This window comes from Astatotilapia calliptera, chromosome 9 (assembly GCF_964374335.1).
Source record: "Astatotilapia calliptera chromosome 9, fAstCal68.1, whole genome shotgun sequence".
Taxonomy (NCBI): Eukaryota; Metazoa; Chordata; class Actinopteri; order Cichliformes; family Cichlidae; genus Astatotilapia; species Astatotilapia calliptera.
Window position 1 is genome coordinate 26,740,381 of NC_137430.1, and position 72,089 is coordinate 26,812,469.

General features: G+C 40.0%; 1 protein-coding gene and 1 pseudogene across 1 annotated transcript; both read right to left on the bottom strand.

Moving 5' to 3' along the window:
• Positions 1-1,053: 1,053 nt before the first annotated feature.
• Positions 1,054-9,078, bottom strand: LOC113028819 (integrin beta-1-like; annotated as a pseudogene).
• Positions 9,079-17,707: 8,629 nt separating this feature from the next.
• LOC113029867 (serine/threonine-protein kinase H1-like) lies at positions 17,708-31,090 on the bottom strand. Its single transcript, XM_026180895.2, has 3 exons — positions 30,825-31,090; positions 29,384-30,092; positions 17,708-19,013 (listed from the first exon to the last, which is right to left on the bottom strand). The coding sequence occupies exons 1-3, from the start codon at positions 31,088-31,090 to the stop codon at positions 18,612-18,614; spliced, it is 1,377 nt and encodes a 458-aa protein (XP_026036680.2). The 3' UTR covers positions 17,708-18,611.
• Between the last annotated feature and the right edge of the window lie 40,999 nt (positions 31,091-72,089).

Sequence of the window (72,089 nt, forward strand, 5' to 3'; positions counted from 1 at the left end):
GTTTGCAACATTTTACATTTGTGGGTGAAAGGGAAAAGAACAACAAGGGAAAAGGAAACTGTGCCTGGGTGATAATAAGTGTCTGTCAGCTGTGAGGAGCTCTACTTCAAATTTGATTAAGGATGCCTGCAAACTAACTAAGCACAGCAGCTCCACAGCACTGGTGGCACATTGAGGAGGAGAATGATGGCGGTGGTGGAGCTCAGGAACAGAAGAGGTAGCTTTTAGTTTGGCCAGAGCAGTCACTCAGAGGAAAATTAACAAGCTTCTTACTTTTTATGGTGTAGTAGTAGGCTGCATACAAACCGACATGCACTTCATTTCTTGTATTGCAAAGGCAGCAACCTTGGAAAGTAGCAAGTGACTAACGTTACTCGACATATTCATGATTATGAAAATGTCAGCTTTTAAAAAAGAGTGTGGCAGAATCTTTCATTTTCATGTTTTCTTAATTGTGCCCTGAACTTTAAAGGTCGTAGTAGTGGTGCAAGTTACAGATGCTGGGACAAGAAGGGCAAAGCTCACAGGTCGGGCCCTGGAAGCGCTTGTCATGGCAAATGCAGGTGCCGCAGTGGCTGCCTCCACAAATCTGTCCATCCTGAGACAGACACTCGTAAGCTCGGCCCCTGAATGCTGGGGAACACAAACACTCCCCCCACACACACCTGCCGCGCCCTGGGACAGTAGAACAAACAATTTTAAAAAAGACATACTGGCCTCCTGTTATTTTTTTGTAGATGTGTTCCTGCTACTATACCTCCACATTGTAGTCCTCGGTACTGATCACAGCTGAAATCACTGCACTCACACAGCTCCCCATAGTACACATGGCTGGGCTTTTTGCTGCTCTTTTGACAAACACACCTCCCGCAAATGCACTTTCTGTGCCCACTGCACACTTCAGATGCATTATCACGGCGACAAAGGTGTGAGTCAACTGCTGTGCCCGACTCCTCTTGCTCACATTCAGAAAATGTCCCGGCTCTCCCTGCTTTACACCTGCAACACAGGAACACACATCAGCCTGTTTCCCCCCTTAATAACCTGGAATTAAACTTGTTAGCCAAATTGATGCCGTCAAGCCACTTCACCTACCTGCATGCGCCACACTCCAAAGTCCTGTTGCCATGGCTACATGAAGGACTGTGTGGGACCCTGTCCTTTTGACATGAACACTCACATATGGGGCTCAGCAGGACCTCAACCTCTTCACTATAGCCTTGGGGCTTAATAATAAAGCGGCATGGTCTTTGTGAAGCAGCCACACACAGAGGTGCTGTGATGCTTACATTAAAGCTCACCTAGAGGGGGGTGAGAATTCCTTGAGCACCATTATAATCCTCCACTAATGAGGTAATCATAATCAGCATTACCATCGCTTCAACCGAGGATGGCCGCATGCTAACAGAATCACTCACACAATTTAACACACACAGAGCCGCGGCTACATGCAGCTACTCACCTCGTCATCTACAGAGATGTTGGAGCATCTCCTCCCCTGTTCTCCATGCCTCGGCCTGTGGTCCTTACAGTGGGAGTATAGGAGATGTGCTAGCCCGGTGGAAACTTGCTGTGCTCCATAACAACCTCAGAGGTCAGTGCCTATAGCCAGTAAAGCAGTTAACCTCTCAAAGATGAGGTGGTGTCAGCAAGCTATACACATGAGGCTAATGACCTCTGTAGGAAGGGAGTTTGTGGTTCACTTACACTATATGCTTCAACAATTATCTGCAGGATGTTGTGGGAGTTGTTGGACAGCATTCTGAGCTCACATTTTGGGAAGATGCTTCTTCCCGAAGAAGTATCTTCTTCCCAACGGCATCTTTAATGTCAAATTAATGCTTATGCGTTTATTCAAAGTCTTCCAGCTGGACAAGCAAAAAACGAACCAAATGTTTCAGAGAGATTATAAGAGTTGATAAGTAAAGACGGTGGCGTACAACCTTTGCCCTTCCACGAGCTAAACTAACATATGAGCCTGTCGTGTTGTTGCACTGATGCATGCCAGAGGTTCACGATAGTTATAACAGAGAAGCAGGCAAGTATGCATTTTTCATGACTTACTGTATTCATAATGGGAATAATCATGGCATTTGTTCAAGTGCTCTGACAGATACAAACATGTCAAATCTCTGGACTGAACTACAGCTAATTCAAATGTGTATCACATAAACTGTGTGTGGAAGGATGGCTTTAGTTATTCATTAATTTATAGAAAAAGTAAATTCTTTGACTGGTTTTGAATGAACCAGCTATGCAATTAAATTAAAGATGTGGAACCTTTCATTTAGACAGGAGGCGTGCCTGGAGCTATAACAAGGATGGCTGCCAAGCAGATGACTTACTTAAGGGCTGTGGAACGTAGTGTCAGAGCACAGGGGCTTGCATAGTTATGGTGAAAATAACCCCCTCTGATGGATCAAGGTAAAGATTAACTTTAATTCTGGATTTACCAACATATAGCATAAAGATTCAGAACAACAGTGAACTGGCAATGTAGAACAACTCATTCCTGTGTGTTATAGATGTTGACTGTGTTCTTAAGGTTAGGGTCCATTTGCAGGCAAATCATCAGTAAAGTTTTTCATAGCTTTTTGCTTTTAAGTGGAAATAGGTGGTATTGGTCCTTGATTAGGCACCAGCACTCCATGTGCAGAAAATAGAGAACTGATAGTGAAACCCTTGCAATGAGTCTCATCTATCTTCATTATAATGCACTTGAGTAGTTTGGTTTACTTTAGCAACTGAGAGTTGCAGTTAATATTTACTGGAGCACCAAATGCACAGTGGAAAACAGTTCTACAATAATGCACATTGTTTTTTTGTTGTTGTTTTTTTAGGTCTTTAATATAAAAGGTAACCAGTGAAAATGCAATGTGGTGAAGGTTTTTGGCAAAAGTGCAATGCAAGTGGTTAAAAAATTATAGATTTTCCAGAAACTGCTACATAATTTTACTCAGTTGGCATCGAAGGGAACAGGGAAGCTTAAAACGTAAACATTTTTACAGCAAATAGTAGAAATAAATAGTAAAATAGTACAATAGTTGGTTTTCCCGTTTAATACAGCTATACAAATCAAACTAAACTGAGTAAGATTTAAAGTTATGCATGGTAAAAGAGTATGTTATCTAACGTCAAGGCATTCAAAACATTCAAGACAGTTATCAGTCTTTCCAGGAGTGGGCATCCTAGCAAGTTCACCCCGTGGTCAGACATTTCAATGCTCAGAAAAACCCCTCAAGAGCTACATTTTAGACTCTACAAGCCTCCAAAAATGACTTGTTTGGAGGGGATTTCCTCTTCTCTTTAGAAAACAACATGGCAGCTTGGCTTAAGTTGCCATGTTGCTTCTGAACAAAACACAAAACTTCTGGAAAAATGTCCTTTGGATGGATGAAAAGAAGTGGAAATATTTGGCCATAATGCACACTGTCATGTTTGGAGATAATCAAACATGAAACTTCAGCACAAACACCTCATATCAACTATCAGAAGGGTGGTGGAGGGATGATAATTTGAGCTTGTTTTACAGCCACAGGACCAGGGCACCTGGCAATCATTAAAGCAACCATTAACTCCTTGGTATACCAAAGTATCCTGGAGTCAATTATGAGGCCATCTGTCTGACAGCTAAAGCTGGACTGAAACTGGGATCATGGCAGCAGGTCATGGGTCATTGGGGTCATTGCAGCAGAGCAGCAAATTTACAACAGAATGATTGAAAAAGAAAATAATCAAGGTGTTTTAATGGTCCGGTTAAAGTCCAAACCTCAACCACATTGTTATGCTGAAGTCAGACCTTAAGAGAGCTGTGCATAAAGAAATGCCAACAAACCTCAATGAAAAAGCTATGAAGAACAGTGGGCTAATATTCCTCCAAAACAATGTGAAAGACTGATAAAGTCGTACAGAAAATCATTGCTTCAGGTTATTGTTGCTAAAGGTATTGTTCCTACAAGCTACAAAACCTATTGAGTCATTTAGTTTTTCATGTGACTGCAGAATATCCTTTGAAAACTGTCATGGAGTGTTATCCAAGCTAGCTAGCATTAGCTAATCAATGCAAATATGATAATTTCTGGGTCCAATAAAACAACATGTAGACAGAAGAAATGCCACACTCGAGGCTTCCGAAATGTAGTCCATTAATCATTGGGTGATGTCATGGTGGATACTTCCATCTTTTATATGGGCTACAGTCTACAGTCAGCTTTAGATAAAAACTCAAACGGCAAAGCATCAAAATAAACACAAGCAAATAAATGATAAATTATTGCAGATAGGCCCTGCTATACCTTATACAAGGGTGCGACTTTTTCAGTGACAGCAAAGATGATCTGGACGTTCTTCTGTCTCAGTGTTTCAGCAATCTGAGCCACCGAAGGATGGTCCTGTCACAGTGGAATCAGGGCAGATGCAAATTGCAATGCATAACAGTCAGGCCAGAATATATATGTGTAATAAGTAGTTAAGCATGCTCTACCTCTTCCTTCTATTGCTGTCCTCCCTCTTTCCCTCCCATCTAACAACTCTTTCTATTGCTCATTTCATTCACTCACCGTAACAGACTTTCCATTCCCTCCAAATAGATAAATAAGTCCCATTCAAAGAGGAGTGACGCCCGTATCTTGCACATCCATTTTCAGCCTTGGGTGGCCATGCATTCAGACAGAAATAGATTAATAATGCATCCATATTCACTCCACCTGTCAAGTGTCTGGACTGGAATGAGGTCAGGACACTAACAGTCTCATGAACCTAACGAGACACCTATATGGATGTTTAATACACGCGTATAAAGAATTACACTCACAAGCACACATCCAGGCGTGCATGCTCTTTGAGCACCTGCACAGCACACACCCACCCAGCCTTCTATACACAACCCGGGTGAGATTAAGAGATGAAAGCTTTGGTTTGAATTACTCCACAAACACTCCAGCTGTTTCCCATCAGGGTGTGCCTGTCAGCATCTTCTCTACCCAGGGAACTGTGCTGTTGATTCTGACCTTTAAATCACTGTCTTTGACTTTCTCTGCAGCTGCCTGGACCTCTATTTCACTGCAGACGGGAATCAATTTAGCACGCGTTGCAATATCTGGTCCATAGGATAAACACTGTATGCTCCTTGGGACCACAGTCACCCAAGCATGCATGAAAGTAAGTGAAAACACATATACCTCTGTGATGGCTCATTCTGGCAAGGTAAAGCTTCGGTTTTTACCTGTGAGTATAACCGTGGGATTTCACAAGGCAGGATTAATCCGTTTTCTCAACAAGTGAGATGAGTTTGAAAAGAAACTGACAGACAATCCCAGTAGACAACGAGCAGCATTATTACCCTATTAAACTGTGTTGCAGAGCAATAAAAGGATAGAAATCTGATATTTACACTCCTTTTAGTTCTTGCAAGGTCTTTATTAATTCATGAAAAATATTTGTCTTTTGTTGCTGGTGTATATTTTGGGTCTATAAAAGCCTTTTTAGTGAAAATGGATCTAAAAGTAATTTGCATTGCTCTGAAATGCTATGTTTGCTAGAAGTAGCAGAAGTAGCACTATCCATCCATCCATCCATCCATCCATCCATCCATCCATCCATCTATCTATCTATCTATCTATCTATCTATCTATCTATCTATCTATCTATCTATCTATCTATCTATCTATCTATCTATCTATCTATCTATCTGTAATCTCAAAAGTATCTGCTTGTCTGCCTCTGTAACATTCAGTCCAATTCAATTTTATTTATAAAGCGCCAAATCACAACAGCAGTCACCTCGAGGTGCTAAACATCCCATTCTTAATCCACAGGGTTTAATATGGATTACCCATCGGAGATATAACAGCTTCGGCTCTTCTGGTAAGGCTTTCCACAAGGTTTACAAGTGTGTTTATGGGAATGTTTAACCATCTTCCCAGACCTGGTTTGCAGTCTCTGGTCTAATTCATCTAAAAGGTGTTTTATAAGGTTGAGGTCAGGACTCTATGCAGGCCAGTCACGTTCTTTCACACCCGCTCACTTATCTATGTCTTTATGGACCTAGCTTTGTGCACTGGTACGCGATCATGTGGGAGCACGAAGGCGCCCTCACCAAACTGTTCCCAAAAAGTTGGGAGCATGAAACAGTCCTAAATGTCTTGTTATGTTGACACATTAAAAGTTCCTTTATTTAGATCTAAGGGACTGAGCCCAACTCCTGAAATACTACAACATATAATCGCCTTTCCACCAGAGGCCATCGAAGGTATTGGAACACCTGAATTCAGTAATTTGGATTGGTGTACCTGTCTATAGAGTCCAGTGACAGAGGAGAACACACTTTTACTGTAGCACTACACATCTAACAGATCACACCATGAGAGTGCTTGTGTTTTTCATGGGCTAAAAAATATTATCCATGGTCTGCTGTAGCACACTGAAGTAACATAGACATATTGTTGATTTATGCATCCGTGGTTTTTTTTAACAGGGGGCTAGAGCCTATCCCAACTGATAATGGGTGAGTCTGTAACAGGACTAATACAGGGAGACAGACAGTCACTCAGCCCTATGGCCAATTTAGAATCACCAATTAACCTGACATGCATGTCTCTGGACTGTGAGAGGAAGCTGGAATACCTGGAGGGACCCAATGCATGCACAGGGAGAACATGCAAGTCCCATACAGCTGACAGGTTTGAACTAGGAATCCTTGTGTTAACCACTGTGCAATTGTTGAAAATGCACTTTTTTCTCTGGATATCCTAAAACCATTAAATAAAACATTAATTCTGCAATGATTTTCAATGTTTGGCCCATTTCAGTGTAAGTCCAACTATAATAGACCTATAATGAAAACACCATTTAAGCCTGAACTTTTTTTCTTTAGTAAAAAAAAAAATTAAAGTTCTTCTAAAAAATGTATATATTTGTAGCAAGTGACACTTCCCATCATTTGGAAGCACAATGCAGGATAATTTTCCATCTCCAGCAACGTGGAAAACAGCATCCGTGGAGAACACCAGCAGACGGGTCACGTTTCTCCAGCCAATCTGCCGCTGCAAGTGAAGAACATTTAGTCAATAAATTACCGATTGGCAGCAAATTGAACACAGCGACCACGACCTAAGTGTTTCTGACAGACTTCTAGAAAAGAATTACCTTCCTGCTTTTCTATGTAATCAAATAACTGTGTATGAGTAATACTTTGTGCCTTCAAGTTTAGGGCTTAGATCAAAAACCTGTGAAATTCAATTATAGAAATCAAATTTTCATGTTTAAGAGCTTGTGAGTCTAAGATACACCCAAAACTGAGCGATGCAGTTTCCCAAAGGAAGCTTAGTATTCTGTAATAGCCCTTTCATCTATTGTCTGCAGTCTTTCCACTTCCTCCACATAACGCCCACTCAAACAAAAGCAACAATATCTGTATTGCAGTCGAGCTCCCTGCTGGGCTTTCTCACATTACCTCACACATGGTGGCCTGCATCAGGTCATTCAACCCAACCTCTGGTGAATCCAGGTTACTGGAGATCCGTTGCCCCCCTACCAGCTCTGTGAAGAGGCTTCCGTTGGTGGTGAGGCTTAGGATGTTGTGGTAGGTGAAGGGAGGGGTGCAGGGCCAGGGCTAAGTCCTTTTACAGGGATTTCGGAGCATGTCCTTTGCAGTGTTGATGTATAGAATCACTGTCTTTCCCACAAATGCAACAAAACCTTTTGGAAGTGGAAGTGGAAAGGAACAAAGGAAAATAAGAAGTACTGTGTGCTGTGAGAAGTGAATGAAAAAAAAAAAGGTTGGGGTGGGGGTGGGGGGGAAGTAAGATAACTAATGGTTTCCTGTCTCCCAAAAGCTACCAGTTGTCCTTGAGCAAAGCACCTAATTCCCAATCACTCCAGCAGTGCTGCTCAGTGGTCAGTAGTAAGATTATGATTATACTGGGCAGCTCCCAGGTGTATAACTATGTAAATGGGGCACAAGGGTATTCAAAAAAAAAAAAATGAATATACAGATATAAAAAGTTATAAGAAAATTGCATTGACCTAAATTTCATAAGGAAACTGAGGCAAACAGACCCAATCTGAAGTCACTGGTGATATTCTTCATTTCTTTCATGAGGTCAGCCCCCAACTTTTTAACATTCATCAGGTCATCCTCCATGGAAAAAGACAGATCCATCAGGTAGTACAGGTCTATGAGGTAGTCCTTCACCTGTTTGAACTTCACCTCAAAGCTCTGGGGTTCTCCTATAGATGCGAAATGTGGAAATTCTACTGCAAAACACACCACAGCTATAAAAGTAGCTCGGTACTATTTGGAAGTGTGCACACATCACACACTGTTTCAGGCTGATTCTGATATTTGTGGAAGGTTTCTACTTTTACATTTGATATTTTATGCAGTTGATACAAAAAGATTTTGTGGTTCATGGTTTCTTTTGTGTGTGGGTGTCGCTGGGTGTTTTTGGTCTCCTCATTACTCAGCCAAGGTTGTGCACAAAACCCTGTAAACCTGATTTGGTCATTGCTTCTAAAGGTATTTTTTTTAAATTTTGACTGACTTACGATGGCTTTAGTTTCATAAGATGAACAGGAAAGCTTGAAGGAAAGCTGTCATTAGGTGAAATCAGTCACAAGGAGAGAGCTGCACCAAAAATCTCCAGACTACTTTGGTCACTAGCAGATTGCCACAGTCATCCGTTATGTCTACATGGAACACCTTGACTTGTCTTCAAACACTTGTTAATTGCTAGCTGAGTGATATTAAAAACTTGAGAAGGAGTAACACAGACTAGAAATGGAGAGAGTTCAGTTTCAAAATGCAACTTATGCGTCAGTGCTGAAGCCAACACATTTCACCAGGTGGAACTTTAAAAGCAATGCATTTTATGTCTCACTGTTCAGAGTTTCAGTACTGCTTATAAAAAGTATTTTTAGACAAGTAAGCAAACTAGTAATCTGCTAGTGACTCAAGCAATTGCAATTTTTTGGCCAATACACATTTTTCCCTAGCAAATATCAATCCACTCTAATCCACCATCCATTATTTCCGCTTATCCTCTCTGCTACCAGGCTGGAGCCTAACCCAGCTACCATAGCGCAAGAGGGTGAGAGGCAGGGCTAACACATAAAGACACTCACATTAACACCTATGGGCAATTTAGAATTACTAGTTAATCTAATCAAATGTCTTTGGACTGTGGCAGGAAGCTGGAGTACTCAGAGAGAACAACAGTCCTAATCACCGCACCACCTTGCTGCCACCCCAGCAACCAGTGGTTGCAAATTGGCTGCAGACTGGTCTTTAGGGCTGTGTGGCTCGGGCCTTATTCACTTGACTTTGCATTGTCACCATGATACAATACATGTAGTGTCCTTTCCTTCCCGTGATGTTATCACGATTAAGGCTAAGTGCTTAAAAAATTGCATTACACAAACTAATGACATTGGCTACATCCCTCTTTTATGTGCAGTTTGCTAAAGCTAATAAGTGACATTACTAATGTAATTAAAAATGCATTAATTATACTGGTAATTTATACCCACCTGGTCTGAGGTGCAGCAGGACAGTCTGAGGCTGGAGCTGGGTCACTACTCTGTGCAAGCGTTTATGTCTTTGTTCTTTAGGATGAAAGGTGATCTTCCGGTTTTTCAGAAGGACAGTGGAACCTCTAGGGTCCTCCAGGTGATCAAAAGGACAGCCCCTCTTTAGCAGGGCTCCAGCTGTGTCGCAGCGCTCCCATATGTGCTGACCCACTTCTAGAAAATTCTTTACACAGGTTTAAGTTAAGTTCAACGCCTTACATCAACACTGACTGCAAAAAGGGCAAAGTCAGTGCTGCAGTTAATGGAAGCAGTACAGAAAGGATGTGAATGTGTGTGTGTGTCTCTGTGTGTTTCTTTTAACTCAAAAAACAAAGCCCGTCATCTTTCAACAACATCATTAAAATGGAACACATATGATGTTCCATATTCAAAATTTGCTTACAGGGTTTACTGTTGTTATAAAACACACACTTACATCACTGTTTGATACAACACAACATGCACACGACAACATATGATGTACTAAATATACAGTACTGTGCAAAAGTTTTGAACCACCCTCGAATAGTTTATATTTTTGCTTCCAAGGAGTCAGACATTCATGCAGTTTTTTTTAAAAGGCGTCTTGAGCTATAATTTTTCAGACTTTCTGAAGGTCTTGCTAAGTTTTCCTTTGGACAGTGGCTCCTTTTTCACTCATTTTCAGTTCAGTCCTTGTATCTGACCATTTTTAGAGGGATCTTTTTTAGTTGTTAAACCATTAAACACTGAGAGAAAGAGAGATAGGAAGAGATAACACAATTTAATAGACATAAAATAGTACTTTTGAACCAACAAGCTGATTCTATGAGCTGAAAAGATGCGATATTTTGGCATCGTGTGCAGTCTGCCCATAAAAAATCAAAGAAACTGGAGAACTGGACAAATAGAGGACAGAAGAAGTGGCAGGCCTAAAAAAGCCATAGCTTCATCAGCTATCGCTATAGCTATAGCAAAATGAAGATTATATGAAAGTTGTGTTCTTCCGAAATAGGAAAAAGTGCAGCAAATACCTGACATAGCACCTGTGAGAGGCGCTTGAGTTTAATCTTGATCAGAAATGTTCTCAGTTGAAGGGTGACTGTCGTGAAGCCATTTTTAAAAAAAATATTCACCTTCAAGTTCCTTAGATTGCACAGACTCTGTTTTTGCCTTCTATATTTTGCACCTATTTCCCAAGCAGCATATGAAGATATAAGGTGTGGCTTGAGACAGAGGTGGGACCAAGTCATTGTTTTGCAAGTCTCAAGTAAGTCTCAAGTCTTTATCCTCAAGTCTCAAGTCAAGTCTCAAGTAATGTCAGGCAAGTCAGAGTCGAGTCTCAAGTCACTGGTGTAAAAGTCCGAGTCAAGTCACAAGTCTGAAATTTTGAATTTCAAGTCCTTTCGAGTCTTTAAAAAAAAAAAAAAAACGAAAAAAGAATGTTGCAGTTATATGCTAAATGTAAATATTAGACCATGTAATTTTTAAATCTGTGTTTTTCTCAACACATGACAAAATAGTGAACTTAGAAAATATACACAAATTGTGAAATTGCACCTCTTTAAAATGCAGCTCAATTAAACCTAGCTCCAAGAATAATTTTCACCGACAGTTCTGAGATAAGCTGCATGTTATTCTTGGATGCGGTTGTAGGACCGGCTTTAAAATCGCATGACAAAAATATCATACATATTAAAAAAAACTGCATCACCAACGTAGCCTGGACAACATTTGCTAGTTAGATGAAGTCAGCTATCTCATCGTAGCATATTTATATGCATATTTATAATCATACGGTTCTTGGAGTGAGTGCATACACTCATGAAGTTTAGTAACTTCCGGTCACTGCAACAAGCCCAGGTACAGTTTACCGATGGATGGGTACAGGACCTTGAAATGCACCGTGTAGAACGAAAGACCATCATACGTATCATAAGTTTACCAGTCTCACAAATTGTCGTCATAAATACACATTCGTTAACCGTTTATCAATAGGACCTTTGAGCTCAAGGGTAATTAATTAGTAGTGGAAATAATTTCTGGTAGCATCACAGAAATGTAGCAGTGACAATAATATTGTATGCTGTAATCGTACTGGGCAATTAGTGATACAAAAAACCTGTTTTATCCTGTGAATAAAAGTATATGTTTTTGTCAATGTACCATAATAACAGAGGCGAAACGCAATATTGAGTCAGGACAATTCACTATTTACAATAAATAAAGGAGCATAGCGCGACAATTTCTGTTCAGCGCCAGACTTGCTTGTAACCTATATCACTAATTATGTTAAGAAAAATGACGCATTAACTACAACAGCAGACTGACCTTCGTGTAAATGCTTGGAGCAGACTAACCTGTGAGCTGGAGTGTTCTGGGACGTTATATTTGCTCTTTGAATGGCTGCAATCCAGGCCATCCGTCGCGTCTTTGTTACTTCGGAAACATGGCTTGAACAATTTCTCTTCAACGACGTAATCCGATAACAACCGATCTCTTTACCCGTCGGCTTCCCGTGGCTGTCATGCGACCGGCTATTGCAGTTAATAATACAACGGCTTCTTGACATTTTTGTGTTTCTTTTTATCGCTGTGTGACTGATTTCAATTGAAAGCCTGCGTGCGCTAGTACCTCTTGCCACGAGTTCCCAGAATCCTTTGCGGTTTACCCCTGAATGACGTCACATTTTCAATCTCTATATAATATGCATGTTAAATTTTATATTTGGGGTAAAATATCAAGTCTTTTCAAGTAAGCCGGTTCAAGTCCAATTCAAGTCCCAGGTCATTGGTGTAAAAGTCCAAGTCAAGTCACAAGTCTTAGAACATTTTTTCAAGTCAAGTCTAAAGTCATAAAATTAATGACTCGAGTCTGACTCGAGTCCAAGTCATGTGACTCGAGTCCACACCTCTGGCTTGAGACTTTTACACAGTACTGTAATTTAAGTTATTAAATATGTAATTACTTAATTTTATTAGGATTAATCAGTAATAGCATTCAATCTTAATACAAAATGCAAACTAGGACTTAACCCATCCACTGCTAACTTTTCAAGGTCTCCACTCAAATAAATTGGAGATTTCTATATCCACTAAGCATCTCTCTGTTAAAGGAACAGATCTGGAGTACTGAAAAACTTTTTGTGGACCAAAAATATACTTGGTGTTCAGTTAACAGTGAACCCGCCAAAAAAGAAGTCACAGCGTATTTCCGAGGCCATTCACCTCCTAAGTACACCAGGCACAATGTGGCCCTGCTGCCAGGCACTCTCCACAGCTCCTGACCCCTTGACTTTCACATTTGTGATGTGAATGGTCTGCAAGAGAATAGAAACTAGCAAGAGGCTCCAATATTCCATCATGTGAATGCACCGTACGCAGAAGAAAAGCAAACTTAGATTTTTATGCTCTGTACTGGATACATTTTGGAAGTCAAGGGATTAGCCGATCAGATTTTTCCTCTCTCTGTTTCTCATAGCACAAAATCACAAATTGTCAATGCACATTTTTCCTTGTCAGTCACCTAGCAACGCTTTTCTTACAACTTAAAAAACATTCTATAGTTTGTACTTGACCCATGTTAAAAATGCAGGCTTTGTGAATTACATTTCAAGTCAATATATGATCAGAATCACACTGCTGGCTGTTTGTCATCAGTTTAGTCACACTAAAAATCTGTATGCATCAATACCTCCTAAATTGTAGTCCATAAATAGATTATTTTTTTTAAAACTACAGAGGTATCTTAACTGTTTAAGCTAACTGAATCTCTATAAACTGATATCTGCTTATGAATACGCAGATAACTGTAGTCTAGCAAACAGGTGTTTTGTAGCACTTTCTGTTGATCAGTCACACCTGAGAACATTTTGTTGTGTGGATACAGGATGTCATGCCACTGACATATTCCCACCATGTAATAATAATTCAAAAGTTGAAAAACTAACACCGAAACCAATAAAAACTAAACTAAAACAAGAAAATCCACTCTGGAAACTAACTGAAATGGAACTGAAATAAACCCCCCAAACAAACAAACAAGTCAGAATGCAATTTTAAAAAAAATTCAAACTCCCCTGCAGCCCTGAATTTGATATGCATAATGAAATGGGTGGATAGATGGAAACAATGGCTGGTGGACAGAACAGGAAGTTTTGAAGCACACATATGTTTTTTTTAACTGGATACCCTGCTTATATGTTCAAGTATAGATGGTAAATAAAAGATGGACGCAAGCTTTAGGGTCAGAAAAGTGCCATAAACCTGGCTCCCGGATATTTGTCTGACCTCTTGCAGACTTATACCCCCCTCAGATCTCTTAGATCAAGTGATCTTTTGCTTTTAGCCGTACCAAGGTCGAGGCTGGTTCATAGAGGCGATCGAGCATTTGCAGTCGTAGCACCTAAGCTGTGGAATAATTTACCCCCATACATCAGACAGGCTCCTACTGTCAATCTTTTTAAATCTTATCTTAAAACACATTTTTGTTTACTGGCTTTTAATACAGCATGAGAGTTATTTGTTAATTCATATTTGGTGTTTGCTATCAATACTCTAAGTTATTTTATTAGGTATGTTGTATTCTTGTACAGCACTTTGGTCAACGCTCCTGTTGTAATTAAATGTGCTATATAAATAAATAAACTAAAAACTTTAAACTATAACCTGCATTTTTGGCAATGGCCAGCAGGGCAGATACATTTGGTTGCAGAAAGGAAAAGGAAAATGACCTCTGAGTATTTTCCTGTTGAGTGTGTGGTCTTAATTATGAAAGTGAAAAAAAAAAGAGATAAAGGAAGGTATGCTTTAGGGTTACTTTTTTATTTAGAGCCACAACTATTTGGAAACAGTTGGACTTCACATGGTGGGAATACTGGTGGCTAGTAGAGTTTATGAGCCAAACAAAAAATACTGTTGCCCCCAAAGGATAAATCGGCTAACTAGCCGATTGGTTCCCTCATCCGTAGTGAGCTAATGCAGCGGTCCCCAACCACCGGTCCATGAGTCTTTTGGTACCGGACTGCGAGAGTGGAGGCTCAGGTGTGAAATGTATGTTTTTTATTGGTTTTTATCGTTATTTTGTTATTGTTTTTATCGTTAACTAGGTTTCCCTGGGTCTTTTCCCATGTGTTATGAATAAATCTTCTTTTTTTTGGTAGTGGTACTGGTTTTATTTTGTTGTATTTAGCCGCGACACTTTAAAGGACGACCCCTGAAAATACTGTCGGACATAAACCGGTTGGACCGCTGAGCTAATGTACCTGACTGTTTGCTGCAGCTTCATATTTAGCATTCAGACACACTAGAGGGGAGTCCATCCTCTCACAACTGTCTGCGAATGAGTAGTGATTACACAGACGAGAGAAATCCTGGATATCTTTCTGTGAAGGCAACTAACATAAGTGTATTTCCTAAAATTTGATTCAAACCCATTTGCTTTTATCATTGTGACACACTGCAAAAAAAAGGAGAAAAGAATAAAAATTGCCCCACAGAAGTGAACGCACGTCCACCTGCTGTCCCATCGCGTCTGGAGCTGCGCTGCATATAAAAGAGAGAGCGGCTCAGCCTGCAGCAGATGACAAGAGCAAATTTTGACTGGCAAACAACTGGTGGGATCCGGGCTACAATCTAAATGAGAATTTCTGAGCGGCAAGAATAATGAGACAGTTTACTTTCATTGCATCCTCAATGAGAAAAGTATTGACCCACCTTGTGTTCCTGTGGCTTTGCATCTGCAGTACAATAACAGGACAACAGCAAATAGGATGCTCATCTGGAAGAGAAAAAAAAAGTAATTTACTGGCTAAAATGTTGACCATTCTTTCCTCTCAAATCATTAAGGCAGAGTGGAGTTGTAATTGCTGTTTAAGGAAAATAATCTCTGCACTGAGCAGCTTACAAAAGACTATGAATTTGACCTGTGGGTGTTTGGTTTATACAATAGAAATAAAAGGCACTTACCTTGACTGATTCTACTGTGTGTAGACAAACGTGAAGGAGAGTAGGGGTGCCTTCCCTCTGGGGGTGGGACCAGATGGTTTCTTTATACACATCCTGTGCAAAACACGAGCTGTGGGACTTTGCCACCTCTCCCTCCCTCTGTTATCCTCTTTCCTGTAGCAGCCACAAGTGGATCAACTGGCTTATGTTTCAGGGTCGTGAGCAGCAAATGATCTCTTCAAGTAAGGCCAAAGATAAAGAGAATAATTCCCCAGCTTTCTGCTGAGAAAAGCTGAAGAAAAGAAAAAGACACTTACTTGTCATACTTGTCCTCATATAGCACTGGGCCGGTGTTAGAGAGCACACGCTATCTCTTACAATCTTTGCAGAGCTCTGCTTTCTCGATTGTTTGGCCTTGCTGACCATAGCATGCGACTAAAGCCCCAAAAGATATTGACCCAGCAGCACACAAGCTAAATGAGTTTTGAGGACACAGTTCTTGCTCAAAATACAAAGGCTCAGGACTTTCCTCCACTTGCAAGAGGAGATATTTTAAACCTCAAATCCAATATGTTGAATTTGCAAGGTAGAGAAGTCAAAAAATAAGCTATGTGAACGATAACGGTAGCTTTATTTGCATGCAACTGGTGGGAATAATGAATAATAGTATGGTTTTATCTCGCGCAGCAATAGCTGACTGATCACATAGCATCACAAGCTAAAATAATAGGGAGATTTTCTGCAGAGCTCTATTAAAGACAGCAGTAAATATGTATAGAAATTTCCTCGAGATCAAGCGGCTCTCACTGCCCACTCTAAACCTACTATAACAGCAAAAACAATGGAATTAGGCAGTGTGCAAAAATGAGCTGGCCAATACAAAGACGTGACAGTTAGTTGGCTTTCCCGTCTTAAAGATAAAGGATTAAACAAAAAGACCACTTTCCACTATTGCTGACTTCGATTTGGTTTAATTCAATTCAAATTTCTTTATCAGCCCGTGAATGGAATTTTATTTGCAGAGTTTGAAACAGAAATCCATAACAAATCAGCTCATTCTCAAGCGTGCTGTCAAACTTTGCAAACAGTTCAGGGGAAAAAAAGGCAAAGAAAATGAAGTTTTCTCATAATATATGAAGCGATATGGTTCTAAGAGCAAAAAGTTACTGACTCATTTTAAAGCAAAATATAGAAAAGGCATCAAAGGACAGAGAAAGAAGACCACGCAGTGTTGGCTCAGGTCTTTTAAGGAGATTTTCTTTGCCCACCACCATCCTACTTGTATGCTGTTCTCCGTGTTTTTTTCCCTTTTACTTCCAACCGGCAGCTCTTCTGTTCTGCCCAAAGGGACATTGATCTCGGGTCACTGAGTATGGGCAGCCTTTGAGAGGCGAGTGTTAAGTGTCTGTGCTCCCTGCTGAAGAAATAATACACAGACCTCTTCCAAATTACATCATAGTGTACATTTTTACAGCTTGGTAAAGCATCTTCTTTGCTGTATTGGTGAGAATGGAGCTGGGTGCTTTTTCCAAGTTGAACTTGTATTTCAGTGGCAACCTTAAGGTCCATTTATTAGCACTTTCTAAAGATTCCAGCTGCATCCCACGGCCATCTCTAAAGTTTCATTATCAAGAGCAAAAATGATGTGACCTTGAAGTTAATTTTGCCTGACTGGTGTTTGGCCAAGATAGTTCAAGCTGATACTAAACAGCTTGTAGTATTTGTCAGCCGAAGGCCACGAGAAGGGATTGAGAGCATAGCATGGAACATCTTAGCATTTTGTTAAAGATATTTAAAAAAGCTAACAGTGTTATGACATTTTTGACCATGTGAATAATATGAACAAATTGTGTTTTATTCTGTTACAAGAAACCACTGCCATTGGGGTGCGCCAGGGAGCCCACTGGTTGCCATTGTTTTGGCAGGGTGTGCGTGTCAAATCAAAGGATTTCACACTGAAATGATTAATGTGTTTTGCTTCACTAGTTAGTGGTTTGAGTGTTGTGGCTAATGTGTATATGTGCATCAGTGGTTTTGAAAATAATCTAGATTTTTTTTTTTTTTACAACCATGGACTTGAATATTAAACTTTAATATACAAACTGTCTCGTCTCTCTTGTGCTGTCTTTTTATTGCGCTCTCTTACACTTACAACTCTTACAATTGTCAGAAACAGTTTGAATCCATAGACAGTCCAAGCATTAGTTTTAAAAGATTTAACAACAAAAAGAAAATCCACCAATATCTGGTGGATTTTCCTTTTGTTGTTAAATCTTTTAAAACGTAATGTCTGATAAATAACACTGGATTTCACTGGCAATTATATTTGGCATCACGCTTGCATTTTAATCCAGCCTTTCCATGCCTTTCCCCTCCTGTAACATATTTGCATTTCAATTTAAAACTTCTCACTGGAAAATAACACATATTCTTAAGAAGGCTCTTTGCTGTTGTTTACAGCTCACACAAAGTGTGCAGGAGAAGATGCAGCTCTTTATCCCAGGGCTTCGTTTTAACGTGATAGAGGCCTGCCACTGTATATATATGGGTTGTGCTTTCAGTGTTTCCACAGGACTGTGGGTGCTCCTATGTAGGAGGAATGAAAACAAAGGGAAAGACAAGAGCGCTGTCATACTTCCTTCTTTTTCCTCAAAATATGCTGTGTGGTGATGGGGGAGTTTAAATAATAAAAAAAAATAGATCAAAGAGGAAACAGCAATATTTTATCATCCTGGCTATGATTACCTCCCATTGCTCAAATGATAAATTTTTAGGTTTTTAGAATGAACCTCTTCACAGGCAGGTGATGTTGTGACTCATAATGATCTAAATGAGACCTTGAATCCATTAGTCTGAGCAGTGTGAATAACCAGGGGCTGGAGATTTTGTGGAGGTGGACAGCTCTGTCTCTGTATTGGCCAGAACCTCAGAATCAAAGGATATTCACCCACAAGAAACTAATGGAAGATGGAAATGAGCCTTTAGGGGAACCTGGGTTATTACTCTGGTAGAAAAACCTGACTTCAATCCAGAAAACTTTCTTGTCACAACACCTGTCCCAGGCACTTAGGCTCCCTGTGGTTCGTGAGCAGAGCTGGGGCAGCTGGTTCCATCCTTTCATTAGCCTTCTCGTGAATCTAATGCTTTAGTTGGATGATGCTGATGCTCCTTGTGCCCTCTGGCTCGAGGTTGTATGGCTCTCTGAGGCTGAATCAGTCCAGCTGCTCTTCCCTGCTGCTGCTGCTGCTTCGGCTTTGTCTCTGGTGGCATTAGCCTTCCCAGGCTGCTGGCATCAGTGGAGCTTGTGGTGCTGCTGCTGGGGCACCGGGAGGAGCTGCGTGATGCCCGCTGCCTGAGATTCTGCGAAATAGATCTATGGAGGTTCGTCATGGAGGAGTTGGCTGCCATGGTGACCACCCAGGGGTGGCGGACGGCTTTTTCGGCAGTGAGGCGGGTGGCCGGGTCCAACACTAGCAGGCGCAGAATGAAGTCCTTAGCCAAGTTGGACACTGAAGGCCAAGGCTGTGGATAGAACAAGCAGACTATTAACACTCTCACCCAAGAAGATGACAATTCAGCCTACAAAACCCCTCACACACACACACAGACACCCACAGCGCTCTAATAGCTGGGTATCTAGAAGAGGCGCATGCACAGATTCCGAGCTGCTTCAAAGCGGGATGCAAGATTTCATTCTAACAAAGCAATAAAACTATGATCCCTGAGCTCTGCAGGCCTAACAAGCAGAACTAAACTCAAAAGAAAGCTAAATGTCACTGGGCAAAAGGAAGCAGCAGTCTTGGCTGAATGAATACAAAGACTGGGAGGTAGGATGGCTCTGCTGCATGTGTGGGATTTTTTTGGGTGCATGTTTAATCTTAGCCTGCATTAGCTTCACAATAAAGGCAGCAAAGATGAGCTTCAGTGGAATCCATTGCAAATCATCCGCCTTGTCATGACCCAAGCTGACATTAAAGAGTGCTTTGAAATCGGCAAAGCCATCTTTGCAGGGTGAGAGAAGACATCAGAATCCTTATCATAATTCAAATTCATTAAATTATTCATCACAGCCTTGGTTCTTAGTCAGGGAATCAACTTTCTAGAGGCCTGCCTCGGGAAAGTGATGACCTTTGTGCTTCCATCAAATTTTAAATAAAAATATTATTGATACGGATTTTCAACTAGATTGATCTGGAATCAAAGCAAAAAGAAAAACAGGCAACTGGTTAATGTTGAATGGTCATAATCATTATCACAATTTTACAAAAATCCTTGATTACAATTAAACTAAGAAAACATACATATAAATATATTCAAAACAATAAAAACTTGACATAATAAAGCAATACTGTAAGTAAAAATGACAACAAAAGGTCGCTGTGCTTGATGTGACCAAGAAGTTTCACATTTAAAAGAAATTAACTTCTCTAATTGTACAAATTTCAGATGGTTCCACTTGTCTGGCTTTTAGCAAATTAAATCCATTTTTTTTTCTAATGTTGGCATTAAGAGACAGTTTTCATCTTAGAACCTGGTCCAGTGCAATACTGATTTATAGTTTCACATATATGTGAAGCCAGAGATTTGCCAAAACTCACTTATATGTTTTATTTAAAGCACAGTTTGTCATCCAGCCAAGCACATTTTTTTATTTTTTAATGAGAGGATATTTTCAGTATGAGAGTTTTCAGTATGTGTCCTGCTGAAAGTAGTGATGTTTACTTCTAAAGGCAGCATTTAGATCTGAGTTTAAATAAATTTAGGATTGAATTGTAGGAGTACAGTACCACTTGGGCCACAAAAGGAACTATCGTCTATGAAAAAGTATTATTTAAAGATAGAGATGAATTGTAGTCCTTCTAAATTTTGACACTTTTAAAAAAAAGGCAACTAAAAGAGTTCCTAAAACAGAACCCTGTGGTACACCTTTGTTAACACTTATGTAACTAGAGTAATTAGCAAACAAATTGCATGATTTTTCCATCAAATTTGGTGATTTCAATTATTACTGAGTAGTATTGAACACAATGAAAAGATCCCTTTCTTAATCTCTGTTCTCTATTTCCATATTCAGCACAGTGCGCTCAAATATTTCTCTGGCATGTTTGTCTGAGGACTGAAAAAGCTAAACGCAGTGAAATCAGAGTGTAAAACTCTCTGCTTCTTTGCTCAACCTTGCTCAGACTAAATCTCACTCTTTAGGGAGGTCTAGCTCTCCATTTTAATCCTGAAATACATTTCTCTCTCCTTTTTTTGTCTCTGGCGGAGTAATGACAATTAATCAAGCATGAAATTGACAATCGCGAGACTGTTGCCGGTGAGAGGAATTCAAAGAAGTGGGGGACTTTCTTATTCTCACAGTGTAGTGACTGGGGGTGGGGTGGGGAGTGTGAGTGTATAAGCACAGCACAGGGTGCTGAGCTGCCAGCAGAACGAGTCATAAAAAAAAGAAAAGATTCTCAGTCAAACTTTCTTCTCACACTGTTGTTATTTCACACCTGAGAGGCAGGCAGAGTGACACCGTTTGATTGAGCTCCCACGACTAACAAGTCTGACTTTCCCCTTTATCTGGCACTGGTGGTGATTTGGCGAGGCCTCTTATTACCTTGCCATGAAATACACACTTGATAGCAGCTGTGGCTAGCAGATGCCTTTTGTCCTTGATCTGAAATAACGGGAATACATACGTTTAGTGCCTGATGGCAATGTATGAGAAAAAAGCTGGAATTATGCAGTAAAAGTCTTTGATGCTGCTGTTGAGAGGTATCAAAAGTTTCCCTTCCTCCTGTACACTTAAAGAAGAAGAGACATAACTGAGTTGCCTCCTTGGAACCGAGCCTCCTTCAGGAAGTTTATCTCTCCCCCTTATTTTGAACATTTTTCACGTCAAAATACACAAAGGCTTTATTGCGTTTAGAGGAAGGGGGCGAGAGCTAGTGTTATACATCACTGCTGAGCTGAGAGCTAGCCAACGAGGGGAGAGAAAGAGAGAGGAGGGAGATGAGTGGAGTGCAGATACGGTATAAGCAGTGGAAAAACCTACAGGGCTTGGCTTATTGAGCAACATCTTGTTAGAGTGAATGAGAAGCTCCAGTGACTGTGTTTGCGCCACGCTACATCTTTACCTGACAAAGCTGTAATTGCAACAAATGAAGAAAACGCTAGAAGCTTGGATTGCGCTAATGTGATCAGGAGGATAACGCACTTTTGAGTAATGAGTGTTACCGGCTCAGCTCAGGCCCGCAACAAACAAAGGACAACCGGGTTCAATTTCCTGATCAGTTTATCTAATTGAACATGTAGTGGGGTGTGGACGTGTCAGGTGTCAGTGGTGCATGGTAAATGTTTGCAGGGTGCTGGACAGGGAGAAGCAGAAGATGCCCAGAGAGTGGACTAAAAGAGCAGGCGTTATACCCTTTGTTACTCTCACCTCTCAGGTGCAACCATCAAGGCTCCTGCTGGGAGTAAAAAGGGAGAAGCAGCAAGAGCAGATCACATGAAGCACTCCACGAGTGTCTGTCTCACAATTTACTGCAATCTGATTCACCTGGCAGCCTTCCCCGAGCAAGAAAGCCAAGGTAAATATGCTTCATCATAATAAGTCCAAATAGAGAAGGTGGCCTGTTGCTAATTCAGGTGAAAGTACCAGCTAACCCACAGTAATCAAAATATCAATACTCGGATGCAGGAGAGAGTGGGCTGTCATGTACAATATACTGTGGCCAAGTGGAGGCTGGGGCTGTTCACATGGTGCTCACTAGGGGGCAGACTGGCCTAACCATTACCCCATTTGGCCTCCTGCTTGGAGATGTAGACATTTGGGCTGGGTCAGGAAAGTGTGGCTTCCATAACACAGCGGCAGAATGCAGAGGAGGTTACCAGGCTACCTGGACAGAACTAATGCGAGGACTGCTGCTTTACATGCAAAAGACTGCCACACATTCACGCTCGCAGGCACACAAACAAAATACAGTCACACAGATGAGATGTCCCCGATTATGTGCAAAGGAAATTATTTGTCTTATACAGAGAGAAGGGACTAAGTGATAAGGCGTTCAAAGCCCTTGAGGCTACATCCGTTCCTTCTTCTGTCCTGCTTGTCCTCTGCCCCCTCCTCTTTTCCTCACTCGCATCCTCCCTCACTCCCGTGCCATCAACCCCCGGCTCCCCCTCTTCCTCACGCTCACTACTGAGCAAACACATCAGCGTGAGTTTGCACTACAGGTCCTCAGGCGAGGAGCTGCTGCACCTGTGAGTGGAGCGTGCATGGCACGTATGAATGTACCGTTTGTGTGTCTGCTGCTAGTGCAATAAAAGAAGGGGTGGGGGCTGCCGGTGAGACAAAGGGACTCAATTCGTGGGAAGGTGCCAGCGGCCTTCTGCATTTCCGATTCAGTCTCACCTTCGCCTCTCTCCTCAAACCTCCCCCATCCCACTCACATTTTCACGCAAAATTACACACATGCATGTGCCCAAAGTCCCCGTTCAGCCTGAATAAAAACAAAAGGTTGCTGATACATTTGGAAAAATGTTTGTAATTGCAGCCCCTGTGTATTAATTTACATAGTGAGGAAGAGGAGAAAAAACAGTTATGTCCATCTGTACCTGAAGTTAAACCTTTTTGCTACACTGCATCATTGAATACATATTTATACATGGTCTCCGATGACTGCAGTCTGCTGTAAATGCTTAAAAAAACCCATGTGTTAATGCATGTGGTTATACAGAAATATGCTAACTTACTTAATATGGCTTTGGGCTGGGTAGAGTGAAACTTTTAGGCTTAAAAGTAATAACTCATTCCTGTAACACTGTAAATGCAAACAATACCCTCACTTATATTGAGTTATCTGCATTGAGTTTTTGCTTTAGAGTACAGCCTTGCATACTTGTTTGATTTAATAATTTGATCTGGTTTCATCGTCTGCACTGTTAATATTTAACTTTAAACCCTTAAGTTAGCAGCGCAGGGATTTTTGTTTCAGTAATTTTGCAGTCTTGTGGTGATTGAGATTCTTGTTTTGATTAGTGCTCCTGGTCAGTGGTGTTGTTAGGGTTTGTGGACCTGTTATTGCGCAGCGCATGGGGAACAGAAATGTAACAAAAGTGGGATTTTTTTAGTTCTCTTTTCTTTTTAAATGATAAAATTTGCTAAACCTAGGTTGTCCAAAGTGCATTTAATTCAAACTGAAATTCTTTTAGTTCATGTGAATTATCCTCATTAGTACTAAACACTCAAAATATTATTATTCACCCTTATTAAGCAGATACGCATATTTTACGAGGCAGCAAGTCTACATAATTTTTATGCATTTATTTATTTATTTTTTGTAAAGCCCATTAAACAAATTTGTGTTGCCGTAACACTTCATAATGCAAAAGGGGCTGATACGCTGGATAGGTAACAAAAATCTAATAAATGTACCGGGCTTGCTCTAATACAGCACTGCAGGTTTTCAATAAATTAATAGCAGCGGGTATTTGGGTTTTAAACCATATCTAGATTTACCAGATGGTTTCCACTGTTTAATATTATCACTTGTTGTGTCAAATTGTACTAATTTACAGCATCTCTGCCATCTTGTTGAAGCAGAATGTGCACTGCCAGCAAATGTCTTCAAAGGCTGTCTTGCCATGCTGACTGCATCTGTGATCATACCAACTTTATTTTTACTCCTTTTTTTCCTATTGACCACAGAAATCGAGTTAATTATGTCTTCATTCCTTTCGACTGCTTTACTTTCAGTGTCTCGCTATGGCATTTGCTTTGTTTGCACTGTTACGCCATACTGGGACACTTGATTGGAACGAGCCATTGTTCATGTTATTGGCAACACCTGCTCTCCAGTCTCTGTGGAGGTGAAAATGCACAGATTGGATTGACATCCAATCACATTCACTTGTAACATCTCAAGTCAAGAAGATATCACTCCAGGCAAACCACCCCTGTCATTCAGTAGTAGTACGCCGTAAGACACTGAGGATCCAGTCAGTCAGTGTTCCCCTTCTTGCTGCGAAAAGCACATTTTTTGGGAAGGGGGCAAAGTCCAATAGTCACTTTGTTTAATTGGTGGACATATCATTCCAACTGATGCGCTTCAAGTCAAGTTTAGTATGTGAAAGAAATTCCTGAGGCACCCAAAGAGAGGAACCCTTCTTAATGACATGAGGAGCCCTTGTGATGACAGACGTCCACGTTTTGTGGGTACTTGTCAACCTTCACTACATTATTATCACAGCGTGCGCGCTTAACTGTGTTGTCACTCTGCTGGAGAGGGTGGATACTCGCACATGACAGAGAATAAGTGCCTTGTCAACATGGAAATGTGATTGATGGCTGATCTATCAAGCCCTGGACTGTTACTCAGCCATGTATGATGTCTTTATAATACGACCATATGAATTTACAGATTGATGCCTTGACTGCATCTCACTGAGATGTGAGAGACTGAGCGTACAGTTCTATAAATGTTGCTTTTAGCTTTAATGTCAAGACTTTTTCCTCACTAGCGTGGCCTACATATGTGCTATGTCAAAAACCACCGTGAAAAACATAAAATAAGCTCTTGCATGAAGTTTAGAAGGATTTTGCATTATTGTTCAGCTGGTGGTCAGTGCAGCGGTAAACACAGGGATAATAGTCCAGGGCCTATGTAAGGGAGCCTCTTGTATGCCAGACTAAAATGTCAGACTGCATCCCTAAGAATCGAGCCAGGCTTAAAGCCCAGTGAATAATCCAGCGTTGTGTGTAATCAGCGTGAAAGAACAAGCCCGAACTCACTACTGAGCTTGACTGAATAGGCTTTTAAAAATACCCACTTCAGTTATATGATATAGGGAAGTGGGGAGAAAATCACGCAAGGCCCCATTTCCCACCATTTCAAAGCATTCTCAAAGAACCAAACCAAGCGAGGAACTCAAAGACATCACAACAAACTTTCACATTTTCTTTCATGTGCTTTGCAATATTGCAGAAGAAGACATGAAAACAAGGAGAGGTTCACCTTGTTACCACACCAGTACTGCAATGTGCTGAGCTGACTTTTTTTTCCTACTTATGTCAGGCAAGGATGGAAGGATGGTACCATTTCTGGTAGTTCTAAAAGCGCAGTGATTAAGGTATGAATTATTATTGTGTGGTGAGTAGATGTAATGACCATATGTGAAGAAATGTTTTGCATAATTTCAGAGCATGCACGTCATAAATAATGCCAGATTATACTATAGGGAGAAGACCAGATGTCAAAATGAAAATCAGGGATTTAGTTAAAACTACATTTTTTTCAATGATTATGCTGGAAGCAGATGCACTTCAGTGGGTGAGGCCACAGCTGGCCAAAGAGTTGAAAATGAACAAAGACGCATTTCTAATAGATGCTCAAGGTTACCTTGACAGTTTTCTCCAGCTTCCTTCTGTTTTCAAGATTAAGATTTAATGCCTTATGCCAAAACAAACTGGGTTTTTCCCTAACAAAAGTAAAGTTGGTATTTAAAAAGAGAGCGCAATGGCAAGATTGCTTGTAAGAGGTGGAAACTTGGAGATTTTTGCAACTGAGCCTCCTGCATATGCATTCCTGGCAGTTTCTTTCTCAAGGCATAAAATATAGAAAGAGGAATATTTAAATCAAGCATGAAAACTCATGCAGGTGCAGGATTATCATAGCCTGCACGATCAGATTTGAAGTGAAATAGCTGAAGAACTGAGAGAACAAAGGGATGACGACATGGACTTTGAACCCTATCTTGAAAACAATCGTGCCTCAGATAGAGATCAAACACAGTTTTCCCTAATAAAGTTTTATTACAGTCAAATTAAACTGTTAAAATTTCAGGACCATGGACAGCGCTCACAGTTTTCACCATAATCTCATGAGTTGTCCTCTAACACGACCTGCACGGATTGTCAGACACACACACACACACACACACACACACACACACACACACACACACACACACACACACACACACACACACACACACACACACACACACACACACAAGATTCCCCATGAAATCTGCAAAAAAATGCGTTGCACATGTTGACTGTAAAGAAATAAACTTTTGTTAATCAGGCATTTCCTGAAGTGATCTAAGTTGTTTTAATAGAAGAGCGCAACAGAACCAATGTCAAAAAATATTTGCACGGTTTGCAGTCCCACATTAGAGCCTGTCAGTTACTGAAGAATGTTTTCATTATAATGATTCTCTGCCACATTAGGCCTAGATTTAACATATACATGTATGACCTAAATTTAAATGCTTTTCTGGTTGCAATTAACAAGCTGTGCCTGTCCTGTTAGGAAATTACCTGCAGCTGAATCTCATCACTCAGTTTGCGATCATGGTCCAAACTGAATGGCTCTTGGGAGATTGGGCATGTTATATTGAAATAAACCGACTGTTTAGAAACCAGTGCAACATGTAGATCACAAATAAAAGTTACCACAGCACTATTTGGGAAGTATAAAAGAAGTATAAAACTTGATCATAATTTTGCATTCCGTAAACCAAGCAATCACTGTGCTAGCAACAAGCTACAGCACGTTAACAGTTACTTTAACCCTTTAAGACCTACCATAGAACCAAGTTCGCCAGAGCTTATATTATATTTTTACATGCTGTGGAGCCATTTTTGGGAGCATTTCAAGTTGCTATACATCAATACAACCATTATAGCCCAAACTTTAATAATATGTCTGCATTAGGTGCATAGTAATTACATAAATTGCAAAAAAGTGCAATAAACTACAAAAAAATTGAAAATCGTTTTTGTTTTTTTAACATATATTTCTAGTTAGAGAAATTTAAGAGGCTTATCCCTCAAAACTGTAAATACAAAAAAGTTACACAAACTAGTTTCCCACCACAGGAAATTTATTTTGAGTGTCTTCATAGTTTTATTTTTGAAATACACCAATTTTTATATACTGCAGGAAAAACGAAAATAAATATTATAGTGCAAATTTGCAAAATAACAGCATATGCATCAAAATAAACTATTTCCAGCAGTGCAATATGAGTCCTAAGCATCCCAGAAACGACACAGAAAGTCATAAACTCAAACATAACTTTTTAAAACACATAACAAGTAAAACACAAGCTCATAAGGGCCCGATCGTAAAAAACTACATTTCCGCAAAATGACGTCACTTCCGGTTTCGGGCAGGTCATGCGGTCATGTGATAGTTCGCGCTGATGGACGTAGGAAGTGTTACAAACAGCTGATGGATCGGCGAAGCGTGTTTCTGGAATATCATGTTTTTGTTCCTGCAAGTGCTTTTTATGCAGTTTTTGCAAAGCTATATGTGGAAGGAAACTGTGACCTAGGACAAGCTGATGGCATAAGATGTAAGTACAACTCCTCCAGTTTCATATGCAAAAAAAATTATTGTGCTAGCTTAAGTGGTTGCAGAGCTACCGGGATTTAAAAATAGTTACGCAAAACAGAGCGTGCCCGCTCCGATCGGCTGTAAAGGGTTAAACAGACAGTTTCGCTGAGTGTTGCTAGAGTTCAGCATATGAATACCACTCTCAGTGGGGGAAAAGTCACCTCACAATATAAAATGCAAAGAAAACACATTTAACTGTATAAAAATATGATTTCAGTATGGAATTATTTTAGCACTCTACCTAGTTAGCTGCTAAAAGGCTAATATTAGCTATGTGCTAGCAACCTATACTGGCTTGACCTAAGGCACTTCGAAACATATTGATGTTAATAATACTTTCGCTTTTAAATCATCCACATTCTACACCAACACAAGTGACATGGTTTAGGTTAATTTGGATACTTATCAGTAAGTCGGCCTACAGATTTTCAGGATCCTACTGTGTTAGGTTTTGTATTGTTGATTGTCATTTATGCTTAGAAATATTTAACCATATATGCTTAGAGGTGTATAATCATTTGTAGATTGAAAGAATGTCTCATCCTAGGAGGTCTGTAACAACTCTGAGTAGCATGAAGGGGGAGGGCGTTCACTCCTCTACAGAGTGTTCTGGCATAGATCACACACCTCCTAGGAGAGGTCGTATTTTCTCTTTGTTGATATATGTCATAGCAAACATATGTATATCTCTTTAAGTATAAGAGCCTTTTGTTCAGATGGACCCGCTAGACTCCTGGCACCAGCGTTTGGGGAGTCTTCACAGGGTCACATCTTGACCTCACACACACACACACACACACACACATACACAGTATTCTTTGTTCACATGTATACCTATGTAAGATGTTATATGTTAATGACCCTATGCATATTCATGTAACCACAATAAAAGGAGTGCTATGGGGAACCTGGCTGAGAGTCTGACGGAGGTCAAGTGGGGGAACGACGCTTGACCCCAGGCAGGTCTCCCTCATGCATGAGTAACATGAAGAACTTTGCCTACTTCGGGTCTTGCTTGCTGTGTAATTATATTGTCCTCAACGTTCCAGCGAATAGGTTCAAGCTACAAACCTATCATACTGTTTTCCATTTTCACCTGGTCCTTATGGCTGATATCCACTTGTTTGTCATTAAAGGGTATGTTTTTCAGTTCAGCCTGTAAATTACATCTGTGGGCTACTTTTCCTGCTCATAGTGTCTCTAACAACATTTTGTGTATTTTTCATTTCATGATTAGCAGAAAAACATCAACAAACAGGCACATTTACCCACCAAAAAATTAATAAAAAGACAAAAATTCTTCTTGAATCTGCTGTGGGTCGCACTTAAATCCAATCTGTCTTCATATTTCCTTTATTCTGGTCAAAGAGTTTTAGCAGTAGCACAACGTGCTTATGGTGCAAAATTTTCTCATTTAGTTTATTAAATCCTCTAGAACCTCTATTTGCTATCCAAAATTACTTACTAAACATAACTGAACAAAAAGTCCAGTAAACTTACATTTCCACGGAAGCTATATTTTCCTCTCACAATGGATCTGTAGAGCTGTGTGCGGCTGTCATCCTCAAACGGCACAGTTCCACTCAGCAAAATGTAGGCAATTACCCCTAAAGCCCACATGTCCACTGCACAGGAATAGGGTCTCCTCAGCAACATTTCAGGAGCCATGTACTCAGGGGTTCCACAAGTGGTCCTCAAAGACCACGACTCTCCAGTTTCCTCGTTGCCTCGTTCAGAAATCTCACACCTGGTGAGTGTGCTGGCAAAAGCAGACAATCCAAAGTCGGTCACCAACAATCTGGAGTCTGCTCCGGGGTGGTAGTACAGAAGATTCTCAGGCTTCAAGTCTCTGTGGGTGATTCCCAGGCTGTGCAGGTATACCAATGCAGCCAGTATCATCTGGATGGCCTGGGTAGCATCTCGCTCAGTGAAGTGGCCCCTGCTGACAACACGGTCCAAAAGTTCCCCTCCTGTCGCCAGTTCCAGTACCATATAAACACGCTGTGGAAACTGGAACACCTCAACCAGCTGAATGACATTAGCATGGCTCACCCTCTGCAGCACTGCTAGTTCAGAATCACACACCTCACGACCCTCTGGGGCCTCTACCTCCATCATTTTTATGGCAAAGGGCTGGCGAGTTGCCCTGTGCTCCACACGCACAACACGACTGAAGCTTCCACGACCAATCAGGGCTTTGATGTCATACCTGACAGGGCAGAAGGGGAATGGTGACTCATTACAGCATAACTATCTCATGATACACTGCTGCAAAGCACTAAATGTCTCTCCCTGCAGCTGCAGTCCTGATGTATGGGAATATATGTTTTGCACTATGCTATACAGCATGCAAAGTCGATCAAACCAATATGTATGATCCTGATTTAGATCGCCAATAAACAAGGCAATACTTTATGCAAGCTTTGAATTATGGGATGATGAGCAATACACATGTTTCCCCTTAAAAAGGAATCAGTTTTGTTCCTTTAATTGTTTCTAGGCCTTTATCTGACAAGTACAGGAAGGCGGTGTTTCCGGCATTAAAACCCCCAAGGATCTCAAATGACTGTCTACCATTATTGCAGGATGTTGGGTTGGAAAGAATGAGAAAGACGAATGTTAAAAGGCTCCTATGAGCACTGCAAATGCAGGCTTTTCCACTTATGTTTGGCTGTAAATTGCTATTGCCAAATAATGTACTGGCCTCAAGATTAGTGGATAAAAGCCAATCTATCAGTTGCCACTTTCCTGGATTTTGAGGGGCCTAAATTTCAACCATCCACCATGTTATATTTGATTCTTGATTTTTTTTTCCAGTACAAGATTGGCAGATTTAAATATCATGGATGTACAAAATACAATTTCCAGCAAGCATAGCATGAAAAATACTGTCTGCTTTAAAAACTCTGAAGAAATAATTATTCAAACTGTGAACACTTACCGTGCTGTGACGCGTGGCTCAAACTTGTCCTTATACCTGGGAACCTTGTTCCATTCTTGTCTTTGTTTGATTTGCTGTTTGCTGCTTGGTCCTAGGTGAGGATTATCAACACTGGCAGAAAACCATGGATTTTTTTGCTTCTTCTTTTGTTTCTTTGGCTCATCATCATCCTCATGTCCTTTACTGAAAGCTACTAGTGACTGCACCACACTTACATAGCTTTTCTTAGATGCCTCAGGCAGCACCTTACTGTTCCCACAACCCATTTCTAAGACCAACATTTACTATGGAGCGAGCCGAGATTCCCCTTCATCTGCTGTGAACTGAAAGTGGCCTGAAAAAAAGAAAAAGAAAACCCAAACAAACCCAACTACCTGCTTGAGGTGTGTACACAGCAACAGTAAAGCTCCACCTTCCCACTAAGTTTGAATTTGTCAGGTGTGTGAAGTGATCCTTTCAGTCACTTGTGGTAAAAATGTCACGTAAACAGCAGTTGTTTTGAAGCTATTGTCACTCCTTGCAGATTGTTGCTATACTGCCACAGTAGCAGGAAAAGGAGTCAGGACTCCTGTCACTAGGCAACATAACACTGTAACCAAGAAAAAACAAAAAAGTGGAAAAAAAGAGAACAAATTCTTCTCCAAATTAAACATATAACTAAATAAATAGTCTTTCTACATGCAGATATGTGAGTGCCGGGAGTCAAATATTGCTGATGAGGCATTTCTTTTGATTTAAAATAAATTTAGCATGGGAGTCTAAGGAGATCCAGCCTCAGGTGGCAGATGTGGCAAGCAGGTTTCTCCTTGCTTGTTGGTCACAATAGTTGTGACTAACAAGTCCTAAATCATGCCTTGATTTGCAACATGTTTTACTCTGTGGGATCATTTAAAAGCTATCTTTTGAACATAGACATCTAAAGAACTGAAAGTCCTTTTAAAGCAAAGGAGTCGCCTCCTGCTGGATTAACTTTGGGGTTATTTCCATTTAAAAGAATATCTTATATGTATGTATATATGTATGTATGTCCAGTCTTTACATTGTAGATGTATGATTCCTGTCTGGATTAAAAACTGGATGGTGAATTTTGCTCTATTTCTATGTGCCCCCACATTTGTATATACATACGTTTCAGAGGCCTGCAGTAACTGTGGTTCTCACACAGTGAAAAAAGTGGTGGATTTTAAAGCACCAGAGGCCAGCATATTTGTGAGTACCAGAGTGCCAAAAATACTGGACTCCCAAAATGCAGCTCAATAGCACCCTGATGACATCATCAGGTTTATTCTTTCCAGCTCTGAAAAGCTCACTTCAGAGCTACAGGAAACATTATCCAAAATCCTGGGCCCCATTGAACTTCATGCATAAAAATCAACGGTGGCATGGTGGTGCATTGGTTAGCACAGCAAGAATTTCATGGGCTCAGATCTTCCTGGGGGCTTTCTGTGAGCAGTTGGCATGTTCTTCCTGTTTCTGTATATTTATTTATTTTTTTGTCTCTGGGTGCACTGATTTCCTTTCACAGCCAAAAGATATCTAAGGTTAACTGGTGAGTCTGAAATGTCTATAGGTATAGATTTGAGAAGGTGACGTGTTGTATGAATGTGGTCTGTGGTGTAAAAGCACTGTGAGCGGTCAGTAAACGCTGAAACTGCTACATAAATACCAGTCTATTTTTTTTAAAGGGGGTTTACAATACACAGATGCAATACAGGATTCCAGGATTCCTGCTACATTTCTCTCTCCTACTTTTGTGTCTTTTTGTGTTAGAAACCAATGCAAAATGTATGTTCACTGTATTGTTTGATTGTTAAGCACAGTCTGTCTTTCAGTGTCCCTGTCAAGCCTGTGAGAAGCGCCAAGCTACTTTTTTCTATTTTCTGCATTATGTTGTGCTGCTGTCATCATATGTTCATAATCTTCAGAGAATGGAACGAGGAAGGCGGGGGGAAAACAAAAAGACATACAGCCTCCTCCGTGCCCGCCTTTGCCCAGGACATTGTTTCGAGGAGCTAAACCTTGAAGAAACTGAAGACGACAGGAGGACATGCATTTATTTATTTATTCATGCAAGGCTGCTGAGCAGAGCCAAGACATCACAAATAGGGGGAGAAGCTCCCTTTTACCACAAGCACGCTGTACATCGAGTTTAAATTATTCTTTTTCACTTGAGCAGCACAGAAATAATGTGCTTATGAGGCCTGTATAATGAGTTCATGTTTATGAATAAATTGTGCATGAAGTTTGCATGCTCATGAACATTTGGAGCTCACAGAGGAAAGTAAAACATATTTATAGAAAGATATCCATAACTTCTAGACACTTCTTTTATGATACTTGAAAAGGTTATTTTGGGTTTTGTGACATTTCTATGGCAGCATTATTTTAATCAGTTGTTTGTGGTATTGTCAGATATATATTTTTCATAACTTTTCTGTAGCTTTGCAACTCGATTTTTTTTTTTTTTTTTTTACAATTGTCTTTTTAAGTCAGTTAAGTGGATCTGTGTTACTCTGGGTAGACGGAGTAAACTTAAACACCATCCTTTTGGTGCATTTTTTCCCCTGGACACTGGATGATGGATGTGGTTGAATAGTCAATTTTGCTCTGAAATTCTCCCAGCTGAGAATATTGAGCAAGAATGATCTGAGTGGCTGTCATAACAACAACTGTCCAAGTTCTCAAAGTCTAAGGAAAGGTGCTTCAGTGCTTCCCTTATTACCTCCTTTAGTAAAAGATTTGCTTGTTCCTCCTTTATGAAAGGAAAGACAATAATTCATCTGTTCTCGGAATCAACTGACACAACCCATACATGGCGCACATCATGTAGATGGTAATTGGAAGTGCATTTTCCATTTCATATCAGTGATTGCTGATCCAGGTGCTAAAAACACAGCTGAACTGTGAACAATTTGCTGCTGTAATACAATCTTCTTGTCACGGTGTTGCTCCTTTAAATCAAGATTACGAGTTCCATTAACTATATCAAAGTGTGGTTAAGGTTTGCATTAAAAAAAAGGTGAAATCAATTTTTACTTTGTCTTAGATTCAGTCTCAGAAACTCTCTCCAGCAGAAAAACCAATATTTTTTTCTCTTCATTTTATAGGTGGTATATTGCCTTTTCTTTAAAAGATGTATTTTTTCTCAGGGCTTCTCATTAATATAACACTTTGAGGGGACGTAAGATGCACATTTTGTAGTCGATTTTTGTTGTCGAAGTTGTTTGAATGATGCACAGTTTGTATGTTTGCCAAGAAAATATCTGCCACATCATTACACCACCAGAAATATCCTGAACAAGTGACACAAGGCAGGATGGATCCATGCGTTCGTGTTGTCGACGTGACGTTATGACCCTGTCATCTGAAATGTTTTCCAATCTCCTACTGTCCAATTTTAATGAGGCTGTATGAATTGTTTCCTGTGTTTCCTGTTCCTGTGTGGTCTTCTGCTGCTGCAGCCCATCGCATGTTGTGCGTTTAGACAATCTTTCCTGCATGCATTGGCTGTAACAAGAGGTGTAATGATACCATTCAGATATTCAGTAGGAGCCAGGTCTACATGCCTAAATGTTGACGGATAAATCAGATATTTTCATTAAGAGGTTTACCTAACAAACTGGCTAATCAGTGTATATAACTGGTTGTTTTAATTTGTTTCCACTCTATAACAATATTAAGACATTCTCTGTATATATTTTACAGTGATGCTGATGAAGACCCTCAAGCTGAAATGTTTTTCTGTAGCCCTCTGTGCTCTCTTTCTACAGCTTTGTAAAGAATTTTACCCTCTTGCCACTTTCTCTGTCTTTCATTTCTTTTATTTTCTTGTATTTATTAAAAATGTGCGTCACTCTTGCTTTGTGAGAAAAAAAATCATTTCCTGTGGGCCACCAAGCTTATTCCCATAAAAAGGTCTACAGCATGGCACGTATGTACATATATATATATATATTTATAAAATCAAATCAAAGAAAAACAGTAAATGGAAATGCTTTCAGGATATGAGCAGAGGTTTAGCCCCTATTGCGTAATATTTGTTTTGCATTATGAGGGATGGAAATGTTTATTTATATGAAAATGTCAAAGACGCTATTATGCATCGATGTGTCTTTTCAGAGGTGTAAATTGTGTTGTCACTGGACAGAATATAAGGCTGCATCATCAGATGCTTGTCTGCTGCTATTTTTTTTTCCAGAGGAGCCAAAGGGGATTCTGGGCCTATCAGTCTGTTCTTCTGTCACACACTGTCTATCCCTTCTCAAAGGACTGTACACACACATATACCCCACGCCTCCTCCATATACAGACACACAGAGCCAGCAGAGGGTAGACATCACATCAGCACTGAGGTGGTAAATCGCCCTTCAGAAGCCTTCCTCGAGGGAGTCAGCAGTTCAGCGTTTATCGAACCTCTATCTGATTACTAAAAGGCTGTCCTTGGTTATAAATGAACCCGCAACATGTGTGTGGTATTGGTAATACTGGAGCGTTGGGAATAAAAAAACCATTATGGGTTGAAGTGAATCGGTTTAAGTCAGAGGAGCGGTCAGAGCACAGCTGCCACTTGCCAGTCAGTTCATTACTGTTGTTATTGTAGTGGCAGGATGCGATACCTGTGTGTGAGAGGAGTGGATTGATGCTAGAACAAACTAATGGCTGTGGACTGAAGAGCAGGTGTTCCTAGGCTGAGAGTGGGAAAAAATGGGTTTGAAAAAACCCCCCCAAAACTAGAGAATAGTTCAATGAATACTTGAACTTTGAAAATGTATGCTAAGGTGGGCGAGACAGCATGGAGCCTATTCTGGTGTGCACTTGAAATGACAACTAGCAAGGATGATTGGAAGCAGCATGTTTAAAAAAAGCTGGACCTCCCAGAGGTTGCATAATTCTTTCTTTCCTTACGTTGCCTCGACTATTATTCAGTATGAAAACTACACTCAAATGCATGTGGTCTGAGCATGTTTTCCATGGTTTGGTTAGGCCCCTCGGCTCTAATTAGGAGAAATTTTAATGCTTCAGCATTCAGTGATATTATAGAGAAGAGTGTGCTTCCAGCAGTAGTTTGTGCTCGACCCTTTCCTTTTTCACCTTGGCAATCCCCCCACCCCATCCCACCTGACAAATTGGCACAAAGCCAGGTCTATAAAGAAAAACTTCTCCCAGTTTGATTTAGAAGATCCTAACTGGCCTACACAGAGCCCTGACCTAAAACACCATCCAACAGCTTTGGGATAAATTGGAACTCAGACTGCGAGTCAGACCTTATCACCATCAGTGGCCAGCTTCAGTAATGCCTTTGTGCTGAATAGGAGCCAGTCTTTAAAGCCAGGTTTCAGTATTTTATAGGCCACTGGAGTGGCATACAAATCTATGATTCACAATTTTCTAAGAGTAAATATCACTTTTTAGGTTTTGTTTTTTTTTAGTTTTAAATTAAAAGTACTTTCACGAGTTTTATGTTCTGCTTTGCACACACGTGCTTGCTCATTTTTGGTTCTGTCACCTGTTTTGGTTCAGTTCCTATATATGATGCATGTTTTTGATGTTGTGCTTTGCACTGCTTCAAATCACGCACACAGATTGGGAGCTTTTGAGGAGCAGTGTGGTTTGTCTTTTATTTTGAAAAATGACTGGATTCTTTATACCATTCCCATCTGACTTCCTGCCCTCTGTACGCTTGATGTAGCTTTTGGGGGGGGAGGCCCAGTGCTATTTTAAGTGACACAGAGTGTAGAGCTGCTTCTGGGACCCTGTTCCTGGTTACACACACACACACACACACACACACACACACACACACACACACACACACACACACACACACACACACACACACACACACACACACACACACACACACACACACACACACACACACACACACACACACACACACACACACACACACAGTTCAGCGATTGATTTCTGGATCACAGGCAGGAGGACAGAAGACAAAGGAGACAGGGAGATGCAAATTAGGGAAACGAGAAAAGGACACTGGGTTTAGAGGTGCTGTTTTATTGTGGTTAGAAAGTGTAGTTGAGTAGCACAGGTTTATTTTACTTTCTTTAAAATGAGACATTTGTTCTTTTAAACTCAATCTTTTCTTGTCAGACAAAGTCTCCATTAGTTCTTCATTTATTGCCCATAAATTATAAAATGTACCCATTAATGTCCCTATGCACACGCATGCTGATCACCCACCTTCATGTGCCAATCACAGCAGTTCCCTGAACCTCGCAGCTTGACGTTTTCTGTAAAAAATCAAATGTCTGGCACAGCAGAGGGGAAAGAGCTCGACTCTAGAAGTGGATCATCATCTGTCATTTGGAAATACTATCATGGATTTAGGACAAATGATGTTAGCCAAGAAGAAATTATATAGAGAATTATATAGAGAGTAATGTAGAGTTGTGTGTGAGCCACAGAGCAACACAACTAACCACAAACAGCAGCATAACTAATGCATGAAGGCCAAGAAAAACAATGCAGTGGTTGCTAATGTGAATCATCTGCTCAACATCAGCTCAGACGTTCATGAGAGTGAGTCTCTACAGTGTGTCATTGTATCCATCCAGCTCACACGCATTCTCTGAAATCATCAACCTAATCACGTTTGAACAAAGATACGTGTCCAGGAAACACAAAGGCTTCAGGAAAATGGTCAACTTACTGGACAAAGGATATTTTATCCCCACATGCAATTGCTTTTCTAAAATAGCAGTGTGCACAAAACATCACAAGGGAAATATAAAGGGATCTCACAGGTGCTGAGTACTTTGCTACAAGTGTTATTGATGTCCATCATGTAGATTCAATGAATGGAGTGAAAGGCCCCATCTAATTTTTTTTTATTTAGTTGTATTAACATATTTTTTTTCCGATTTCTAGGAATGTAGCACAATATAAAGTCAAGAGCAGTTCCCTCTTGATTTAATCAAACCAATTTATTAAAGCTTTAGTAACTTAGCAACTTTTGAAATTACATTTGATATTTTTCTTTAAAGAGATCCACTGAATTCAGGTGAACTAAAAGGACGTTTTATTTTGACGCAGCTGAAGATGTAAAAGCAGTGTTCTGTTTACATGAAGAGGTCATGGAAACGTTTCTCGCATAATCATCTCTGGTCCTATTGTGCACGTGCCCTAACTTGAAGAACTTTATCAGCCTGTTACATCATTTTGAAGGAAGTTTGAGCCATTCTTCTCTATAACATAGCTTCAATTAATTGAAGTTGGAAGCATGCATTTAATCACAGCTATCTTCAATCAGGCTGAGGTTTGGACTTTGACTGAGTCAATTTCTTTTTAATCCATTCTGTTGTAGATTTGCTGCTGAGCTTGTGATTATTGTCTTGTTGCTTGACTTTGCAACTGTCAGACAGACGCACTCACATTTGACTCTAAAATATACTCCTTTTTGAAATAAAGGACTACCTCTGTCTATATCTGGTCAGATATGCCTAGTTAAGATAAATGTTTTGCCAAAATTGTCTTTCCTGTTTCCGTGTGTCCCCATTTTTTATCTCCAAATCCTTTTTCAGGAAACTTGATTTGATCTTAGGGTTTGTTTGGAATAAAACACCCTCAAGGATCAGTAAAATATTTCTACAGAGGCCTGGGAGGTTGGAGGAATGGCGCTACCAAATTTCCCTTTATTACTGGGCATCTACCCTCCATATACTGCAGTACTGGCTGCATGAGAACGATGCACCTGACATCCCAGAGTGGCTGAGAATAGCGAGTTCTTCCTGTGTACCATCATCCCTGACTGCTCTGGTCTAGACCTCTAGAGGTCCAGACATTGCAGAATACTGCAGAAATTTATCAGGGAAGAAGACCCTTAAAATCTGGAATCAATTACGTGCCACCGTGGCCTGCAAATTATGAATCAGGAATCATATTTTTAGGACTTTGCTAGGGGAAGGAGGCTTTGTTACTTTGTGTATAAAATCATTTAATAAGGATTTCATGATCTGTATACTGTGGAAGTTTTCCCTTCCTCCGAACAACTTGTAGCTAAGTATAGGATCCTGAAAAAACGACTTTTTCAGATACCTTCAAGTTCGCAATTTCAGGAGTGACCCACCATTTTCCCTCTCAACCTTTAACTCCACCCACTGACACCTTTTTACTTCCACTTCGGAATAAAAAGGTGCAATTTCATCCAGCTACAAAAGAAACCTCTCTTCAGAGTGCCCCATTGTCAGCTATTAGTTCACTTTGGGAGCAGGACTTGGAGAAGTGTATCCTCACAAAGTCCTGGGCAATTTCCTGATCCAAGTAAACTCATTATCTATTAGTGCTAGTCCAGTTTAGGGGCTGTACTATGCAGACTAATCAAAACCCAAGCTTTCCAAAAAATCTACCCCGATGTTGACTCTGTCTGTGATAGACGTAAACAAGCTCCTGGCTCACTGATGCGCATGCTCTGGTTCTGTCCCTTTGGTCAGAAATTTTCAGTAAACTGTCAGAGGTACTTCAGGCACACCTAGATCCAACTGCCCCAGTTGCTCTGTTTGGTGTGACACCTGGCGAGATTGTTTTGCCAAAACGTGACCCTTTTAACTCTCGTCTGATTTTGCTCCAGTGGAAGTCATCCTCCTCTTCCTCACATGAGGCCTGGATCAGAGATTCGCTTCATTTTAATAAGTTGGAAAAGATCAAATATACTCTACGTGGGTCAACTGCAAAATTTTTGAACACATGGAAACTCTTTTTCAACCATTTAGAAATATTACCTTACCGTGTAGCTATATCTGGGTGAAACTGGCTGCCCCAATTCTATTCTATCTTACTCTGTGTTGTTTCATTCACTTTTATTTTCATTCATTATTTTCCTCTCTTACTCATAAGGTTATCTATTTTTAGTCTGTTTATCTACCAAAGATATCCTTGAGTTACTGTGCACAACTGTAAATATCCCATTCTGTCTTATTCTCTGTTCATGAAAGAGCTTAGGTTTGTTTTACATGCATAGCCACAATGCCACTTTGACCTCCACTTTTAGGCATAGCATGTGACTGTAATGTAATTTTAACAGTTTAGAAAATAAAAAACAAACAAAAAGATGTCGATGATAATTTAATCAAAGACATTTGAATAACTGCTGCTTACCATCCCACTATCCCCTTACGTTTCTCACACTGCTTCAGCATTATAGCTTAGGTTTTTTCCTAAATAAACAATGAGACAATGCAACATGTCATCTGTTATTATATTAAAATAATGTATTTAAATAATTTTAAGACCTGCTAAGGACCAGATGTAATGTAAACCCTTAAAAGTGAAAGAGCATGTACTTTTATTTTGTTCAGATTTAATTTGGTAGTGCACACAAATTGCACGCTACTAATGTTTAGAGAGCATGCCTAAGTGTGAGATGAAACCAGAATCTCAATCTTTTTTCCATTATTTTCTTTGAGAGAGCTGTCTATTCTTCTTCAATACTCTTCTCAAAATTGAGTCATAAGTGCAAATTATTTCCTCGAGCTACAATATTTCCAAAATACAGGGCACATTCTCTTTGCCTCAGTTAGCTATTTCTAGCATAAATCCCCGAGTTCATTTGACTCTTGGTATTGGCTTTAGATTCATGGGCAAACAAGCGCCGGTTACAACAGGTTGGTAAATAAGCCTGTTACGTTACAAGAAAATATATCTGTCTGCAGACGACGAGCACGGTTTCCTTAAACCGTGGTATCATTTCCACAATCAGACATAATGCTAAATCTGGTTTTGTCCTGGTTCCATGTTCCTTAAATCCTGTGCACACCAGATAACTGCTACCAGAGAGACCACGTGTTGGCTGATAAAATAACATTCTGCTGCCGTTCATCAGTCTCCGAGATTTGCTCTCCCATCCGTGATGGGCCAAGCCCCCACATGACCTTTTTCTTCTGCACTGATCCTACATGCACCATTATCCAGCTGATTAATTAAAGTTATCCACAGATCATCAGTGGAACACTGGGCTGTAATTGTTGCAAATAAGCAGGGAGCTGGACACAAAAAGTATGTTTACTTATTACCAGCTGAGAGCAGGAGAAATCAGTGTTTGAGGAGAAAGCTTGCTTTTCATGTCAGAGCATTTAAAAGCAGCCTTGTTTAATGCAACACTGTGGAATGAGCCCTGACTGCACACGGCTATGCAGCAATAAAGTAGAGCTGCTGAGCACAATGGTAGTGAAACAAAACTAATTACAGTGACAAGTGAGGCAGGCGCCAGGTCTGTCAACAGAGGGGGAGGATGCTACATCTCCCAAAGGCAAGACCCTTTGGGACGGCTGACGGATACTCTAATTTTCTTTTCTGTGAAGAGCTCGGAGGTGGCCGAGGCGTACCAGACAAATTGTCTGTGACGTCTTGATTGAACAAATCACGAACGTCCGGCGAGTTGGCAAAATTGGATTCAGCTGACAGATACAGTCACCTGCCCGGGCAGCGCTCCGATGTCAGGCCATGAACTCATAAGTAATTAATGAACGGCCGTGCTAATTACTCTTTAGCAGACTGAGGGATAAAGCAAACAACTAAGGGTTTGGCAGTCACTGACTTTGAAGATGAAGAGCCACTGTGCCTTCTTTGTAAAAGAATACAATGAGTCATATCCTGAGAAGTCTGAAGTAATGCCTAGGTCTCCCCTTAAATTACAGATATAAATAACTGAAGTAATTATTTGTGGAACTGTGTCATCTTAATCTCTTCTGCATAGAAGCATGCATTTAAATGCAGTATTTTACTCTAACAGTACAGTACTGTGCAAAAGTCTTGAACCACCATCCCTCATTTTTAAAAAAGTTTGCCTTCCATTGAGCCAGATTTACAATGGCCTTTGGCATTTCAAAGTTTTTCTTTGGGCACTGGCTCAGTTTATTTCTTGTACGTGATAATTTTCAGAGGAATGATTTTTTATTTGTTAATCCACTTAACATTGACCCATGAATCATTCAAGCATAAAAACAGAACTCAGTGGAAGAAGCACTCTGGTGTTTGCACAGCTTAGCAAAAAGCCTATTTTAAATTATACCTTTTGGCATTTTATTACTGGCAGCTTGTTGCAAACAATAACTTGTTCCCATTTCTGTAGTTGAATCTATGAAAAATGCCAAAGATAGCACAGTTTGATAAGAATAAAATAGTATTTTTCCATCAACAAGTTGAGTCCCAAAGAATTCACAACTTTTTAACTCAGTATGTGCATGCAGAGGACCAGAGAAGAAGTGGTAGGCTTTAAAAGTATCCACAGCAGATGAACAGAATCATCAGAAGTCATGTCCCTAAGAAATAGAAAAATTGACACTGGACCTGAAAGATATATCTGGACCTTTAGTTGATCAAAACAGGACGGGGCTGACTGTCAAGAAGCCATTCTTAAGGAAGAGAAACCAGGAGAAAAGGCTGAGGTATCATACTCAAACCATATAAGCAATGGAAGTCAGGCAATAGGTATTAGGGAGTGATCAATCCAATATTTGAAATCTGAGACATACAGAAGAAGCCCAACCCATGTTGGATCAGCTTGACAGAGAAAAGTATATGCATATGGCTTGTGTACAGTGAAGACACGAGTCATATGCAAAGCTTTATTCTTAAAGAAATGCAAAGACAAATTCAGGCTGTGCTGAAGAATAAAGATGGACATATCAAAAAAGACTTTTAAGCTGGTTAAAATGATACAAACCTGCTCTTTGCTTATATTTTTTCCATGTATGTTTGCTCATATTCAAAATCCCAAGATATAAAGAAATAAGGAGTTGTTCAAGACAGTATCGTGCAACGAGACCGAGGAAAGTTTACCTCTGAAGGTTCTTCAGTTGGAGCTAGAGCTCTGTCTTCATGACACAGAAGTCACTATTTGTAACCATCAGATCTAACCTTTAAAAACACCTGGCAGCAAGGACGTGAAGATAGTTAACACACACACACACACACACACACACACACACACACACACACACACACCAATAAGAATTATTAAAAAGCAACTAGTAAATGTTTAATTAAAACCAACAAGTTTCATGTCAACTGCACAAAATAAAACTGACACAATCTTAGAGTGCTGGTGTAAAAGTGAGTCATTTTAAGTCCTCTGCTTACAAATAGTTATGCTGCTGGGGATAGACTCATCCACCCTTTTGAAATATTGACTGATAAATTTAAGGAAGCAACATTTTTCTCACACAGATATATTGCGTTTTTTATGGGAGAAGTCTTCAATTATTTAGTCACCCAGTGGCAGAAACTTCAGAGTTTGAAGTGATGGAAATCTAATATCTGTATCACATCCATCAAGCCTTGAGGGAAGTTATTCAAATGGAGGATTTGCTTCCAAGAGATGAGCACACACACTCCTCTCACCACGAACACCAAAATTTAATTTGAAAATGGGCAGCGGGATTATTCCCATTATCCTGCTCTCAAACATTCATTTTTAAATGACAGACAGAAATATGTAAGTGGCTGTAATAATATTGTGAGCGCAGGATGGTTTTCCTTTAATTTTTCATTGTACCGGTGGTTTTTAGCTGTTATTACTGGACGTTGCACGGAAGTTTAATCAGCTGGGCATTGAGTTTCATATTAACACCTCAGAGTTACAAAAATAGAAATTTAAATAATAAATTGATGGTATGACTCATTTTATCGACAATAAGATCATTTAAATTCGTGTGACAAGGGTGTGGATGTGACACTTTTATACTTGTATGAATAAGTGCAGTATAAAAAATCTGCTGCAAGTTTTTTCTGCTTTCTGGCAGTGAAAGTAATTACACCAAAACTGACAACACCTCCTAAGTTTTCACCGTGCTCCTAATTTCTTGATATGAAGCCAGAGCCACAGCCGTGGTAACTGCTGTTTTTAGTGTAGGTAAGCTAATCATATGCACACACATACAGTACATGTGGACGCTGCACTTGTTAGGTTCAGTTCTTTCTATTTTATTTGTTTTTTTTTAATATTGTGAGGCTTTTAAAATGAAATGCCAAATCTAACAGAGAAGAATTCTTTTGGAAATTTTTGCATGAATAAATACGTTGATATCTTGAGTATGTACACTCACCGGGCAGTCTGTTAGTTCCATGTTGCTTGTACCTGGTTGGACCCCCTTCATGGCACAGATCAGCAAGTTTCTGGAAACAGTCCTCAGAGTTTTTGCTTTATGTTGACGTGACAACATTATACAGTTACTGCAGACACATCCAAGATGGTAATTCCTTGTTTTACTGCAGCCCAAAGGTGCTCTTTTGGATTGAGATTTGATGACGGTGGAGGGCATGTGAGTACAGTGTCGTGTCCAAGAAACCACTTTGAGATGTTCTGACCTTTGTGACATGGTGAATTATCCTGCTAGATGCAGCCATCAGAAGATGGGTACACTGTGATCATAAAGAGACAGTCACGGTTGGAAACAATACTCAGGTAGACTGTGGCATTTAAATGATGCTCAGTCTGTAATAAGAGCCACTTAGTACCAGCGGGAATACCCTGAAACCATGAGCTGACTTTGGATAAGTAGAAGAAAATGGATGGGTGGATGGACAGATAAAAATGCAGGGAACACAGCAGCTAACTTGCACATTTGACTGAAATGTAGCTAAAAAACTACATGAACTACATGGTTGTTCAGACAGACCTGTGTACCAACCAGGAGATAAAGGTAGAGGACACGTGTCAAAGACCCATTTTCTGGTCATTTGTGCAAAGTTGGCGCTTCTGTAAAGTGAAACTTAGAAACTGTATCTGTTGACTTAAACAATTTACCAATTAACAGGTTTCAATACAGCCAATTCAAACACATGATTGCAAAAAGTATCTAAAGAATTTAAATACTGATTTTAAAAATTACATTAAAGAAATTACTTTTACTATTTGTCAGGGACCAAGCAGTAAAGCATAAAGGACACAGGTGTTTAATTAAAAAAAAAAGGGGTTTTATTGACCCAAAAAATATGAAAATATATTTAACAAAGCCAAAACTTAAACAGGCAGCCCAATAAAAGAGGTCAACTAAATAGACTAAACTCAAGATAACAATTAGCAAAATCTCAAACAAACATAAGATAAACTGACCTCCTGAAATGACACAGGGGGAACTTAAATTCCTCGTTTATGTCACGTCTGCCGAGGCGAGCCGTGTGGATATAGAAGGAGGACCCAAGATGCAGGCAGTGGATGAGATACCGGTGGTTTTATTTACAGAGGTGTAGTGGCAAACAAACAGTGGGGCATAACAAACAACTAAAGACACCTAAACTGGGAGAACTAAAATAACAGACCTGGGAGCAGATGACAACGGATGATGAATAGCAGAGAGACACAGACGAGGAACAGGACACCGTGGAACACAGGGTAACAGACTGACACAGAGTTACACAGACTGACACAGAGTTACACAGACTGACACGGAGGAACACAGACGAACCAGCAACAGGCAGGAGAACACACAGGGCTTAAATACACACACCAGTAATCAGGGGATGAGAGACAGGAGGGCAACACAGCTGGGAGGAATCTGGGCTGACGGGACAGGGGAAACGTAAACTGATCACACTCACATATGACACGGACCTTCACAATAAAACAGGAAACTCAGATACATGGAACCAGACAAGACATTGAACTAAACAGACAGATTCACAAACAGATGGGGAGACACCATAGACAGACAGATACAGACGCAGACTCAGAGGCAGATCGAAAATAACACAGAACTTAAACAATCACCATCTAGAAAATGATAACAAACTAAAAGCGCTGGGTCACCGACCCAGGACCATGACAGTTTAGCTAAACCAGATGACACACCTTTTGCCAGGCAGGAGGAGAAGCCAAACCCCAGGTAACTCAAACAAAGAAAGATATATTAATATAACATAAAACAGAACTTTGACCTTGCAGTGTTAATATGTGTGCACGCCATATAAACATTGGAAGGTGTGATAGAAAAATAAATAAATTTAATAAAGAAACAACACTGAACAATAAGTAGAATATATTAAAGTAGTGACTGCAACGTAAACTAAAGTGAATCACCTGGTGGTGAGGTGTGGAGCTTACCATGTGTGGCATGCCATCACACTATTATAATAAGATGCAGTGCTTTTATAAAAGAAAATACACACTTTTAATCACAAATAAGCATTTAGCATTTGTACTGCAGAAATCCACATGAAATTTCAGTGAGTTATGATGCTAATTGTGGATCCAGGCGCCACACATATATGAATTCAAAGAATTGGCTTCCTCTGACCAATGAGGCATCTAAATATGCATCTTTATGAGCTATTACTGGTTGATATAAGATGTGTAGATGTCATATTAGATGCAGACTCATAGGCACGCAGGGATCAAATGAAAATAAGCTTTTACTGGAAGCGAGGCAGTAGTGCGGTTGACAACAATAACAAAGTCCATGAACAAACATAGGATGCACTAGGGGTTACTCCAGGAACTCTGACACAACTTGGGAAACAGAAACAGTACGATGTGACAAGGAACTGAGACAAACAGGGGATAAATACACAGGAGGTGATGAGGGCAAAGTGGAACTGTACGGGGCCGAGCTAAATCTGAATAATGAGACACGGGAAGTAAAGTAAGAATAAGGCTCATGACTGAACAGGGTGGTGGAGACGTAACTGTACATCTTTTTACTCTGGAGGAGGCTGTAAAACTTTCTGAAAAGAGTCCGATGCGAGCTCACGTCTGTTAAATGCCAGCAATACTGAGGTGAGTTAAGGATATCCTGAATTTTTCTGTCAGTAAGTACTGCTGTTATCTGCTGTTAGCCAGTGTTAGTGAAAATTTATTTGAAGTGGAAATTGTTGGATTTAGACATGAACAAGTAAGCTTATAACCAGCTGCTGTTGTTTAGCTGGCTTTGTTGTGTAAGTACTGTAATTGCAAAAATATCTGGAATAAATAAACATTTATAAGCACTCCAAAAGTTGATTCTGGTCATCTGGATGGAGCGTGAAGGTGATTTTCCTGGCCTGGGATTTTATAAAAATATTCTGCAGTACATCAAAAAACGAAAGAAACCCATTAATCAACATATGAACATTACCTCTGAAGTTACAGCGGTTTTATTAGAGACACGGCTAAGCGTTTTGCATTTTGTATAATTTTAAAAAGTTTAAATTTGTTCAGAAGCTTATTGAACAGCAGAAATTAGGTTTTCTTTTCGGAAGAATGTAAAAGGAAAAAAAAACATTGGCCGACGGCGCTGTAAACAACGGTCGTCTTGTGCGTAGCAAGCAAGCGAATAATGAAGAAAACAGATTTTTAGACAGGAAACTGTTCTTGAAGTACACTGAGAAAGAGAGAGAGAGAGCTGTGCATGAAGTGTGATTTTATCGTGGTGGAAGCAAAACAGCAAAAGTCAGAGGGAATCCATGACGATGTTTATGTGAAGCTTAGTTTGAATCTTCTTTTGCTGCTGGTTCGGTCAATATTGTTTGGAGAGAGATCAAACTAACAGCTTTAGAATCAGCGCAAAAAGGACATAAACACAAAGCGCGAACCCCTGAAACATCAGAATCAGTCAGCTGTCGGCTTTCAGCCCCGACCGTGTCCGTGCCGTCGGGTGAGAAAGGCAACATCTCACTGCTTCTGATCTGCGGGTCCGCGCTTTGTGGTTACGTCTTTGTGCAGAAGCCGTGTTCCTGCTCTCATTTACTGATTTAAATGTTTGGTGGTTGTCAAAATTTTGTGACGTTTCACCTGAGATTCTGGAATTTTGGGCAAAATACATTTATATAAAAAAATCGATTCAGGATTTTAATGAATGGATATCACATTATCCAAGCCAGAATCGATTTTAATCGATGAATCGATTATCAAAACCCACCCCTACTTCTCAGTCTGTGCACATTCATTTTAAGGCTTGTAAAAGAGATTTTGCTTCCCCACAGGATGCTCTTTTAAAAAATCATATTCGGCACAACATTACTACTGGTTGCACATTTTAGTCACCAGCTTTATTTTTGTAAATTGCAGAACAGAAGCATGGATGTAGGGACATCTGCTGTTTAACTACATTAAAATCTATTGAAATTACAGGTTTCATGAGAGGTTATTACTCAAACTTTCCTTATTATATTCATCTGTGGCGATTCACAGCAGAGAGGATCCAAACATAGGAGAAGAGAGACAGGCAAAAGTAAAAAATCCCAAACTTTAATAACACCCTAGGTTACACGCAGGTTGTCATCTATTGAAGCAACCTAAGCAAGGATGAGGAAAAAAAGGCAAAAGCCAGAGAGAGAAAGACCAAAACACACACTAAATAACGTACAAAGGTGAAAACTCGGACAAAAGTCCCAGAACAGACTAGAGGTCGCAAAGAACAACACAATGACATGATACCAAAGCTAGAATTAAAAGTTTTCTTGTGACATGAGTGTTGTATTACTCTACACACAGACAAACACATATTGTAGTGCAATTTTGCACAGATAGTTAAAGCCCCCAAAAATGACTCCCACTTCTCAGTGTTTTCATATCTGCAGTGTTTAGTAGTTTAAATATAACTCTGGCTTTTCCTGTGCAGATTTGAACACAGTAATCAAATATGTGTACAGACCAAAATTACTGGACCAAGACCCTTTGGAGTAGGTGTTCTCAGTCCGGTTCCAAAAGAACTCCAGAGGTTTGTTTATGGTGTGAACACGATCTGACCTCAAACAGACTCAACTACCAAGTGTATGTTGCAAGTCTGAGCTAAACACCAAACAACACAAACATGCGAAAACTTACCTAATCCTGTGCATTTTGGAAAACTGCCCATGAGCCTCAGAACTTCTGAACTAAAGAGTTACCTGGAAGATTACTCGCTTGATCTGAATCCCTATTGTGATATTATCTGCAAAGGTTATTTGCTGGTGTTATCTGAAGAACTGTTGATTAAAACCACGAAAGACACAGCCAAATTTCCCTATTTTTAAATCAGATTTCTCAACAACTATTTGATGGCTCAACATGTCATTTAGATCATCTTGGTCATAGTGTCTAGAATTTGAGTGTCAGTGACGTTTCACCCAAGTTTTGTTTTAGAGCCATGATCTTTTCTGTTTCAGGTCTCATCAACATTTGCATGGTTTGATATGACATTATTTATAGACATTCATTGTCCCCGTAAGGTTGGATTTTTATTAACTTTGGTGGCATTTTAATTTTCCCATCCCACTGCCATCATTAGCTCATCATGTAAAAATGCCAAATCCTGCAAATACCTGTGAAACTAATGACAATATCATTATCAAAAAACACCACTCCTAAGCCACTTGATGACCACAGGCCTGTGACATTTGCCTCTGTTATAATGCAGTAATTTGAGATGATAGTTAAAGAGATGCTTCCACACACAGTGCAGGCAAATCTAAACCCATTCCAGATTGGTTTTAGGTCATGCAGGGGTACTGATGATGCACTGGGCACTCTATGGTCCTGCCAAACTTAGAGGGTGCAAAGACTTTTGCACATTAAAAAAAGGTGTCTTTTTCTTTTAGAATCTTGTAAGTAGCCCAAGGCTTTAGCAGGAGAGTTTGCAAGTATTTATTACATTCCTAAAAGCTGGCTCGATATGTTGAATATAAGGGTGTTTATCTGATGTTCTTCTCTGCTGCTTTGGAACACCACAGAGCTGCTTATTTATTTGTGCCATACACCAACCAGCGCTAAAGCCAATACGTGAGGCGGCATATTTTTAAGTTTGCAGACAGGGCAGTCAGTGTGACTTTACTGGGTAGTGATGACCTGATCTTGGCTCTGTTGTTAGGACTGGTGCAAGTTGTTCTTATTCAACACTAAAGAGATGATCATGGATTTTAGGATGGATTCTACAACCATCTCGCCTGCGGTGTTAAAGGTTTGTGTACTAGTCTAAACATCTTGGCACTATAATTAATCAGCTGACCTTTGAGTTTGAGGTGGATGTTCTCTGTAGAACTTCTATTGTGAGCTATGTGGTTTTTCTTTCAACAGCCCTTTTTATTGAATCTGTTATTACTTTTTTTTTTCGTTAGCTGCTATGAGTCACTGAACCTAAAAAAAGAAAAAGAGACTTAAAGGTATATTCAAAATGAACAGCGAAACAAGTTAGAACTTTGAACAAGGCCTTGCCACCCCTTATCTAAGGAGCTCAAGTTGCTTCTGTGTGGCTACATGGCAACACGCAGGATAAATAGACATAAAAGTTCACTGTGTTTCCAATGCTGCTTTTTTCTAAGTGTGTTTGTTTTCATTTGATTTATTTATTATTGTTTGATGGTTGTGTGATTTCTGCTGATTGTATAACAAATTGCCCCTTGGAGGATAATAAAGACACCCTTGATCAGCCTCGTCTGCACGTTAAGATTACTGAAGGAGTTCTGAATCTTGTTGAAAAATGATTATTCATACAAGGGTTGAAAAAATAATGGATGGATCCAGTTAAAGTGTGGTCTAGATCAGTCATTCTCAAAGTGGTACGCGGGCTTCTCTGGTAGTACGTGTACCACTAGTGGTACTTGGGTGGTACGCGGGAAATCTCCAATTTTTTTAAGATTAAATAATATACCATTCCTAGCAAGGACAGCGTGCTCTCCATGAGCTTGAGAGCAGTACCATCACCCAGGCCTGAGAGAGAGAGGAGTTTCTTGGCCGTTCTGCATCGGAGCAGCGCCTTGAGAGCGGTGTATTTCCCTTGGGTTGGGGGATCCCAGAGGAGGGTCATCACACGGCGGGTGGACAGCGGATCCAGCGAGGCCACCGCATGATGGTATTTTGTATCATCGCCCAAAACGCCACGAAGAGCAAACTGAGTTGCGATGTGCACGAACCATGAAGGAGGGTCGTGAAGCCAAAAATCCGGCAGCTTAACTGCCACAGCAAAAATTTAAATGTACAGCTCTGCTATCACTTCCGACATAAATGAAGACAGAAAACTAAACAGCAGTGATGTTTGTAGTGTTACTGAAGTTGGGCTAGCTGGTATATAATGATGTGCTATGTGGTAGGTAGCTACACAGCTATGGTTAGCATCATATAAACCCTCAATGAGGGTTCCAGATGGTTAGGAACAAATGTAGCTGCATGGCAGGAGAACAACTGCAATATAAGGTTAGTCATTAATATACTGCTGCATGGGCTGGGCTGTAGTTACATCGTAAGGTTTTAAAACTGAGCTTTAAAATGAATAGTGATGACAAAAACTGAGAGAGGCAAACAGTAATCACTGATTTTTTTAGGGGCTTGTTCAGATTATGTAGAACAAGACGCAAAACATTAAAAAAATGTTAAAAACACAACAGCCTTAATAAATGCACAGTAGTTGGGACCTGGAAGCAGGGTTCATCAGGTCATCACTTAAAGATTGGATATCCCACCTGCTGTGAATGTTTTAATGCAGTACAGTTGTTATTATTATCACTTGTCACGTCCTGTTTATGACATTTAAAATAAATAGTATTCATATAAGAAATAAAACTGTCTTGTGTAAACTGTATGTGGTGTTAAATAGGCCTATACTACTGTATTTTAATGTTGGTCATAAGGGTGGTTCTTCAAGAGCCATATATTTTATGAGGTGGTACTCATTGTGAAAAGTTTGAGAACCACTGGTCTAAATGAACTTGTAAACTTCTGACTCTTTGTGTCTTTGCTTAGTTTTGTGTTGCACAGCTGTCAGTATATTGCTCCATTCTATAATGAGTAAAACTAAAGACCCTGGTATTAAAAAACAAACAAACTTGAGTTTTGCTTTAAGGCTTCCAGCTGCTGAGGTGTCATAATCAACTGCTTCACAGCATTTAGGCTTAAGAGTACAGTATATTATACATAAATTCAATAACATTTTCAATGTTATAAACCAGAACACAGTAAGAGAAAACCACTGGGAATGAAACTAAGCAGCTGCAGCTGTTACTTTGAAAATTAATTAATCACTTGGTAGAAAGTTGGCCCGTATCTAAACTTGGACATCTTTGTGTTGCAGCTCATCAGCTTTAAATTTAAATCAAACATTGTTAAGCAGAGAGACACAGAGAGAGGAAAAACCAGCTGACTCATTTCAAACAACTTTGCTGTGTTTTGTGTACTCCTGATGTTACACTGTTTAGCTTGACGCCACAGAAATCCTAACCCTGTGATAATGACGCCTTGTGCACTCTTGACAATACCTTGCTGTCCTTTTCTCCTCTCAGCATTCCTGTCAAACACCCATAAGCACGGTAATTAACGCCCTCTCAGGTGCTATAACATGGCATACCAATAGCCGTTATCTCTTCGCCGTCTTATCGTCTCCTAGCAGCTCTACCGTGGAATATATGCCTTCTGGGTAAAAAAATGGACTCAGTCAGGTGACTTATTATCAAGCCAAATCATTGCAGCCCACTCAACGAGCACAAGGTGTCAATAAGGAATGGATGGAGTGACATTGCATGTGAGCTGCTTGGTTTCATAAGTTATGTGCATGAGACTAATGAGAGGGAAGGTAATGTGAGTGTATGTACAGTTTCACATAATGTTAGAATCCATCACCTTCAGCAAAGCAGACGCTAATGGCGAAAGCCACTCTGCTTTCCCAAGCAGGGCAAGAGACCCTTACAATAGCCAAGGAGGGATTCAGTAATCAGGGCACGCCCGTTTCTTCCTATGTTGGACAGTGTTAGAGTGAACTGAAGGCTGCATAAGGACATTATAGCATACAGCATTGCTGCAGTTGCAGTATTGGTTATACTACTTGAAGGAACAGCCTCACTGAAAATACAGTACTTTTTCCCTCTCAGTGAGCACAGATTGGATGATTTGGAGGTGAAGAAGTTAATGTAAAAGGTAATGATTGTGGTTATATGTGGTTACTCTGTTTTTTGGACAATTTTGACATGTTACTCCCACACCATAACCCCACAACATAAAAAGTGCAGACATTGAGCTTTTTTCAATTTTAGGTGAAAAGACATTTGCATTAATCCAGCCAAGCTATGGGGCTGTTTACATCAGTGATTCATTGGGCCACTGAAAGAACAGCTCTGGGCCATCTCCTATTTCTTGATATTTTGGTAGGAAAGTTAGGAATAGGCGTAGCAATTTATTGAAACGTGTAAAGGTACTTGGAGATAAAATATATAAGGCAAAAACAGAGCTTGTATAATTCTAATGAGCTGAAAGTGAAGGAAATGACAAGAAAACGGCTAAGAGAGTCCATGCTGTGTTGAAGAATAACAGTGGTCATGCCAAATCTTAAGTATGCTTCAGGGATAATTTTCTAGGCTTCTTGAAGGGCTTTCAAAGGATGTGTGTTGCTGTTTGCTTGTTCTTGTCAAGATGATCCCACACTATTTCAGTAACTTTGAGGTCTGGGCTCTGGGGAGGCTAATCCATGACTGATGGTGTTCCACAGTGTGTTTTTCAGTCCAGGTATGCTTTTACCGCATTGGCAGTATGATTGGGATCATTGTTATGCTGAAAATTGAAGCCGTTGCCAACGTTACACTTTTCAGATGTAATTGCATGATGGATCAAAATCTGACGGTGCTTTTCTGTGTTCATAATTCCATCAGGCAAGATCCCCAGTCCGTCTGGCTGAAATGCAGCCCCAAACCACAGCAGAGCATCCACCATGTTTTACAGATGGCTGTAGACTCAATGTTGTACCTCTCTCCTGACCTCCTCTATACATATTGATGGTAGTTTGAACCAAAATGTACAAATTTGTTTTCCTCATGCCATCAGACCTTTTGCCAGTGACTTTTAATCCAGTTCTTTTGTAATTTGTAATAACTTTTCTACCTGTTTACCTTCCTTAAGAATGGCTGTCCCACCCTCACCCTTCCATTCAGACCATTTCTGATGAACCTTCAACTTCAGCTCCAGATGCATCTCTTAGATACTGTTTCCAGTCTTTGATGGATTTCCCCCCCCCCCCTATTTCTTAAGGGCATGGCAGAAACTGCTCATCTCCTGTAGATAGTTTTTGGCGCAAAAATACAATTTTATGCCTGTCAAACTGTTACCTTTGACATTTTTCTTGAGAAATTGTAACAAATTATACATTTTGTGGCAGGGAAGCTACATCTTAAAACTGGTTCTTTGCTAACTTGTCTGTTTTATGTAAACACAACACTTGCTCATAATGTCATCCCTTGGGTTAGGAGCCTTTTTATGCTAGAATGATTCATAGGTCAGTGTTAAGTGGCTTAACAAACCAAACAAAACAAAAACATTCCTCTGGAAATGGTCAGATACAAGAATTGAAAGAATAGAATAGAATAAAATTCAACTTTATTGTTATTGCACATGTCACAGGTACAGGGCAACGAAATGCAGTTTGCATCCATCCAGAAGTGCTTTAGCCATGATATAGATATATTACAATATATATTAGTAATAATATAGATATGTAAGTATATTACAGAAATGGGTCTATTACAGTATGTAATATGTACACGGTATGAAGTACGTTATGAATATGCTATAAGAAAGCAACCGATATCCAAAGAAAAGCTTTGAAATATATTCTGAAACCCTGTATTGTGTATTGATTGATAATAACTGTGTGGGGTTGGTGGATAAACATTTAGTCCGTTTTAAAGTGAGATAAGCTAACCACTACCAGAGATGGGCAGTAGTGCGTTACAGCGCGTTACTGTAATCCGATTACTTTTTTCAAGTAATGAGTAAAGTAAGGGATTACTATTGCCAAAAAAGTAATTAGATTACTTTTACTTTCCCGTAAGCACGCTGCGTTACTGCATTGCTAAAACCGTGATTTTTTTGTGAGAGTGTCTCATGACAGTGACGTAAGCGAGTGCGACGTTCATGACAACAGCTGTGTGCAGATCAACAATGGATAATATATCGAGTGCAGGAGAGAGTATGACCGTGTAGCGTTTAAAGTGTGGAAGTACTGACCTTACTTTGAGTTTGATTCTGTAAAAAGTGACGAAAACATGAGCGTCCGCTGCTCACTGCGTGGGAAGAAAACTTCTTTTTAAAGCAAAAAACCCCCTAAACTTCTGAGTCTTTGATTTTATTTATTTTCTGCTGTGTTTCACTTGAATTTATTTGAAAGAGTGAGTGTAAACACAAAAACCTATTTTATTTTATGTGCTGGAATGTGTAGAAAATAGGTTTAAATGTTAAACAAATTTCTTCCAGTCAGAGAATGTTGCATATAATTTAATGTTTGCTTCATGCGTAAAGTTTTAAAAAGAGACTTTTCCATTTGATTACATTTTATATGATGGATTATGCAGAAAAAGTAGAATTAGGCTGAAAGATCTATCGCTTTATTACCTATTTAGGTTGTAAATCATGTTTTTAAAAAGTAACTAAGTAACTAATTACTTTTGAAAATAAGTAATCAGTAAAGTAACTGGATTACTTTTTGGGGGAAGTAATCAGTAATTAGTTACTGATTACTTTTTTCAAGTAACTTGACCAACACTGACCACTACACACATAAGTGCATGGAGTTCCCTATTCATTTGTATTGACAATATTAATATAATATGATCATATAAAATTAAGATAATAGTAAATAAAATACTCTTCTTAATTAATTAATTAAAATCCTTCATTAATAAACACATTACCAAGATGTCTTCAAGCAGGACACCAGTGACTGCCCAGCTTCCTTATAATGCTACGGTAATCCTTCACAAACACAAAGCCGTCACATCACTCAGTACGTGTGATATGCAACATAGATTTAGTTGTCAGAAATAACAATAATTTAATCAGGTTTATCCATAATTGTGGCTGATTGATTGATAATTGTTTTGACTGACATTTGGCAAGACTCTAATTGGGAGCCTCTGGAGCTTCTCAGAGGGATTAGCATTAGTCTTTGCCCCCCTCCCGTCAGATCATTATGATGTAGTGCAGGTTGATTGATGGACAGATGAATAGAGTGTGCCAATTTGACTCCAGTGTGTTAAGACAGAATCACCCGTGCACTCATCGCCCACACACATATGCTTGTGGGTGATGAGTGCACATGGGTGGAACCCCCCCAAAACAGTCACTCTTGATATATGAATATGAACAATAATTAAACAGTCATTTTTCTTTATTTTGCAGCTTTTCAATTTTACTATGAGGCACAGAATGTGTTGCACTGTATATGAAATCTATTACTAATTTTCCCTTTTACAAAGCTTCTGTGTAAAATACTTTCTAATGTACACTGAATTATATTTTTCCAAGTTGCTGCATCATTAACCCAAGAAATCTGTTCGCTGTTGATTATATTTAGACTTTTGAAGCCCTTAATTGTGTTTTACTTTATTTTCTTTGTTAAACTGAGCTCTTTTCCCATTTGTAATTTTTCCTGATTGAGCCTTTCCCCCCATTTTTTGTCTTATTGACCTAGTCTAGTTTATTTAAGCTATTTGCAATACATGTCTTTATGCATACATGGATTCAGGTAAGGAAATGTCAGACCGTTGATTGTGTTATTCTAGACACAGTGTTTTCAGTGAAACATTTCATTTGTCTGCGTGACACATAATGCTTTGAATGTTATGGTCTTTAATGATCTTAGAACTGTTCTTTGTCCAAGGAGGAATGATTGTTTTTTTAATCATGTATGCTGTACAAGACTTTTGAGCACAAGTTGGGCTTTTTTTTGGATTTTCTGTAATCCACACAGGGTCACACACAGGAGATATACATACACACCTATTAATATTTGGTTAAATGTTACTTTGCAAGTTTCACCTTGACCAAATGCTTTTGATCAAGGTGAAACTCTATACGACTATGCTGTTTTTTGGTCAAGGTGAATAATTCTGACATGATATTTGACCACTTGTCTTGGCGGAAAAAATCTCATTTAAATTGGTTGGTTTGTTGGCACAGACCTGGCCTTTAGACCAATTTCCAATACGGTTGTTTTTTTATTTTTCTTTCTTTCTTTTTTACTTCTGGAGTTCAGGAATATTTTAAACTCTATATGAATATGCTGTTTATTGACTTCACTTCTGCACATACAGTGGGGCAAAAAAGTATTTAGTCAGCCACCGATTGTGCAAGTTCCCCCACCTAAAATGATGACAGAGGTCAGTAATTTGCACCAGAGGTACACTTCAACTGTGAGAGACAGAATGTGAAAAAAAAATCCATGAATTCACATGGTAGGATTTGTAAAGAATTTATTCGTAAATTAGGGTGGAAAATAAGTATTTGGTCACCTCAAACAAGGAAAATCTCTGGCTCTCACAGACCTGTAACGTCTTCTGTAAGAAGCGTTTCTGTCCCCCACTCGTTACCTGTATGAATGGCACCTGTTTGAACTCATCATCTGTATAAAAGACACCTGTCCACAGCCTCAAACAGTCAGACTCCAAACTCCGCCATGGCCAAGACCAAAGAGCTTTCGAAGGACACCAGGAAAAGTATTGTAGACCTGCACCAGACTGGGAAGAGTGAATCTACAATAGGCAAGCAGCTTGGTGTGAAAAAATCAACTGTGGGAGCAATCATCAGAAAATGGAAGACATACAAGACCACTGATAATCTCCCTCGATCTGGGTCTCCACGCAAGATCTCATCCCGTGGGGTCAAAATGATCATGAGAACGGTGAGCAAAGATCCCAGAACCACACGGGGGGACCTGGTGAATGACCTGCAGAGAGCTGGGACCAAAGTAACAAAGGTCACCATCAGTAACACACTACAACGGCAGGGAATCAAATCCCGCAGTGCCAGACGTGTTCCGCTGCTGAAGCCAGTGCATGTCCAGGCCCGTCTGAAGTTTGCCAGAGAGCACATGGATGATACAGCAGAGGATTGGGAGAATGTCATGTGGTCAGATGAAACCAAAGTAGAACTTTTTGGTATAAACTCAACTCGTCGTGTTTGGAGGAAGAAGAATACTGAGTTGTATCCCAAGAACACCATACCTACTGTGAAGCATGGGGGTGGAAACATCATGCTATGGGGCTGTTTTTCTGCCAAGGGGACAGGACGACTGATCCGTGTTAAGGACAGAATGAATGGGGCCATGTATCGTGAGATTTTGAGCCAAAACCTCCTTCCATCAGTGAGAACTTTGAAGATGAAACGAGGCTGGGTCTTCCAACATGACAATGATCCAAAAGGAGTGGCTCCGTAAGAAGCATTTGAAAGTCCTGGAGTGGCCTAGCCAGTCTCCAGACCTCAACCCCATAGAAAATCTGTGGCGGGAGTTGAAAGTCCGTGTTGCTTGGCGACAGCCCCAAAACATCACTGCTCTCGAGAAGATCTGCATGGAGGAATGGGCCAAAATACCAGCTACTGTGTGTGCAAACCTGGTAAAGACCTATCGTAAACGTTTGACCTCTGTTATTGCCAACAAAGGTTATGTTACAAAGTATTGAGTTGTATTTTTGTTATTGACCAAATACTTATTTTCCACCCTGATTTACGAATAAATTCTTTACAAATCCTACCATGTGGATTCATGGATTTTATTTTCACATTCTGTCTCTCACAGTTGAAGTGTACCTCTGGTGCAAATTACTGACCTCTGTCATCATTTTAGGTGGGGGAACTTGCACAATCGATGGCTGACTAAATACTTTTTTGCCCCACTGTACATAAAGGTTGTTTTTGTTTGAGTTCGGCCTAAAGAGTGAGGCATTTGGGTCCTTCTTTCCCAAACATAATATATGATCCAGAAAGATTGTTATTCTCTCTGGGCCAAAACACATTTAACATGAGTGAGGCAAAGTAAAAAAAAAAACCAACTGTTCTGTGGTCAGACGAATGGAAATTTAAAACTCTTTTTTTGGAAAACATGAACATTTCATCTTCCAGACTAAAGACCAGAAAGACCATAAGGGTTCAATGCTCAGATCAAAGCTAGCATCTTTGATATTATGGGGGTAAATTAGGGCCTGACAGCTGGAACTGACAGCTTGCACCTGGAAGCACCATCAATGGTGAAAGTTACATATCAGTTTTAGAGCCACATTTGTTTGTATTAACATCTTTCTCGAGTAAACCATTGACACAGAGTAATTCCTATTTGTTGAAGCCTGTACATACTGCTTTGTTTTGAGCCCTCTATTGACAACACGCACACACACACACACACACACGCAGTTAAAAAAGTACCTCCTGTCGCTCAGCTGTAGCCTTGGCCACAGCCTTTCCAAAGTCACTGCACAATTCATTTGATCCATGGTTCCATGAGTCAAAGGCTGAATGCTAACCTTTCACAATGCCAGCACAATAGAGAGACTCATGACATAGACAGGGGGATCATCTGTTACTGCTCCTGGTTAAAGACACAAAACAACAGCAAGCAGGGGTTTACTGTATCTCACTCTGACAAATGGTACCATTTTTAAGTATGAAAACATCCTTGTGCTATAACTGGAACTGATATTTTTACTGCATATAAGCAATCTCAGAGTTTTTCTTAATGCAGTAAAAATATTTCAAATATTGTATGTATTGACATATAAATAGCGAAATCAACACATAGCATGTAAGAAACATGTTGGTAAGAAATGTTCCCAACTTGCCCAGAGGGCCTCACTCATATATGCTTTCCAACTCTGAGGAAGGCCACATGACTATATAAGTTTTTTGTCACGGCTGCGGTGGCAAGCCATGTGGAGTTTGTGAGAGAGGACCCAAAATGCAGCCACGGCTGAGATGCGAGTGAGCTTTATTCAGGAGGTAGTGTACAAACCGAACGCATGAACAGAAACTAAGGATAACCTGTACTGGGAAGCTAAGAAAACAGACCAGAAACCTTAAACGTGCAGCGGAAACACAGAGCGATACAGCACAGACAGACCAGTGACGAGCACAAGAGGACACACACTGTAAATACACAGAGAGAAACGAGGAAACTACTCACAGGAGGGAGACACGGCTGAACCTAATTAACATGACGACATAGGGAGGGTGCAAAACTGAACACACTGACATCAGACACATACCTTCAAAGTAAAACAGGAAATACACAGAATGGACTCAGAGACACGGTACAGACAGAGAACAGAGGGAACACACGGGCAGACACAAAACAGAGGAAGCAAAGAACCAAAACCCTAAGAACTAAAGTCTTAGGTCTAAACCCAAATACATAGACAGAATACACTACAATGTCAGAAATTCATACTCGGCAACAAAGTTTCCAAAACTACAGCTTTTTAAGAAGCTTCACAAATATAAAACAAATTAGTGACACTTAAAATGTGTCAATGGCATGTGCAGTATTTTTTTTTCCTTTTTCCAGATTTCCCAACTTTCTCATTTAAAGTCCAGTTTTAGCTTCAAGTTGACAAGATTAGAGTGTTACTGTTGATAAAACACCAGCAGTTCAGTCCCAAATTAATCTCTGCCTGAGATGAAACCAAATTAATTTTGTGGGTCTGACAATGCAGAGTAACAAAACACTGGAAGATGGAGTGCTGAAAATAATTTTGAGATGAATTGATATTCTAAGCTGTGAAGGTCATAAACCCTCTGGATTAAATGCAGACCACATTGTGTTTGCTGATTGATTTTTGGTTGTGGCTATTTTTCTTCAGTGAGCACTGACATATTGTGCATTAACAACACACACCTAACTAAAAGAAACGGTACACTGAACAATGCTGAGGAGTGAAAAGCACTTTCAGATGCAGCTGTAGAGCAAATGTTGAAAATAATGATGACGCTCTATTTTAAGAATATGTATCTTAAAGTTGGTCTGAAAATTATCTTATGGTATATTTCTGTGGTAACCTTGTAATTAAGTTCATGTGTTGGTTCCTTAATATATATTCAGATCTATTCCCTTCCACCTTTTCATTAAGCCTCCAAGCACCGCTGTTTGCTGTGTACCAGCCACTTGCCTCATTGTTGATTCTACAATTCCCTGCAAACGTGAGAACCTGTGGTCAAAGATGCTGCAGAACAGTTTCCCAATTTATATTCTGATATTAAGGTCTGATCAGATCACCTGTTTCTGTAGAGAAAACATGAGACTTGCATATTTTATTAAAATCATAAAAAATGAGAATATTACAATTTTATTTAAAAAATGTATTATACGCTTTGCTGTTGTTATATGTTTAAGTTCTGAACTTCCTTGGCTGATTGTCTTCATTACTTTAAATTGTTTTAAAATGTTACTGTTCCCTTTACAAACTTGAGCAATCTGGTTTTTAAGGGTTACAGTCAATAAGATGATGACCTGTAAGATGTCTTAATCCAGCGGTCTCCAACCTTTTTTGCGCCACGGACCGGTTTATGCCCGACAATATTTTCACGGACCGGCCTTTAATGTGTCGCAGATAAATACAACAAGATAAAACTAGTACTGGTACCGAAAAAAAGAAGATTTATTCATAACACACGTGAAAAGACCCAGGAAAACCAAGTTAACGATAAAAACGATAACAAAATAACGCTGAAAACCGATAAAAACCCTGAAAACCATACATTTCACACCTGAGCCTCAACTCTCGCGGCCCGGTACCAAACAACTCACGGACCGGTACCGGTCCGAGGCCCGGGGGTTGGGGACCGCTGTCTTAATCTACAGGCGTCGAAGTATTTTGACTAATTTTCAGTTGTGCACCAGGAGCTTCAGCTTGTCTTTCTATTCTGTTTAGAGGCAGTTTGTGATGTTCTGTCCAGGGAGTAGTACAAACCTTTGCATGAAGTCATTCTGGGTAATTTCCTGTACTTACAATACTCTGATAGTCTAAAAATGGACTTCTGGAAACTTGTCAAAGTCTAAAATGCTTTAATGCCTCTTTAATCATTTGAACTGTCTTTTCTGTGCTCCGATAATTTAAAAAAAAAGAGAAATCCTTTCTAAACATCAATTAGTCTTTTTACCTTGATAAACCTGCATCACACAACACAGTGTGTCACTGGAACACAGAAGTGATGGATTCTGACAATAGGCCTCTTTTGCAGATACTGAATTAAAGTTATAAATTATTTGTGCTTTTTCTTTCAAAATCAATGAAATCTCTAAGTAACTAAGCAGATTACAATATGGTACTTGATTGCATTCACCTTACAGTTGTAGATTTATCTGCAGAAGTGGTTAAATGAGCTCCACTGATAAATGGCACTGCTCGTATTATAGCACTGTGCATGGACTTTTTAGCATAACTTTGTTTGGTCTCACATAAGCAGACCTTACTTTTTATATATTAGCTGTAATAATCAGTTAATAAGTTTAATATTCATGAAGTCACGCCGAGTAAGCCGTGTTAATAACCTCCATGAACCTCTTTATTGGTTTCTACATGAGCTCTGGTAACCAGGATGGAGTTATGAATCTCTTGTTTATCATTTAACAGTACAGTTTTGAGCCAGTAAGAACAGTGAATGCTGATAAAAAGGCTTGCATGTTTGCTCCGTCTTTGCAAATCAGTCATGCATTTTCCAATTACAGCTCTACAGTCACCAGACCATTCGGAACCACCAGAGCAGAGACAAACAAGAAGATTAAGAAAAAATGATATGACACACAATCACATCTCTAACCAGACCATGACAGAAATAACCAACACAGCCGGACCCTTCACAGGAAAGGCAAAAATGGAAATCTTCAAACTGTGAGGGCGAAGTGAGAAATAGGCAAAAAGATATGTGGTGACGACAGAAGCTGTTGTGATTGATTACATGTGATGTAGAGCAATTAAAAGAAATTAACAATTTGCATTTTAATAACATTATTATCATCAGTTAAATGAATTCATTAGTCTTGATTAGTTTGGTATCAGTATGACAAGTGCAGCTCAATAGAGCGTGATGACACTAATAGAAGGCTGAGGAATGCAACAGAGCTGAGACAGATAGGAGGCTTGTGGTGAAGGGGGGTCATATATGTATGGGGAGGGGGGATTTTGTAAGATAAAGAGCTTCTCAAAGCTGTGTATGAAGAGTGCTGCACACACACACGCAAATCACATCAGTGTTTGGCTCAAATTTGCATGTTTTTTGCCTTAGATGTTGAGTATATAAATTTCAAATAATGCTGCAAAGCTCCACAGACTTTTGCAATGGGTTTAAGTGTTCCATTGTTTGGACTAAAGTTACCCTAACTATATAAAAGCTGGGATTTCAATATGGGAGTGAGCTACTGGAATGAAAAACAATTGGTAGATAAAACAGATAAAAGTCAAGTTTATGACTGATATCATTTAATGCATTTTACATTAACTCTAAGAAGGTTTGATGTGTGCTAAAAAGCCGCTCTCTGAATTTGGTGGAGTGCAAAATGACGCAGTTGATATTAACAAAGTCATATACATGGATTGGTCTTTTAAGTAAAGACAGTTAAAGGGAACATGCTAAAATATAAAAATATACACTACATACACATTAATTTTGGATATAGAGAAAGCCAGCGTGCCGTGATGTTCTGCTCAAACCACGTTATCTAGCTAAACCTTGCAAGCCGACAGCATTTGGTCCGTAGGCTTTGTATGTGAAACCCTGGCTGCTTTTGAAATTGTCATTGGTGCATTGCAGTTAACAGGAGGGGAACTCAGGACTGTTTACTAGGGGTGCAACGATACACAAAATTCACGGTTCGGTTCGGTTCGATACTTTGGTGTCACGGTTCGATATTTTTTCGATACAAAAAAATGTTCATGCCTTTTTAATTTGTCATTTATTAAAATTATAAATATATATTTTAACTCAAAAGTACAGTTTTTAAATTTAACCCTAACCCTTGTGCGCGTTTTTTATTTTGACAGCGAATACGCACCTGCGGACCACTTATGTGCAGCCCTGGTTATTTTGCTCGTCATATTGCAGCCACAGAAATTCTTTTGTCCATGAAACCATAAAGCTGTACTTTCTTTTTGCCTTATAGTCTGATTTGTCATAACTTCTCCGTTTTGTGGTAAGCTTTTCTTTGGCTGTCACTTCTTCACCCTGACCTGTCTTATTTGGCTCAGCAGAACTAAAATATATATCTGTCTGTGAAGGTTCTCAGTCATCCAGGTCATCGTAGTCAAATATATATCCTGCTGCTTTTACACACGCACTCACATAAGCTCAGCGATTCTCTGCGCGATCAACCTCTCACATGTTTAAGCTTGCTGCGGGAGATTTCACTTGTCATGTTTGCATAGTAAGCTAACGATTAATAAGACGATGTCAGAGGAATTGGTGCACAAATTATCATCACTCACAGATCAGTGCTGTCGCTCTCTATACACAGTTCGCACGATTGCAAAGTGAAAGCAAAAAAACAAGCGCAAATTCAAACGCGACTTCAATATGTCACATATTGACAGTGGCTCACCGATGCCAATGACATAATTACCCAGCTACATTTCTGAAAGAATGCAAAAGCATTGACATATATTTTTCCTTCCTACAAAAGCCCGACGGGCAGGGAAGAGATAGATTTTGGTAGCCCGACTGAAAAAAATCGCTAGCTCCAGGACGTCGGGCTAGCGATATTGCGAGCCCTGTATCTGATTGAGGAATCACTCATCTTTGGAAAAGAGAGTTTATTACAGAGAAATGTCTCTTTCCAAAATAAAAGCTATACTATCCGCTTCTTCTGGGCTATATTCTCAGCAGCATATTAAACAGCTGTCTAAATGACTCGGCTAAAGTTAGTAGCATGCTTGCTTGTTTTTTGTCTGCTTCCACTTGTCTTTGCACTAGGATGATGTCGGCGTAAATGTGCAGTCATATTCGTTGTGTTCCCACTAGTGCTTTCAGGTTAATCTCGTTGAAATGACCTTAACGCCACAACACAGCAAATCTCCGTTAACGAGCTACCGCCGATCGCCCCGTGCATGGGGCTAGACGGCCAACACGTTAACGAGCTAACTGCGCTAACACACTAGTTCCCACCCATGTAATTGAGCATTGCATGGCACATCCAACATACTGTTTTACTTTAGTCCATGACTCGCTTACCTTCAGGGTCATACGTCACATGAAAACCAAAATAATTCCAAACGCCAGATCTGAATGAGGGTGGGGGAGGTCCATGTTGTAAGGAGAGCTTAACTTCTGTCTCGCTAGCTTGCCCTGCGCTCTTCCTTCTGATGATGCTGTCTGTGTTGAGCGCTCAGTGAATCTGCATTCGACTACTCCGCCTAGGCTGCACTGTCGACCCTAGGCGGAGTAGTCGAACGCAGATTCACTGAGCGCTCAACACAGACAGCATCGTCGGAAGGAAAGTTGATAAAATAAATTACAAATTTTGTATTGTTCGATACATATGCATACCGAACCGAAAGCACTGTATCGAACGGTTCAATATCGATACGAATATCGTTGCACCCCTACTGCTTACCCAGCTTAGGTAAGACTACTCATACTCCTCTAGTTATACTTTGACCTCAGAAATAGTACACTGAAATAGAATGAGCATCACTTCTGAAACATTCAGCTACATTTGGAGTTCTTTCCAAATGGAGGGAGGATCTGAAATATCATTAGATGAGATAAAATCTAACCCAAGTCCCAGTGTATCAATCTGAGCAAGGGTTCGAGATTGCCTTTAGAAATACAGAGTGGTCCTTTAAAAAATACTAATGCTATTTCATTTAATTAATTTAAATCTTTTGGCCTAAGGAAATGTCATTCCTTCTTAATATCAACCATTTATTTGGTCTCATTCAGCTTTGCTGTTTTTTTTTTTTTTGCACCAGGTCTTGATTAAGTGTTGTAGTTAAGTTAAAACTGTTATCCTCAGCTAAAAGACACCCCCACACAAATAAATAAATAAAAAGTTCAATATATGTGTGATTTCTCTTGAATATTATGGAAATTAAGTTCACTTATCTTGTGTTACTGTGAGCACAGAAAGACAGCATCCTTCTCTAGAAATCCACAAACCTTGATTTGTTTCATGTATAGCGGAAAAATATCTTTCTGTGGACAGTATCGTCGTGCACGAGGAAGTATGCAAATACTTGTTTTGGATTTTAAGCTTTGAGTCTTTTAAGTCCCACCTCAGCTTAGCTGCAGCTAGCTGTTCATGTGGTTGATGAATCAAAATTCATTACCTTCAATTTGCAGTATTGCAATGAAACCAACCAGTTAGTAACTGAACCTTTGTAAACACATGACCATAACTGAACTGAGCATCTTTCCCGGCAGATGAAATGATTAAAGCACATCATATCAAACACATAATTTAAGATGGTTGAATCCTTGAATAAAGTCCATATTAAGAGCTAATGTAATGCTCTCAATAGGAAGGAAGAACCAATTTCTCCTTAATCGGTAGATCAGCACCAACATGTCTCATCTGCTCCTTGCAATTAGTACAATTACTTACCAGAGCTCTCCTAGGACTTCTGCAGGCTTGTACGTTATCTGCATGATTCTATAGTAGGTCCTGATGGGAGAAGATTATTGCTTCCACAAGCCAGCTCTTACTTTTGTTCCTCTCTTCTTTGTATATCCTCTCTGTGCTCAAACAAAAAATTTAAATCAGGGATTTTTAAATGCATCATGACTACAGCAGCCCAACTGAGGATTTATTTTTTCTGTCTTTAAAAAAAAATCCTACTGAAAGTGTTGCGTGGGGGCCTCCCTAGTGCTAAAGCTTAGGTAATTAATTTAGCCAAAAGCAGTACAATGCAATGTTAATTCTCTTTAATGATCATCATTAATTAATTAACGGTTACATTTTGAGATAAGACAACTGCAGACATTTATGGAGCAATAACACAGAGGCCATTCAGCCAAAATCTGCAAAAGCTGAAATACTTCAGGGAACTACATAATCTGTCTGAGCAACAGAACCACGTGTACGACCTACGTGTGTGTGTGTGTGTGTGTGTGTGTGTGTGTGTGTGTGTGTGTGTGTGTGTGTGTGTGTGTGTGAAGTGAAGAAAAGTGGGTGTGGCTCTGATGGCTGATCTGACAGAGCCTCTTGTGCCTGATAAATCTATACAAAACAAAATATAAGATGTTATTATGAGATATAAATAAAGATCTGATATAGTGTAAGTATATATCAACAACAAGGGCTCTCTGTCTTTGGGTTAAATAATATTCATTTGTTCTTTTTTCAAAAATTTTTTTAGCACAAAAACAAGTCTGCCAAGATATCGCAGTACTGTAGAGCACAGAATGTTTGACTGGAAGATCCTAACACAACAAACAAAGAAACAAGTAAAAATGGAAAAAATAACACATGTTGGTAGTATCAAAATGGACTAAAAAAACAGACTCAATAGATCACTGGCAGGTTTACAGTTTTTATTGAAAAGAAACGGCGAGTTAACTGAAAGAGGGCAAGTGGCTCAGCAAAGAGGTCTCTCAGAAGGAAAACGACTGGGAGCTCTGCCAGAGAGAAGAGGATAGAATGGCCAAAATGAGTATGAAATAATCTTGCAATGCTTGAGATAGAGTCTGAGACTTTACTCATACTCTGAAATTCTGAGGAGTTATTTGCTAGCAGGCAGAGAGTGAGCAGCAGAGAGTGAGCCGACAGGTGAGTTACAGGTAAGTATTTTCCTTTGCGGAGTAGAACAGAGGTTGGCTGGTAGTGTCAGTAAAACCCCTCAGGGGGAATGAGACAGACAAGCTTCAGATGGAGAAACAGCGTTTCCAGGAACAAGCAGGTTTAAAAGAGGACCTGATTAAATTCATGCTGACAATAACTATCTGGCAGAGAAAAGCAGCGTCAGGCTGCTCTTAAATAACACCACCACGATGACTTAACTGGTGGATAGAAGGACAAACTCCACCCACAACTCCACCTGATACAGTGAGAGAGAGAAAGACAAAAGATGAAAAACCAACAACAGTTGGCAGGAAAGAAAAAAAATAATCTGAAATTGACAAACAGGATGAATCGGACAGCACGGCGAAAACAGGTACATGCTACTGTTATTGTGTAAAACATTACTGTAATCACGTAACATTTGTAACACTATACTAAATTCAGTGATCAGATTCCAGTTACAGTATTGTTGTTAATTGCATTGCATAGATTTTTGAATTATCTGCATATGGGCAAAAATGGTTGAGTGGTCCCAAAATTTTGAGGAGTGGTGGTAAAGATATTACTCCTTTTTTGCACACAGTGAAAAGAAAATGAAATAGTGCTAACTGCCCAGAGTATAAACAATTGTCTGCTGCTGAAAACAGTATTGACTCTTCTTCTGCACAGACAGCATGCTAACACAAAGCTAGTAAAGTATCCAGACTAAAGTTAAAGCTGACTCAGCAGGTAGCACAATCAATGATGAGCAGTGAGGTATATAAGCACTGTAGCCTCCATTTTTACCCGCACTTGTTCCTACAGGGGAAAAACTTTGATGTGATCTTTGGACATGAGGCTCTAACCTTCAGAATGAACCAGAGACCAAACTGAACGAGGCATAAGCCGCACAGGAAGTAGGAAGAAAAAGTCAGAGGAAATCCTCAGAAAAGAGGACGTGACGTTGTCTGTTCTTCCATCCAACCAAACATTCAAGCAGTTCTTACCAAAGAAATTTGTGACTTTCTGCCATAATAACTGACTAGATCATTTTGGATACTTATAATTAGGTTGTCCTAGCATTTACAAATATTCATCTTCCTTTGGCTGCTACACAATCATCTGCCTCCATCTGGACCTTTATCAGTCAGGTATGGAATTATTCTCATCTGCATAAAGATTTGGCAAAAAGCTGGTGCTGGATGTCCTTCCTGATGCTGCAACCCTGCCCATTTATTCAGGCTTGGGATCGGCCAAATGAATACAATGGCTTGTGCTCCGTCTCACTCCACCCCATGTTCCTTGCAATAGGAAATACCAGATGCAAAAGTTTCTTTGAAATGTTCAGATTTCAATATTAGATTGTGAGCTGAAAAATCAGAGCAACATCAGCCAGTCCTGCAATGAACAACAGTTTCAAAATGAAGTGTTAAGCTGGCTAAATGTGTGGTTATTGAGTTGTTTTTGGACCGTAGCCTGGTTGTGTGTATCTTGGCAAATCTGCTTGGGGGGAAGCCCTTTGTGAAAGTGATTTGTACTTCCTGTTATCACCATACAGACAATTACCTGGATTTACTGAAAGGCGGGATAAATGATAATGAACCCGTGTTATATCATATTAAACATGTTGCAGCATAAAATTGTTTCATCACTTTGTATTTGGATAACTGTGATTTGTTTGTGGTTTGCGGATCTTCCCAACCTTTGACAGGAAGCATTAAACGGTCAGACGTTGTTAACAGTGTGCTGGAATGAATACATCACTGACAACTGGCTGCATCATGTCCTTTAACAACATCTGAATGTATTCTCTTTCAGAATGTCTGGGTATGGATTTATGTGTCTAGCTTTCTGACATTTCCTTTTGCTTTACGTTGGCTCATCTGACACTGAGCACAGTTGAGAAGTCACTTGCACAATTAAACCACGTTAAATAGGTTAACAGGTGCTGATAAAGGCACATAAACATTTTTATATCCTTTGTATTGTAACAGGAACTCAGCGGGGTGCACTGTATGTCTCTGTGTCCTTTATGACCTGTGAATGGGTGTATGTGTGGGTGCTTTCTGTCTGATATCTGCTGTTGACCATGTGGGTGGATGGATATGTGATGTGTATCAGCAGTGACTATTTGTGCAGAGAGGTCTTCCTCTAAAAAGCTCGCTGCCACAGGAAGAAGCACAAGTCTGGGAATACCTTTCCTCCAAGATCAATAAACAGCTTAACCAAGTATTTCACAGTGTGCTCCTGGGGGAGTGTGAGCCACTGCACGCAGTGCAGGACCAGGTCCTCTTTTACATCCTTCAGCTTCCTCTTAAGTAGGAGAATTGATATACAGCTACGCGATCTCCATTCATTTGTGAGGTCATTTATATCATTATTGCTTTTCTTGTGCGTGGGAAGGGCGAGGCAGTCTCCTTCCAAGCAAATGGACTTCACAGAGTTGAGGAAATTGAATGGATATATTCAGTGAAATGTGTGCGACAGGAGGAAATATCAGGCCAAGAAAAGCTAAAATTTCCTCTGGGGCTTCATTGTGTTTGGATTTGTTGCACCAAGCAGAAAGTTTTATGACATACAATGAATACACAATATCCTACCTGCACTGAAGTCAGCAATAAAGGTATTATGCGTGTGTGTGTGTGACATCTAGTGCTGCTAATCCTGCAGTAGATGGGGCTGAAGCACAGAGTTCAGGAGGAAAAAAACAGCCCAATCTTTTCACAAGGTTTGTTTTATACTAGCAGGTTATAATTTAAACGGGCGAATTAGACCCAGGAGCTGACAGGTGCTCCTAATGCACTGCTAATGGCGAAGCGGAGTGCCAGTTTGCAATTTTCTCCCACTGACTGATGACTGAATTCCACTCCCCATCTGAGTGTCCTCAGGTATCTCTTTGTGGAGATATCCATAAACAAATTTGTGGAGGAGTAAGAAGACTGAGCTTCTGTCAAGACGCATGTTGGGATTCTCCATATTTAAATGCACCTACTAAATGAGATCTGGTCCACTTTCTTACCTCTTTCAATAACCTGGTTATTACAAACGGATCCCCAAACCCCTGCACTCTGCAAATTAAAGACCCTCTCTTTCACCGGAGTCTACGATATTCAAATGGTTGTCAAATATGTCTCCTAGGATTGCCGTTGATGTGAAGGATTTTTTAACGGTCGAGGTGTTTAGTGAAAGCCAAAAAATAGATTACAGCATCTGTAATTGATGATTATGCCCTAATAGACTTTAAATACCTTGTGGATTGAACTGTTTTTAATAATGCTCAGCGTGAAGCAAGTTTCAGGGGGATTCCCAGAAAGATTCAATAAGTATACAATAATCATGATAAATGACACGTTGAAGTTGTTTGACTTCATTAGTCCCTCCTCAGGAGGAGGCACGCTTAACACCCTGTATAAGGAGTGAGTGTAGGCAATGACAAAGGACCTGGGAAAAAAAAGTTGATGAACAAAGTACTTCAGGAGTCCTGAAAGTACCAAGTGATTCTTTATTCCTAATCCATAAATGACCAGCTTGGCCTATTAGGAGATGATTTAAAGTGGAGACCTCTCGACCCTGAAGACAGTTCATAATCACTGCAAAATCATTAAAGGGTGTGTGAAGCATGGCAGATAGATAACAAGCTCTGATTCCTCTCCCATTACAGCTGGCCTGAGTCCCAAAAGTGGTCCCACTACACAGGCTGCTTCACAGGCATTTGGAGGCCGAGGGTGACTTTGAAAGAGTGCTCAACAAAGCCTTTGCCTTTACATGCAGGGGAGCGTGCCTTCGGTTGTGCACCAAAAGCGCAATTTATAATCTGTCTGACAACTTCCCCCCAGCCGGCGCAAAAACGCATCACTCATAGCGGCTGCGCTTTGCATATTGCGAGTCAAAAGCGTTTAATGGTGAGATGTAACTTCCCTCTCTTTCCATTGATCATGTGGCAGGCTGCGACTCCCATGAGCTGTGTGCATTAAGGCCAGTGACAAGCGGAAAACATTACAAATGAGCTTTAGCAAATTTGCAAGGCAGTGTCACCTCTTTGATGTATAGATAAGTGGTTGCTGACTTTTTCCCTCCTTCCGTTAGTCTGCTTCACTCTCTCCAGTTATCCCCCCCCCCCCTTTCCATCCATCTCCACCTTTCTTCTTCTTCTCCTCTTCTGCTTTTGGATTAAACAAAACTGATGCCTGTGAAAAGTCCCCGTGATGAACGCATCGTCGTTCTGATGAGGCTGAGGGTGAGCGTGTCATAAATCATGCCCTCGAGAGCGAGGCAGCGGGGGGAAATTGTACTATGATAAACACTGAGAGGTGGAATGAGCAATAGTTTTGTCACAATACGGAGGCGCCCACGTCCCCCTTCCCTGTGAAATGTGGCTTTGTGATTGAGCCTGGGCAGGGGATGAGCCGAGAGCTGTAATTCAGGCAGCTACAGCCGAGGAAGGTTTTTGAAGCCACATGCATGCGTGACACAAAAGCGAATGAAAAATTGTTATCCAAGCTGCGAATCTTATTCTTTTTTCACTGCTCTGCCAGACTTGGTAGACAAGTAATTGAGAGAGAACATGCAAACAAAGCTAATGATTTTCCTCCCACTTTACATTTCTTTCCCTGAGGCTCTTGTCTGCGAAGCTGAGCTCATACATCTTTCACTAAGTACAGCTCGGTGTCTCCTGACCCCCCTCGCACATTTTGAGGCAGGGAGAGTTAAAATGTCTACTTTTCCCTGACAAAAATAGAAGTCAGTGTCTCCTCCACTGATGATTGCATACTGTCTGGACCCTTTTTTGGAGAGGATGAGTTTGGTGGTGTGGATGCCTGGGGGGTGTTTTTCTTCAGATAAAAGGGTATTTACAGTTAAT

Bases quoted from the DNA above. Each gene is read 5' to 3' on its own strand.
- LOC113029867 (XM_026180895.2), bottom strand. From the start codon at position 31,090: ATGGGTTGTGGGAACAGTAAGGTGCTGCCTGAGGCATCTAAGAAAAGC. The intron at 30,093-30,824 runs GTAAGTGTTCAC...CTGCCCTGTCAG, and splicing joins GAGCCACGCGTCACAGCACG to GTATGACATCAAAGCCCTGA. The intron at 19,014-29,383 runs GTAAGTTTACTG...TTCTATCCACAG, and splicing joins AATATAGCTTCCGTGGAAAT to CCTTGGCCTTCAGTGTCCAA.